Raw genomic sequence first — 72,089 nt, forward strand, 5'->3', positions numbered from 1 at the left:
TTAGACTTATATGTGGAATTTGCATTATCGAAATTATAATCGGTGAGTTTTCTATGCTCGAGACATTGAGATATGACTTATATGAATATTTTTTTTTAATACGAGTATGTTATGAAAGAATTTTATGATTGATGGTATGAGTCTTATAGACATGATTTATCAATTTTATGATTCTGTAAGTTGAAATAATTCGATAAAAATCAAGAATTAAATGGAAGGGATGTATTTTGGACTAGCCTCGACATGTGAATCAGCCGGCCAGGAGCTCATGCCTGGGACAGCCCGCCAGGAGCTTATGCCTGGGACAGTCTCTCACGGGCTTTCGTACGTGGGACAGCCGACTAGGAGCTCATCTTAGGACAGCCTTGAAAGGCTTTTATGAAAGAATAATTGGATTGGAAAGCGATTGAAGTATGGTCTGGGTTAGTCCAAAGCCAAAATGGGATAAAACATTGACAGATCGAAAATGTGAGAAGATACAACATTTAATATGAAATTCAACAATAAATGAAGATTTCACCTGATGATGTATGATGATACATATGCATATTTGTGACATTATTTCAGTTATTGTATACTTAAGAGATTTCTCAATTGCATTGGTTTTTAGAAATACTACTTTTATTTACTGGCTTGATGAACATGTGCAGTGATTCTTACTGAGCTGGAGAAGCTCATATGTTCTTCTTACTTTTTTTTCAGACTCACAGGATGCTTAGTTGGATGGTTTGGACGAGAGCAAATGAGAACTGAAGCCTTTAGTAATTTAGTTAGTTTAAATTCTCTGATGCCAATAAACATTTGAATAATTGTATTGAACAAGTTTACATTCGATTTGAAGCTATGACATCGGTTGATTGATTTGGTATTTAATTGGTTACTTAAAATTTTGAAGTGTTAAATTTTAGGCCTTACATGATCCTCAGGACATTGCTCTAGGGTTGTGTGGCCATGTCTCGTGCCCAACTCAGGTGCTGGGTTTGGGGCGTGACAAGACAAGTCATGATTGAGAGAGACAAGCTATGAGCATACTTGAGCAAGCATAGTTTGATAAAAATGTTGCCTAATTAATGTAGGTAGACGGTATTTATTTAGTACATCAAAGAGAAAGATAGGATCATGATGATCTCCAAATCAAAAAGGAAACAAAAAGAAAAAGATTTGGATTCATATGAGATCAATTTATTAATCACATCCAGGTTCGATTGTATCTAGATCACTTAATGTCGGACTTCATCATTAGATTTTTTGTTAGATTGTTGTTGTTGTTGTTGTTGTTACTATTATTATTATTATTATTATTATGAGTAAACTGAGTTTGAGAAGCCGGGGATTTGAAAGATTGACTCATATGGTGGCATTTAAATGCTAAGACTAGAGCAGATCTAAATTGGATTTATTGTCCCATAGTTGATATTTTTCTCACTCCGAGACTTTGGTGCTAGACGATTAAATCAAATCCGTAGGGTTATAAAATGCGCCTAAGATACATGAAGCATCTAAGGAGAGTTGACAAGAGAACCCGATACATGCTGGATAGTAATTTGAAGTGGGTCTGTCAGCCCATCAAATTCATATCTACGTCGTTTTTAAGTCATCCAGGTTCAAGTCCAAATCATAACAGCAGAAATGTCCTAATTGAGTCAACTTTAGGGGTGATAACTCTGGCATTAATTACCAACCTGTTTGAATGTTCGGCTACGTTTGCCGCTGCAAATCTACCAGCTTCCGCTTATTTGAAGGTGTCATGCTCCTAGCAAAGTCCGAATGGATGTTATTTAGAATGTTCTATGGTAATTTTGATGAGGCTATATACCCTCGTTGTGAGAGTCAATTAGCCTATGCTCGTCATCTAGTACGACATGAAAAATAAAGGGAAAAAAAAAAAAAAAATGAAAGAAGAAGAGGGGAAAAGGAAAAGTTATTCCAATTGCTTCTCTTGCATCGGTCAGGAAAGAACCTTACGAGCGAAGAAAACGCGGCTGATACTATTGGAGCTCAAGGTGTCAACATGAAAGGCTGGAGAGCTACAGAGTGAATTTGGATCACCAGTCATTCCACGAGATACAGTGATCATGTGGTTGCCATGGGTTATGTAGCAATCATCGACGGCGACTTAATGGGATGTGGAAGCGACACTAGCATGAAGACACAGCATCCTTGCAAGGAAGGCTGTGGACCACACGGCTAAAAGAGAGTAGTCTTCTGCTTCACCCTATGTCAAGGCCTGGAAATGGATTCTTGCGTATGGAACGGCATCAAACCACATACGTTGGTATGAGATAGAAGGATTGGGCGCGCAATTCATAGGAAACCCATGCGAGGACCTTTCCCAGTGAACAAAGAAAGAAAGAAAGAAAGATGCAAGGCCACTGCACAAGCAAATGTGATGCTTTTGTCGAAGGGCTATTGGTCAGACTGGGCCTGGATGCCTTATTCCAAAGCTATCCTGGGCTGGGTCCAGGTTTATAGGGGCTCCACCCAAGCTTAAATTGGTCCACATTATTAGTCTATACATGTTACGTGTTTATATTACGTAAAATATGTAAGTTTAGGCTCTTGGGTTTGTTACCAAGATTCTGGGTGATTTCGCTCGCTCGTTGTTTCTCCTTTCTTGGTTCTCAATACATAAGCATCCATATGCAGTGCCTATTAATTAATCACTAGTTATGGGCTATCTGAATGAGAGCAAGTTAACCTGTCTGCCCTCCTCATAGCCAGTTACAGTCTTGCAGACCATTCTTTTCGTATTGCAAAGCTGCTTTCCACCCATCTCAACATTACTTTCTAATTGCAGTTCACTTGTTGACACAAGTCCTACCTTATTCATTTCAATTCATCCTTGCACCTAAGCCAAATGAAACAACAATTATAAAGTTGCATTGTGTCGCACAGCCGGCCTTCAAAGCAGCATACTAGCACAACCTTGTTATCCTACCCTAATTTCTGTGCCCGTAGGTCTTTATATGTTTAAATTGCCTTGCTCTCGTGCCGGGTTAGTCTTTGTTTAGAAGATCTAGGTGAACCAATTAGTTCTTTTAGTAGATACAGTGAATGGGTATATAATAATCGGATGGTAGCACCTCTTTTCCATGTGAGGGAGCTTAATTCTAGGCCCCTTACGCATCTTATGGAAGGGGCGGCGTGAAGGGTGGAAATGGGGTGCCGTAAACTTACATAATGCTGATGTGTATAGATTCTAATTAAAAGTGTCATCCATTATTTACACATTTAATTACTGCTCTATTAATGTATTGCACTATTTTTTTTTTTTAGAATTAATTTAGATTCATCTCCTGCAACATGGAGTAGCAGAAAACCTTTGGTGTTCGCTAAACAGTTTCCTGTAGGACTGCTTATCTAATAGGCCTACTGAAAAATAATTTACAAGAGTTAACTAAAACAGAATCTTCAATCTGATGAGAAAGTATTTCGAAATTCCCAGCTTAACTACAACATATTATCAAAGTGAAAAAAATAATGAAAAGACTACTCAAGGAAGATCAGAATAAGAAGTCAAATCCCATGGCGTCTTTTTTTTTTTTTCTTCTTCTTTTTGGCTAATGGAACAAGGGGAGGTAACCTTCCCATATGAATTCAGCCGGCGTAGATGGTATGACTAATTTATTACAATGTGAGAAGAGGCCCTTCTGGGTGCTAGCTGTTGCTTCTTATTAAAGAACGGAACCTGTTTTTTAGAAAGTGGGAGAATCCTTGGCGAGGGGGGAAGTTGGTTTATGCTCTACTATAAATATATGTGGACCCGCCGTGAGAATGCCCGTCACCTCAGTTACCACCTAAGCTCGACGAGGAAGAAGGGCTTGCACCAGAGGGGACATCTAAAACTCCAAGTTCAATTCAAGGTATTACTCTCCCTTCGTATATAAATTAATGATATATATATAGCTATTGATTTAAGGTCGCTTGCCTTCGTTGCATGCATGGTAACTATCAGACCTCACAACCCTAGCCTTCCTCTAGCATGCACTTGCACACGCTCGCTGAATCTATCAAACCCCATTAAAGAGAACAAGACTATATATATATAACCCGAGATGAACCTGAATGCACGAGAGGCTCACTTCCACGATGGCAAGTCCTCTTCTGCATTCTTCTAACTTGAAAAGAGTCTCACTCAGTCTTAAAAACTACCTCCGCTATAAGAAAGAATTACTTTCTTGGTTCCTTACCACAACCAATACTTGTTTTTTTTTTTCCCCCATAACTTACCGCATGGGCACTAACGTCTTGGTTGGGAGTTTGGAAAAGAAAAGAAAAGGAAAGAAAATATTAGTTAGGAGAGAAGAAAAGAAAGAAAGTATTTTTTTTTTTTTTTGATTGGAAGTTTAAAGAAAGAAAAAAAAAATATTTTTTTGTTTATTGATTGAAAGTAAAAAGGAAAGGAAAAGAAAGTAAATATTACAACCTTCTTTTACTATTATATTTTTGAAAAAAAACCTAATAAATCCAAGAAAAAAATCAAGAAAAGATCTTATCTTTCAATTTTTTCTATCTTTCCTTTTGTTATTGTTGATTTTTTTCCATCCACAGGAGTTCAATAGGATGAGAGACTTAGTTAGGAGGTTTAAAATAAGCTTTAGGATTGAAATGTAATATTAATTTTAATCTTTATTATTAAACGGGTAAGATGGGAATTATAAAAAATTCACTAACTATTAATTCCTTTCTTTCTAATTCCTTTTGATTTGGAAGAGAAAAAAGTTACAGATTTGAGAGGATTTATATTCTCTTCATTTCTCTCCTTTTTTTTTTCTTTTCTTTTATAAAAAAACTTTCAATCAAAAGAAAGTTAATATTTTCTCTCCCATTTTTTTTTTCTATTCTTTCCTCCCTACCAAGATATAAAGACAAAACAAATCCATCTATCCTTAACACTATATATATATATATAGAAGCTGTGAGGACATGTGCACATATGTATTTAGTCTTACATTAGACATATACTGGATAGATCTTGAATATTTATAGAGGATCAAGAATTTAAATAATATCTTTCAGTAAGGATACAAAGCTTTTAAAGGAAAAAAAAGTATATGAACCTATGCGGAGGTATGTCTAGTCAATATCAGCTATGCACTGTGTATTTAATCTTAGATACTTATGCAGGTTAAAGAATCCAAATAACATATTTTGGACATCATCTTTGATCCAAATACTCCAACAAAAGACAACCTCCTAATCTCCACATAGATACTTTTCCTCCTCCAAACATGCCACAACAAACAAATCAAGGCCAGCTTTTCTTAATTTTAAACCTAAATATATTCTCAGGTCTAACAAATAATCCAAGCTCATGAATAATACAAAAAGTTCCTATAAAATGCATGGATCTATGATAGGCCATTCTTTCTTACTTAGAAGGCATTCACATGAAGTCTATTATTTGAAAAAGATAGACCCAGTCTGCCAGCTTGGCTATAGATCAAGCCTATTGCCAATCCTGCCATATGGATAGAATGTTCCATCTCATATTAAAAAAAAATAAAAAATAATGCTCCACTTATTTCGAAGCCTTCTATCTGGAATGCTCCACTCTCCCTCCTAACAAGGGTGAGCATTGCAAACTTTCTCTTTAACTCCAAGCTCATGTACTTTTATTTTATCCTTATTTTTTTGTTCCTTTCTTTTACTGATTTTTTACAAAAATAATATTATTTTTAAAATAATTTATCAAAATAATGTTCTTTCAAAAATATTTACTAAAATACTGTCGGAGACAAAGTCGCTCTATGATAGGATGATTTTCTGTGCTGACTTAGCACGTCTAATGCCAGATTAGGCGGATGCGTTGGACAATAAAAATCGCCTTATACTAAGGTAACTTATAGAGTCGTCTTAAGATAGGACGACTCTATGAATCGCCCTCTCATAGAGCGACTTAACATGACTTAGCTAAAAAAAAAAAAAAAAACAACCTCCCTCTTTCTCAATGTGAGAACTCCCGGTCTCTGACGGCCCTCCCTCCTCTTCTCGGCCTTCCCCCCTCCCCTTTTCTTCCCTGACGCGAGAACTCTCCTCGGTCAGTTAAGTTTTGGTAAATATCTTAAAATTTCTTGAAGGAGAGAGAGCTGTCAGAGATCAGGGAGGGTTCTCGCACCGAGAGGAGGAGGGAGGACCGCTAGGGATCGAGAGTTCTCGCATTAAGAAAAAGGGAGGTTGTTTTTTTTTTTTGGGCTAAGTCATGTTAAATCACTCTATGAGAGGGCGATTCATAGAGTCATCTTATCTTAAGATGACTCTATAAGTTTCCTATTATAAGACAATTTTTATTGTCCAATGCGTCTGCCCAATCTGGTGTTGGACGCTCCCTCTTCTTCCCTGATGCGAGAACCCTCCTCGGTCAGTTAAGTTTTGGTAAATATCTTAAAATTTCTTAGAGGAGAGAGGGCTGTCGGGGATCGGGGAGGGTTCTCGCACCGGGAGGAGGAGGGAGAGGTGGGGCAGGTTGAGAGGAGGAGGGTGGGTCGCTGGGGATCCGAGAGTTCTCGAGCCAGGGAGGAAGAGGGGGGTGGACAGAGAGGAGGATGGAGGGCTGCTGGGGACCGGGGGTTCTCGCAACGAGGAAGAGGGAGGTTGGGTTTTTTTTTTTGTCTAAGTTACGTTAAGTCGTTCTATGAGAGAGCAACTCATAGAGTCATCCTATTTTAAGATGATTCTATAAGTCACCTTATCATAAGGCAATTTTTGTTGTCCAATGCGTCTACTCAATGTGACGTTGGACGTACTGAGTCAGTACAGAAAGTCATCCTATCATAGGGTGACTTTGCCTTCGACAGTATTTTTGTAAATACTTTTGAAAGAACATTAGTTTGGTAAATTATTTTAAAAATAATATTATTTTGGTTAAAAATCTCTCTTTTACCCACATCTTTGGTAGTGGAGAAGATATTGATCAGTCTTACATAGATCTGAATATTATGGAAACTTGGATTTTACTAGCTAAAAATACTATCAATTTCTTTGAGCCATAGTATTGAATGGATATTATGGAAACTTAGATTCTACTTGTGAGAAATACTATCAATTTCTTCAGGCAATATATTAAAAATATTATGGAAACTTGGATTCTACTAGACAGAAACACTATCAATTTTTTTGAATAATAGTATTGAGTCATAAGATTTGATAGATCCACCCTAGAGGGAATTCTCATGGAATTTGGTCCCTATAGCGACAATAATTCAGTGCTTGAGTAGTAAATCCGATGCTTAAGAAATAATTAGGTGTTTGGCCAATGTCCTCCTAGAGGGGGGCTATATAGCTTGAGAGTGGAGAGGAGGGGTGGTGCATAGGCAGCAAGAGCATTGGACACTAGGGTGGAGCGGCTAAAATTTTGAGAGAGAATGGAGCATTCAGGACTGGGGTTTTGGGTCTCGGAGAGGGTGGAGCACTCTTATTTTTTTTTAATTTTTTATTTTAAAATATAATATTTTTTTTGTCATGCCTCGAACCCAACATCCGGATCGGATATATGATGGCCGCACACTCCTTAGAGCAAGCCCTAAAGAATATGCAAGGCCAAATTAAATCATTACAACCTTATCAACCATAATAATTTATTTCAACAATAATTCATAAAATCTTGCGTAATTACAATTTAAATTTCTTCAATTCTCTGATCAGATACTATAACACTCTTATTTATTCTTCTGCTCACCCGTAAATCCAGGCCACAGCCAATCATAAGTATCCTGTAACTCTGAGAAGAAAAGAAAGATGAAGGGGTGTGAGCTTTACAGCCCAGTAAGAATTCTCATATCACATGAATATAATAATATAATATGAAAATAAAGATAAGCAATAACACATAAAAATCGATGTTCACTGTCCAGAATACTGCAAATATTTATAGATTATCTGTTTTATCAAAAGAGATACATTATAATATATTAATAAGTGAAATAATTTTATTCAATGATTGTTTCATATCTTATCTTTCTATTTTCTTCTATTATCACATCATCTTAAATCCTTTTCTTTTTGGCTTTGACTTTGGACTACCAGGATCATGCGACGATCTTTTATTCGGATCGATTTCTGTGATCTTTCTCGGATCGAAATATTCATGATCTTTCTCGGATCAAAGTGGCCATGATCTTTCTCGGATCAAATCATTCATGATTTTTCTCGGATCAGATTCTTCATGATCTTTCTCGGATCATATTCTTCCACACATAAGCCTGTGGGGGCTGTCCCAGGCATAAGCTCCTGGCAGGCTATTCCACATGACAAGGCCAGTCCAAACCATATTTCTCTTTCTTTTTATTTTCATAAAATTATAATATTTGACTTCATTAATCAATTCAAATTTTGCAGTATAATAAATATATCATACCCATATAATCATGCCATCAATCGCTGATACATATGTATTGATATAACATACTCATGCTCAAAATCACATAAATAAATAATAGTGTCTCAGATATAATAAATTCATCGATCTCAAATCTAACGATGCAAAATCAATGAGATAAAACCAACGGTAAAATAACATATATAATGATGATCATGTACAGGGATTCTTACCTTTATCGGTGACTGATCCAAGCACAAAAATCAATATTCTTCTTTGATTTATGAATTTTTTTAATAAAATATTTCACTCGATATCATATGCAGACAATCATCTCTTCATGATCCTGATCAATATAAGAATCGCATATAGAGAAATTATCGATAATCGATCCTGATAACACAAATCAAGGACCTCTCTTAGGATTAATCAAAATTAGGATTTATCTAAGTATCTTGATCCTCCACTGATCCATAAGACTTCTAGAGAAAAAAATCCATGAAGAGAGAGAAAATTCTAGAGAGAGAAAGTAGAGAGAGAATCTTCGTATCTTTTCGATGAGGTAATCATGGTCGAGATCATCAGAGGTCCTATCAGGATGACTTAATATGAATCAAGTGTTACAATTTCGAATAGGATCGGACTAGGATCAGATCTACCGTACGAATTTCGGAGCAATCTCAAATCATCATATTTTTATTTCAAATTTATCCTAGGGTCTGTGATGCAATCACAGAGAGAGTAGAAAAAGATTCTAGAGAGATAAAATCCACAAAAAGAGAGAAAGATCTAGAGAGAGAAAATAGAGAGAGAATCTAGAGAGAGAAAATATAGAGAGAGAAGGTAGAGAGAGGAGAGAGAAAAGAAGAAGAGAAAGGAGGCAGAGGAGAGAGAGAAAATTCTCTCTTTCTTTTTTTTTTCTTTTTCTTTTCTCTTTTTCTTTTTCCTTTTTCTTTTCTTTTTTCTTTTTCCTTTTTCTTTTCTTTTCACAGGAGCAGAGGACCTGTGTGGTTCTCTTCTTCACGGAACAGGGGAGGTCCTTCCTCCCCTTGTTCTCGAACTAAGAGCCTCCCCCCAATTGACCACCACTCCGATCGGTGGAGCAGTCCCCGACGACGTCGAGAGATCGGATCTGATGACCGACGACGGCAACCAGTGACGGAAAGAAAAAAAAAAGGTAACATGGAGAAAACAGGGGATCTTCTTTGGAATTTATTTCCAGCAAAATCGATGGCCGGTGGTGAGGTCTGGGATTGTGAGAAAATAAGCAAGAGAGAGAAAAGGAAGGATTGGGACCTTACCTTGGTTCCGGTGGCATCTTCGATCTTGATTTTCAGTGGGCACGGTGAAGGCAATCAACGACTCCATCGAAAGAAAAGAGGGAGACAGAAGAGAGAGAAAGTCTGATGTTTTCATGGCTTGCTTAAGATAAAGAAGAGGAAATTTATAGATGGGATCTAGGGCTCCTAGAATCCCAATCCCATTCTGATTCAAAGAGGGAAGACGGACTCTATCAGGAGTCCTCTTCTGTTCTCTTCTTTTTTTATTATTTTTTTTTTAATCTGGATTATTACATTCTCTCCTCCTTAAAATAATTTCATCCTCGAAATTTAAGTTATGTCGTTCGAGATACATATTTCAAAGTATACATTCTTCATGTCATTCTTAAGCTTACGACAATGTCTTATATATTATTTATTTCTCATGATCTTGTTATAACAAAAATTATTTGAAATTTCAAATTCATCTCTTCTTATTGATTTCTCAACTTTTTGAAGAACTGTAACATTTTGGACTTGTATTAATATACCACCGTTATTTGTCTAATACATTTCACTCAAAATTCATAATTATCTCAGACTACCCTTGATAGAAAATAAATAAAGATTAAACATCGGGCACTCTTCACAATCATCGATTTCTTTCTTCTCTTGACCTTCTAACAAATTTTATATGTAGACTCTCATCTTAAGAAAACCTCAATCTTCTATATCAGTCCAAGTAATAATATTAAATTTAAAAAAAATATGAGATCTATGTCAGGACATTCTAAGTTTGAACTAATATCAAAACTATCAAGCTATTAATAAACTTGAGATATTTAAAATTTTTTGGCATTATCTATAATGAAACAACTTACTGACAAAAATTATCCGGCTATGATCAGATTAGATCAAAATTTATAGCATCATTTCATTATCAATAAAATCTTTCCTTATTTGCAACTAATGTATTCCATCATAATATCTTTTGATTTAAAAGATTAATATTTCTAATCAATTTAATCCACCACGCTTTTACTGCACACTTTGATCTTAATTTATCAAATTATATAAGTCTATCAAAGATAAAAATATCCTTATATGTTAGATCAATTCAGGATAGATCCAACCTTCAAATTTTATATAAGACTTAGGGCAAAATTTTAAGTTTCTTTATCTTTACTACCTTTGGGTATAACATATAAAATTAAATCTTGATCCACTTCCTATGTTTGAAATCATTGCATAAGTTTCATCACTCTTCAAGAATCCAACATATCTAGAATCAATTGGAATTAATCTTAGATTTACCTTACAATCATTTAGATAATTTCTAAATCAATCTTTCTTTTTTAAAAGAATTAATTCTAACTTGACAAACTAGAAGAACTCAAGCCAACATCCTTAAGTAGAATCAACTTGATTATTTCTTATAGAATTTCCTTCATCACAATCCTTAATATTAATTAATAAATTCATATAAAATCTTATCCCTTGTATAAGTCATTCAAAATTTAACACTAGCAAGATGTCTTAGTTTAAATAAAAAAAATCTAAACTTTGACTTGAATAATTAATACACTTCACCATCTTCAACAATCACAAGAAAAATTAAAAAAATCTAATCCAAAGATAATAATATGAATTATTAAAAATTTCATTATAACCTGTATATCATACTCCGACAAAATAATTTTTTTTTTAATTTAACAACAATATCAAAATGCTTTTGATCCACTTAGAAAAATAAACTTTTGACTTGAAATTCAATGCAACTTGAAAGATCAAGGAATCATATTCAGAATATGATATTTTGAGTAATTAAAAATTTCATCAAAATGTGTATCTCATATTCTCATAATAAAATTCAAGTATATTTCTCATCTAAGATTGAGTTTCATATATGATCCTCCTATAGGTTCAATGCTCAAAAATATTTCTTTCTCATATGATAAAATTTCTTCTTAGACCATATCCTAACTTCCTCCAGATAAATTTAAAATTTATAATGCTCAGATAATTAACATCAAAATCAGAAAAGTTATCATGATCTCCATCCATATAAGTTTAGCATTCCAAAATCATCGAGTATATTCAACATAACATATCAATACCTCCCGCTTCCTTTCAGGGTCAACTCTTCTTATATTCAGGCCACCCTACTAATTGAAATCCAAGATATAACTCGTCAATTCTATTATAGATATCATATGCCACTTATGCATAAATTTCATCTTAATATCTATTAATTCGAAATCTAAATATTGAATCTTCTCTTTTATATCTATCATGTTCCTCATGATCATAACCTAAGTTCAGATATCACTAAAATTATAATTCTGAATAATTATAACCTTAAACTCAAATACCACTTAAATCATATTTTCTAGTGATCATAACCTAAACTCTAATATCATTCTATCATACCTTTAATGATCATAATCTTAAACTCTGATATTATCAAACATACTCTATTGATTATAATCCCAAAGTTTTGATATCACTTATATGACAATCCCTAGTGACCTTAAACCTGAGTTCTAGTACTGTTTATCATATTCTTTGATTTCACTTTGTCACATCCTATTGATCATGCATAAAGTTTTGATATCTCTTCATAATCCCTAGTGACTTAAACTTAAGCTCTAATATTATTTTATCAAATCCTAATTACTTATATCATAATCTTCAATGATCATAATCTAAGCTCTGATACCATTCTGTCACGCCCCAAACCCAACACCCGGGTCGGATACGTGATGGCCGCACACTCCTTAGAGCAAGCCCTAAAGAATATGCAAGGCCAAATTAAATCATTACAACCTTATCAACCATAATAATTTATTTCAATAATAATTCATAAAATCTTGCATAATTATAATTTAAATTTTTTCAATTCTCTGATCAGATACTATGACACTCTTATTTATTCTTCTGCTCACCCATAAATCCAGGCCACAGCCAACCATAAGCATCCTGTAACTCTGAGAAGAAAAGAAAGATGAAGGGGTGTGAGCTTTACAGTCCAGTAAGAATTTCCATATCACACTAATATAATAATATAATCTGAAAATAAAGATAAGCAATAACACATAAAAGTCGATGTTCACTGTCCAGAATACTGCAAATATTTATAGATTATCTGTTTTATCAAAAGAGATGCATTATCATATATTAATAAGTGAAATAATTTTATTCAACGATTATTTCATGTCTTATCTTTCTATTTTCTTCTAATATCACATCATCTTAAATCTTTTTCTTTTTGGCTTTGGCTTTGGACTACCAGGATCATGCGACGATCTTTTATTCGGATCGATTTTTGTGATCTTCCTCGAATCGAAATATTCATGATCTTTCTCGGATCAAAGTGGCCATGATCTTTCTCGGATCAAATCATTCATGATTTTTCTCGGATCAGATTCTTCATGACCTTTTTCGGATCATATTCTTCCACACATAAGCCTGTGGGGGCTGTCCTAGGCATAAGCTCCTGGCAGGCTATTCCACATGACAAGGCCAGTCCAAATCATATATTTTTTTCTTTTTATTTTCATAAAATTATAATATTTGACTTCATTAATCAATTCAAATTTTGCAGTGTAATAAATATGTCATACCCATATAATCATGCCATCAATCGCTGATACATATGTATTGATATAACATACTCATGCTCAAAATCACATAAATAAATAACAGTGTCTCAGATATAACAAATTCATCGATCTCAAATCCAACGATGCAAAATCAATGAGATAAAACCAATGGTAAAATAACATATATAATGATGATCATGTACAGGGATTCTTACCTTTACCGGTGACTGATCCAAGCACAGAAATTAATGTTCTTCTTTGATTTATGAATTTTTTTAATAAAATATTTCACTCGATATCATATGCAGACAATCATCTTTCATGACCCTGATCAATATAAGAATCGCATATAGAGAAATTACCGATAATCGATCCTGATAACACAAATCAAGGACCTCTCTTAGGATTAATCAAAATTAAGATTTATCTAAGTATCTGGATCCTCCACTGATCCATAAGACTTCTAGAGAAAGAAAATCCATGAAGAGAGAGAAAATTCTAGAGAGAAAAAATAGAGAGAGAAAGTGGAGAGAGAATCTTCGTATCCTTCTGATGAGGCAATCATGGTCGAGATCATCAGAAGTCCTATCAGGATGACTTAATATGAATCAAGTGTTACAATTTCGAATAGGATCGAACTGGGATCAGATCTACCGCACGAATTTTGGAGCAATCTCAAATCATCATATTTTTATTTTAAATTTATCCTAGGATCTGTGATGCAATCAGAGAGAGAGTAGAGAAAGATTCTAGAGAGATAAAATCCACAAAAAGAGAGAAAGATCTAGAGAGAGAGAATAGAGAGAGAATCTAGAGAGAAAAAATATAGAGAGAGGAGAGAGGAAAGAGGAAGAGAAAGGATGGAGAGGAGAGAGAGAAAATTCTCTCTTTTTTTTTCTTTCTCTTTTTTTTTTCTTTTTCTTTTCTTTTTCTTTTCTTTTTTTCTTTCTTCTTCTTTTTCTTTTTTCTTTTCTTTTTCCTTTTTCCTTTTTCTTTTCTTTTCACGGGAGCAGAGGACCTGTGTGGTTCTCTTCTTCACGGAACAGGAGAGGTCCTTCGTCCTCCTTTTCCCGAACTAAGGGCCTCCCCTCCAATTGACCACCACTCCGACCGGTGGAGCAGTCCCCGACGACGTCGAGAGATCGGGTCTGGTGACCGACGACGGCAACCAGTGACGAAAAGAAAAAAAAAGATAACATGGAGAAAATAGGGGATCTTCTTTGGAATTTATTTTCAGCAAAATTGATGGCCGACGGTGAGGTCTGGGGTTGTGAGAAGATGAGCAAGAGAGAGACAAGGAAGGATTGGGACCTTACCTTGGTTTCGGTGGCATCTCCGGTCTTGATTTTCGGTGGGCACGATGAAGGCAATCAACGACTCCATCGAAAGAAAAGAGGGAGACAGAAGAGAGAGGAAGTCTGATGTTTTCATGGCTTGCTTAAGATAAAGAAGAGAAAATTTATAGATGGGATCTAGGGCTCCTAGAGTCCCAATCCCATTCTGATTCAAAGAGGGAAGACGGACTCTATCAGGAGTCCTCTTCTGTTCTCTTCTTTTTATTATTATTATTATTTTTTAATCTGAGTTATTACATTATCCATATGATAGATTGGATAGGCTTGATATATAGTCGAGCTGGTAGACTAGGTCTACCTAATTTATCCCATTATTTGACAAAACCTTCACTTTAATCGGCACCAAGGTCTTCCAAAAGCCTCCACTTTAACCAATACTAGAGCATATAAAAAATCTAGGAGAAAGGATTAATATAGTTATGTTGGATCCTTGATGTTGAAGGTGGGTTAAATTTCTTGAATATGGTAGGTTTACGTTAGGTCAAGTGGCAAGCACTTAATCCACTTAGTATGCAGGTTAAAAATCCCATTGTGCTAAGATGCGATTTGGTTATCCAAGTCTTTAATCCAAATTGCAATATTGAACCCAATTTGGAGTCAAGTAGATATTTATTTATTTATTTATCTATGAGCTCAAGTTCAAAATGAATTATAATAAAATCATGATATAGAATTTTGTAAGAGAAGGACAAAATCAAATATTCCATGGCTCAAACTCTCGTTTCAAAAAAAAAAAAAAAAAAAAAAAAGCTTGAATGCAATGTGTTATTATGAAAATGTCGGTGGCTGATCCCACGAATTGCTGCAATTCCTTTGGATGTGAAATTTTTTTAATATTTAAAATAATAAAAATATAAAAAAAAAAAAGGAGAAAGAGGGAGAAGACGGTCATTAGGTCATCCCAACCTCCTCGGAGGTGACTGACTTGTTCATCTCGTCTTATATGCTTAGGTTAGATATTAACAAGAAGAATTTATTTTGAATATCATAAAAAATGAAAAAAAATTATAAAAATAAATATGATTTGTTTTCATAGGTTTGCCATTTGTTACTAGCGACCGCATCATCTGTCATGTCACAAAGTATGCGGCTGCCCACGACATAGCGGCAGTGTAGGTTTTTTACACTGGTGGTAGGAGTGGTTGGGACCTTCTCCGCTCCCCTGCCCCTCGGAGTCGCCCGGGGCTCGTCTTTGGCAAACTAAAACTAACTCAAAAGTCTTACAGAGAGCTTTCCATGGCAGGTGGTCCCCTTCCCGTGGCGCTCGCTCTATTGCTCTCTCTCTCTCTCTCTCTCTCTCTCTCTCTCTCTCGCGAGCGCTCGCCACTCCCCCCTTCCCAAACCCCATGGAGCTCCGCATTCCTGTCCCCAGGACCGGGTCTTGTTTCTCTTCCCATTCCTCTTTCCATTCTTCTGCCAGCACCCCCACCCTCCACGCCGTCCTCCTTGCTACCTTCTCGAGGCCATCTCCAAGGGAACGGGGGAAACGAAGAAGAGGACACAGACTATAGTCTAGCGAAGGCTACCTCCGTCTGATGGAGAAACCGGTGAGAGAACGTATCGACCTTGTTTACCTTGAATCATCTCTTACAGCGTTGTCCTTTGAGGCAATGGGGTTTATGGTAACATGCTGCATTTAGCCTCCTTTAACTTTTACCGTGATTGGATTTCCCTATTGTTGGGAAAGATTCGCTTTTTCTGTGGCTCTGCAAGACTTTGTTCCGATTGAGGGATGAAAGGTGGAATCTTTTCTTTTCTTTCCCTTTTTCTTTTGTCTCCACTAAATCTTGAAAAGTTCTTGGCGTTCTGTTGTCTAAGTGGCTTGTCCAAACACATCAGTTCACGCAAGCATAACTGATCAGTAGGAAACTCGGCCAGTTCATAGAATTTTATGCTGGACTACATGATTGGTGGAATGAAATGTGGTATGAAGCCCTACACATGGTAAATTACAAAGATAATCTGGCAGGATCATTAATGTAGTCTAAACGTAGACTGGAATGTGCATGTACTACTACACTTTGTAAGGTTTTTCTCATTTGATATAAGCTAAATGTAATCTGCAAGACTGGCAGAAGTACTTGAAAACTTACTACGTGAAGACAAGCATACTTACATGTATGAAAGTACTAGATAGACAAAAGTTAGAGAATATTTTACATTTGGCTCTCAATTCATATCCCTTTATGCATTGGAAGTCAAATTCCTAGCTAAGGCAACTATACACGAGAGGGGCTTGGCAAGAAACCTGTCCATTTGTTGGCATGCAAGGAGAGCTGTTGTATTAACTGTTCTTATTCTTGTAGAACAAAGGAGCAATCACGTTAGGTTAATTTAGACTTGGAAAGACTCTAGGAGAAATAGAAAGGAACAAAAATCTTATAAAAGAAACGCCTTTCATCTCCAAAGCATAACTTACGAGCCAAAAAGGCAAACTGAGACTTAATCTGAACACTTTTCTTTGTCATGTAGACTCCATTTATGCCTAAAGTTCTCCCTTGTTGCATTAGCTTGAAATAAATAGCTATTAAAATATATTTCCTGCCAACTGGTCTTTTGGTTTTGGTCTTCAGACTCCTCTTGCCTACAGGAACCTTGGCTGTGTATGTTGTACCAAGTCAAATGATTGGCATTAGGTTCTGAGTTCATTTGACAATCTCAAACTTCACAGGTTGTAATTTGATATGCAAAATTGTCTGCCATCTAGCCTTATGGAGGTCATGCTTGAATTTATTAATTTCATGAAGTACAACCATCTCCAGTTTTGGACCAGATCATGGCAGCTAAATTTTTCCACCTTGTCTTCAAAACTTTCAGGGACTTGTTGTAAACTGCTTGTGTTCTTTTGTATATATTTGCAGCATCCAGATAGAGCAAGCTTGCTTCTGCCCTTGACTATAAACCTAGCTTGCTTCTGCCCTTGACTACAAACCTGGAGCTCTTCCTATCAAGTATCTTGCCCTTATTAACTTGGCTCTGATCCTTGGAAGTCCCAAATTCACTCTAACTCGTACAGGTATCAAGAAATTAGGTCCTATTGAAAAGCGACAGTATCCATGGTACCATTCTGACAGGAAACAGGATTGAGACAGGTGTGGAACACTGATTCTCTTTTGAATTTGGATGTTCCGACCTGTCCCAATCATCTGAGGTGCATCCCTGCAGTGGGATGGTTGGGACTAACCTAGATACTATATATATATATATATATATATATATTTATATTTCTTTTTTTTATTTTATTTTATGTTATTTTTTGACTATTTCAGGCCATCCCAACCATACCATCCTATCCCAATACCATACCTTCTCAGGAGCATACCAAGATGAAGCCTAGTACTGATATTTGAAACCCTGACCTACATTGTTGAGTGTTGACTTCTTGGTCATAATTAAGTCTCCTTAATGTTTCATCAGCTTTTTGGAATGGAATATCTTTTCTCTTTGATACAAAGGCGGGGAGTATCCATCAGTGCATTTCATGAAATAATGAAATGAAGTAGAAAACATTTAGAAAACAACATGAAGAAAAGTAAAGATTCTTAACATGATTCAAAGATTTTTCATGCTTCGAAGAGGTAGATGCAGCCATTCTTTCCGGTGTTTGGTAATTTCTTGCATAAGTTCTTCATCTTTTCTGGATCTATCTGTGGAAAACTGAAAATCCTCTTATTCCTCTCCTTCTGTATGGTCCACTAGATTGCCATAACCAACATGTTGCAAGTAGAAGTAGAGACCCAGGCCAACCTTTAAATTGTAACTTTTCCGTACAACTCTTCCAAATTCTTCTTGTCGTTTTATGTCTACAAGACATATGAAATTCAATATCTGTAGCATCATTGCATAGGAAACATGAAGGAGAATGGAGCTAATTCTCTTAGCAAGATTACCAGCACTTAGCTCTTTTCTTTTGATGGCTTGCAATGTTAAGATTTTACCTTCCCAGGAGCTGGAACCTTCCATACATGTTTTCATCCTTTCAATTTACAGAGAAGAAGCCTCAACAATTCCAATTCCATCTCCATCTGACTTTGTTCATCTGCTGTGGGGGTAAAGTAGAAATCTGTATCTAATTATCTAAAGTGGACTGGCAAATTTCTGAGCATAGTCTTCGGTAACACTTCTCTCGACAGATAATGCCCAAGAGAATGTTCCCGTCTCTTTCTTAACTTGAGTTGCCACAAGGCTTTAGGGTCAACTGCCATACTGAAAAGGTTAGGAAACATTTATATCAGTACTACTCCTCGATGCATCTCTTTTAAACAAAAAACAAGTTGACCTCCCATTTCCCAAAATATAGGATGTAACACAGCTGAAACTGTCTTTACTTTTAAGCACCCCTCTCCAAAAAGCTGCATCTGTCCAGGATGAACAGGATCCCTCTTTAATCCTGCCCTTCTGTCATAGGAATTAAGGATCATGGATTCCATATATCTTTGCCATTTGAAAGCAGTTTCCCCCATCATTTACCTCACAAGAAAGAATTAGTTATGCAGACTTTGTATTGCTAGTCCTCCTTGGTTTTTATCTTTGCAAATGCTTCCAGCTCGCTAAGTAATAGCCCCTATTCACCTCTCTGTCTCTGTAAGAAATGTCTTCTTATTCTATCGATTCTTCATTAGACCCATCTAGGAACTGAGGAAAAGGAAAAGTAATACAATGGCATAGCTGCTAAGACAGAGGCAACTAATGCCTATCTTCCCCCTCCACGGCTGAAAGTAACTTGCCTTTTAAAATGGGCTACCTTCTTTCAACTTTATCTACTAGAGGTAACCAGTCAGTTTTTCCAAGTCCCTCAGGTTGTTAATGGCCAACTCAGATGGGTGACAGGAAACTTGTCTAGCTTACATTTCAAGATGTCCATCAATTTAACTTCCAACTCGGCTCTCATTTCCCATGTATATTAATTTAATCATCAGCTCAAAACACTGCAAGATAAATATAACCTTCACTAGCCTCACAAAATACTAACGTGTCATCAACAAATTGCAAGCAAGTGGTCTTTACACTTGTCATGTCCACCAATTTACCTTTATTTATCCTTCAGTCTACCATCAGTTGTGCAAGCAAGAAGATAACACTGTAATAAGCTGAGATGGTTTTCAGAGCTTTTCTGTCTCTCATCTGGTCTATAATTTACTACAGTGGCTCATTTGTTTTTCTTATTCGTTCATTGTTTTTTTTCCCTTCTTTCAGCACAAAGTGCCCCATTACTTTGAATACATTTGGGTGGTGCAATATTGTACTAGCACTTTAATTCTTATAATTGTTTTCATGATATTTCTCCAATTATCAAGTACTTTGTTTCTTCTTAAAGTTTACTGGATAAGATTCCAATCCTGGATGAAAACTGAAAGCTTGATCTTAATCTAAACAATTTGCTGTACTGTCAAATTAGTACTAAATGTACCATTTGATCTTTTATGTATGCAATATGTCATATAAACATAATTTTTTATTTTTACTAATCTTTAGCATTATCATGACTCTGTTATAAACTTGAATTGGCTACAAACTTTCCAGCACTTCCTGCTTTATCAGTCAAGCCCCTTTGACGGTAAATTAGTCCAAGGCCTTAGTATATCGCTATATTTTTCCAGATCAGAAAGAAAATACATGATCAATTCTGTGAAGTTTGTCGAAGTTGGCTAGGGTCTCATCAAGATGGGAGGCCACCTCTTGCTTGCAACGAGTGTGGATATCCAGTGTGCAGGACCTGCTATGAATTTATGTGGAAAGTGGGGAATCAATCATGTCCTAAATGCAGCAATACCTACAAGAGGCACACCGGTTAGCTTGACATACTGATGCTTTTTCAGCCATAAGGAGCATAAATTCATAAATTCATATGTTTCCAATACTTTGATTAACAGATAATTCAAATCTGAATCTAACAAAGTGGAAGAGCTCTATTGGTGGGACAGAGTTTCCTGCAATAGTAAGTGATGAACTACAATGCACTGCTGATAGCTGGGAACACAATTCGAAACATATTGTGGACTCAAGCAACTTGGAAAGCCCTGCATCCAGTAAAGATTTATACACTGCTGCAAATTATAGATGGGAACAAGAAAATGACGCCTCACACTATCCAAACAAGACAATTGTTCCATTAGATTTTCCTCCAAGGAGAATTATCTGGAAGGGTCTAAAGGTTAGTATTTATATTCACCTTTCTCTTTCTGCATTTGCTTTCCATCATTTGAATAGTTATCCATTATAATCATTATCTTGGACTCATCACAGTCTGTAAGCAGTGTTTTTGCTGGTGACAGGCATATACTGGGCTACCCTCTCATTTCATAAAGAGGTGTACATTCTCATATCCATCTTTTGACATTCGGGGTGGGAGAATAGATTATTTCCTTCCTTCTCCTGTACCATTCTATTCAGGTATTTACTTTGTTAGGCATTTTTTTGAGTTTTAAAACTTTCATCTCCTTCAAATTGCAGGGAATTGTGCATGCACCTTTACATCTTCATTTTCAACCTTTCTGCTCTTTGAAGTTTCATGATTGTGCTTCCTTTGTTTCATTTCCAGCTATCGAGAAAGAATATCCACGGGAATCAGTCCTAATGAGCTTTAATACTGCTTTCTGGAGGGAAAGGCTTCAGCAGTGGAAGCTTTCTCAGCAGACGATGTCATGCACAACTAGAGGGCATGAGACATTGCTTAAAGTAAATGATTTTAGTCCTCTTTTGGAAGTGGAAAGGGATCAGTTAGAAAGGTATGAAGTTTTTAACGTATCATACTTTTCATATCTGAGTTGATGATTCTTGATTTACCATGGAAACTTTGTCTAACTCATGGTTATATGGGTAAAGTAATGGAACTCTCACTATTACAATAAGCTATACAATGCTCAATAACTTGGTAGAAGTTATAGTAAAATTTAATATGGAATATATTTTTGATTGCTGTCTCCTCAATTTCTTTTTCGTAAGATTTTTTTTTTTAAGTAATCGCGAATGAATGTTGTGTCCAAGTTGGTAACAATTTTTGCCTGTCTTTTCAGTTCTTTGTGACTATAAGAGTTCTGCTTATTTTAATAAGTTTAAGCATTATGACTAGATCAATGATTAATTCATTTTGAAATGGGGTTGTTTCTTAGAAAAAAAATTCTATGTACGAGTAAAAATTTTATTAATCTGTTTGTAATCCATTTTCATGAATAGTTGCCTTGCTTGTATATTGGTGGATAAGAGGCCCTTATTTATCCTCAAAGGACTAAAGGGTTAAAAAAGTAAAGAAATGAGTGATAATAGTTCATACATGATAATATATGACGAGGACAATTAACAAATTCTGGCAATTGATGTTGAGAAAAAATGTCTCATAATGACCCCCCCCCCCCCCAAAAAAAAAAAAATTGCTAATGACATGCATGATGCTTCCAACTCATGCTTCTATAATCTATAGCATGATTCTGAAATTAGTGTAATCTTTTGTCAAATATTTCTCCTTGATTTTATGTATAAATCCAAATATGTGTTTATGCACCAATGATTCACCAAATACAGTGAATATCTAAACATTCAATGTTGAACTTATAATTCTTGTATAAGTCGATGCATTAACTGACATGTTTTTATTGTTTGTTTTTAGATCCAATCATTATAGTTTTCATCCAATCATTATAGTTTTCATTATCCCTCACTTTCTTTAGCAATTTGCCCAATTTTTTGGCTTTGAATTAGTTTTTAGATTTATTGCAAACACTAAATTATGACTGGATGATGGAGTGCTGACAAGTGTGGGTACTTGTAATCCTTATCTCTACAAACTTGTCATAAGAAAATAACTACTGCCATCCCCATGTTATGTACGATTTTGGAACAAGGCATGTTGATTCGTTTCTGAAATGTTGCAGGGCCCTATGAACATGAGTCTTGAAGTCTATTTCAACAAATGAAGTCATATGAAACAAGTGTCCGGTTAAGAATGGAAATGCCGATGGTGCATCAGATAAAATTGATCATATAAGATATTTTGAAACTTTGTTTTCATATAAGATATTGTGAAGCATTTGTTTTCATTGTCTCAATGCTATACTCTCAGAGGATGGAATGACATTGAAGGACTTTCTGAATTGTTAATAGAGTTTTTCTCTTTAGGTAGTTTATAAAGTGATTCAAAAGTGCTTACTTTTTTACTGTTTCATTAATGGTTTGTACATTTTTTTTCCTGCATATTGTTTTAAGTTATTTTCTTCCCTGCTTCCAGGGATGAGGAACTTCGTCAGCCACTTTCTAGAAAGGTGTCCATCCCCTCCTCAAAGATTAATCCATATAGGGTTGTTATGATCTTTCAGATTGTAGCATTAGCATTCTTCTTCCGGTATCGCCTTGTTAATCCAGTCCATAATGCATATGGACTTTGGTTAACCTCAATTATTTGTGAATCCTGGTTTGCTTTATCTTGGATTTTGAATCAGCTCCCCAAATGGCAACCTATTACAAGGATAACATATCCAGAACGCTTATGTTTGAGGTAAATCTCTCTGTGTGTGTGCGCGCGCGCGTGCGTACATGCATATGTATTTCTGGATGTCTATTTTAAGTCTCTAAGTTATCTGTCCAACTATGTGTATAAGGTGCAGAATCGTCTTCTTTTCAGATATAACCAACCAGGAAAACCATGTCAGCTTGCCTGCATTGATGTGTTTGTTACTACTGTGGATCCACTGAAAGAACCACCCCTTGTCACTTCAAACACTGTGCTCTCAATCCTGGCTGTGGATTATCCAGCCGAGAGTGTTACGTGTTATGTCTCTGATGATGGGGCCTCACTGTTGACTTTTGAAGCCCTAACACTAACCTGTCAGTTTGCTAGGAAATGGGTGCCATTCTGTAAAAAATTCAATATTGAACCAAGGGCTCCTGAATTTTATTTCTCACAGAAGGTGGATTATCTAAAGTACAACATATGTCCAACATTTGCTAAGGAAAGAAGGACAATGAAGGTACTAAGTCTTCATGGCTGTACTTTTTGATTTTATATTTGTTTATTTACTAATCATTATATCTGAACTACCTTTATGGTAATAGCCTATAGCCTGCTGGAAAAAATATACATTTGTTTGCATGTGAAATCACAATTAATCTCCATAATTCTATTGGACAAATCATAATTGTTAATGACCACATATATTTAATGCAGAACTATAGATACTTGTATTTGTTCATGCTGCATACATGCATGACTTCCAAATTGTACATTAATTGTGTAAGTCATAATATTTTTCTTTATCCATGGAACGAACAAAATTCATTTACTTCTGTCTTAATAGATGATTAAAGAACCAAAGGAGTACCTATGATCAACATGTCTGTGTGTATTGTACCTTACCCTTCAATTTCGGTCGCACTTGGATGTCACATTTCAATGATGGTCAACCTCTACTTCATATTGCTCATATCAAGGTATATCACATGATTTACTAAATTACATTTGTTGAGGCGTGGTTACAAAAGAGCTAAGGTGTGATGCTTTTTCATTTCAAAAAATACGGTGTAGATGCCACCATGATGTTCAAAACCCTAGATATCTCGTAAGAGGATAGGGATGCTAGTCAACTGAGCTTAGGATGTTTGGCGAACTAAGATGTGGGGATTGTATTGAAGAATATTTTCCCATGACTCTCATATAGAAAATTAGAATACAAAAATTATTTAACAATACATCCCAAAAAAAGAAGATAATAATAATCAATCATACCTTGAAATCCCTAAGCGGCCATTAACGATCGTCGTATCAACATTCTATGGAGGAAAAAATCAATAACGACGGCATAGATCCTGTCTCCTCAATGGGATAGTTCTGCCCTAAGAACGTAGAGATCTTAATATACTAGGATTTCTCTACAGACGAATTTATATAGGAGTGGAGTGGGTACCTAGCCCCAGCGTTCGCCGTACCGGGCCAAACCGCCTGGTACGGTGCGTACCAGCCGGACCGATGCCTTACCGGTCCGGTTCGGGCCTTTTTTCCGAAAAACGACCCCGAACCGCACCGAACCGCCCGGTTCGGCATGGTTTGGGCCCATACCGTCCGGAATCGGGCGGTATGGTTCGGTTCGATGCTGGTTCGGCCTGAACCAAACCATACCGACAGCCCCACTTCAAAATGTGGGGAGGGGAGGGGGGAGTGGGCCTTTTCACGTGGGGGGCCGGGAGGGGGGTGGGCCTGGTGCTTTAATTAGCACCCACACCGAAGAGTGTTCTCTGAGATTTCTCAGAGAACACCCGTGGGCTACGAAGGTCTCAACGGTTTCGTTGAGACCTTCAAAAAATTAGAAAAAAGGGGCAAAATTTTGTGAAATTGGAGGAGTGGTTCGAGGAGAAGCTGATCTTTGGCTGGAGATAAGATAATCTGTTATTTTATTAGTAAATATTTTATTTTTTTATTTTTGTTGTTAGAAATAGGATAAGAATGAGGTAAAATGAAAATATGAGGAAATCATACCAAAATCTTATGATTTTGGTATGATTTAATTATATGTGATAGATCTTTGGAAGATCTACACGATGACATCAAAATTATAAATTTTTGTTAATTATATTTTTTAAATATTTTTAAATATTTATTCATTTAAAAATTAATAAAAAATTAAATTTAAGAGAAAAAATTCAGAGTTTTGGAATCATGTTTAGAATGATTCAAGCTACTTAAATCTAACATCAAAATTTTTTTAATATTCGAGAGTACGGTGCAGCTTGGCTAGAGGGTTGGACTGATGTCCCTCCAGATAACTATGTTGATGATCCAGACATCTATGAGCGTTACAGACACTCGATAAGAAATTAAATGCAGAGTACATCTTGAGGTTCGTATATCAGTTATTGCGCTTTGTACTTAAATATTTAGATACATTTTAATGCATATTTTATATATTTTTTCTTTAGTTTTAAGATGACATAGTAGAAATATAATGTAAATAAATATATGTTTGAAATTTTGGATCAAGAGTCTTTGTACCGCTATCTAACTCAAAATTGAACCAAAATATGTCAATAATATGCAATTTAATGCCATTTTGAGGTTGTATTTATCAATTATTAACTTCAACATCCACAAAAAAAAATGAAAACAAAAAAAAGCCTGAGTACCGGTACCGAACCGGTACACTGATGCATACCGTGTGTCGGTACGGTACGGTACCGATATCATACTGTACCGGTCCGGCACTGGTACTGGTATAGGAAATCTTGCCTAGCTCAGTTAGTAATGCTAATGGATTCATCCATCATAGAGCCTATTAACCGAGTCAGGCCTATACCGATATTTGCCATATCATATGACTAAGACAATAAAATTCAAATAATATGATCATAGATAATTATGGGCTCCTTAACCATTCATTTAGATGGCAACTTAGTCCTTATTTTTTATAACAAATCAGAATAAGAAATTAGTCTATAATTAATGAAAGTCCATTTTATGAGAATTTTCAACATTCTCCCCTTGGACAACATTGATTAAGATCTTTTTTTATTATTCAAGAAAATACATTTATTATATATATAGTTTGAAAATGACTTCTAGGCTAAGCGCACCTCATGTGGCCACATATGCAAATATCTTGAATGAATAACATCTTTAGTCAAAAAATTCGGTCCGTTAAAACCACTAACATTGAATCACAGCAATCTTCATATCATTTATTGATATTAGACCCCTCTGTGGTTACAAATGTTAGTAATCTTATCGACATGGATTCTAGTGATGTAGTGCATGTAGTATGAACTTTATATCCATGTGATCAAAATATACAAAGCTCATCATCAGTCCACTTTACGATTTCAAATGAAACCCTTTTATGCTTTCCAATAAAAGCTACAACAATTTTAAACTTATGTTATAATTTATCATATGCTCAAGACGAGTCGTTTATGTCTCAAGGCGAATCATGATATCAACGATATCATTATAACATAAGTAATATTTTCATGCTTAAACAGCACATTTATGCTTAAGACTTCTATTCAAACAACACCTTTATGCTTAAGCGATATCTTTATGCTTAAGGCTTTCATTTAAACATCATTTACAAACAACCATATGTGCATAAATATAAATGCAATAATTCATTATGAAAATAATGAAAAAAAAAACAAAAGCTTTATGACATCCATATGATGTTCAACAAAAAATAATGATCCCACTAACCAAACATATCAAAAGGTTACAATAGATCTATGTTTTTCACATGTTTAATAAATATAGTGAATTTAAGTCCTTTGGTCAATGGGTTTGTTAGCATTGCATCAATCTCTATGTATTCAATTACAATGAGTCCGTTTTAATCGAATCTCTGACTGTCAAATATTTTTATCTCTATATGGATAGAGATGTTGAAAACTTTTATTATTCTTTGAAAAGAACATAACTGCACCATAATCATAGTAAATCTGAAGTGGTTTCGAGATTAAATCAATAATGATAAGTCCTAGGATGAAGTCCCTCAACCAAACAGAATGAGTTGCAGCTTCTAACATACTACAAACTCTGCCAGCACAGCACAAAATACTACAAGAGTGTTTTGAACTTTTTTAAGAAATAGCTCCTCCGCCATCATTAAAATATAATAAAATCAGATTTCATATCATCCATGCAAACAGTAAAATTCAAAATCACGATAGCTTATTGCCTTAAGATGATCAGTCTTTCAAAAAAAAAAAAAAGAGTTGACATATATTTTGTTATGGTTTTTTATAAATACCTCATGACATTTTAGCTATGATCCAAATGCTTCATGTTCGAATTTGTTATATAATTGTAAAGTATACTCATCATATATGCTATATCTGATCTGACACAAATCTTTGTATATATAAAACTGCACACAATAGTTGAATAGGGCACATTTCTTATGAATTCTTTTCTACATTATTCTAAGGACACTGGTTTCTACTGAATTTGTCTCCCTTGACCACATGTACATCTCTAGGTTTGCAATTAGACATACCAAATTCATTCAGTAAACAATCAATGTGAGCTCTTTGAGACAATCCTAATATATCACAGACTATTCATGTGAATCTTAATACTGAGTATAAATAAAGTTTCTCTAAGATCTTTCATTTCAAAGACCTTAGATAGCAAAATTTGATCTCGTGCCACAATAGAATCACTAATAGCGAACAAAATAATGTTAATAATAAGACAAAGAAGAGAAATTTACTCCTATTGACCATAAAATATATATATATCCACCTTATTATCTTCAAATCCCAGAGAATGCTTAATGTCATCAAACTTAAGATATCATTTCATCGATAACTGCTGAAGGCCATAGATTTACCTTTTAGGTCTGTATGCCATATGTTTTTTCCCACTCTCAATAAAACCTCATGGTTGATTTATATAAAATTTTTCTAATGAAGCTGTAGGTCAAAACGGGTTATCAGTGTTATGATTGCTTTTAAAGAATCTTTACAAGAGACTGAATTATCCATATAGTCAATGCCATAGTCATTCTCATCTAAATAAACCAAATGGTCATTAAGAATGATGAGTTTTCCTTTTTTTTAATGATATCTTTACTGGTATTTCATTAACTGGTTATGAAGGTGCTATAATCGATTTATATATTTGATGTTGCTCTCCCACTGTCCTTCTAGGATGAAATATGACATCTTTTTGGACAACTAAAATAAGAATAATAACTTATTTTTCTTTAGTGTCATATCTCCAGTATAAGAGTATCTGTAATCATTTATATTAGACTTTAGAAATCTGGCATAATTGGACTCAACTATTCTTATACCTCTTGTCAGGACAGTAGAATCTATATACTTTAGTATTATCTGCATAGTCAATTAAATAACAACAATTAGTTCTAGTCCAAACTTTCATTGTCAGATTATACATTTTAACCTTTACAGGATAGTCCCAAACATGAAAAAGATTAGTATTGGATTTCCTACTAACGGACAACTCAAAAGAATCTTGTAAACTGCCTTATTAAGAATTCTACTCAATATATTGATAGTGGTCTTCAAGGCCTCACTCTAGAGATATCATGATAAATTGCACCCATTCATCATGCTTCTAATCATATTCTTATAAGTGTAATTATGCCTTTCAGCTACACCATTTTGTCCAGGAGTTTTAAGAATGGTGTATTAAGTAACTATCTCATACTCTTACAAGTATTTAATAAAAGGTCCCGTTTAGTGGCCAAATTTACTATCACGATCAGATCTCAACCATCTTCCTATGCTGCTTCTTAATCTCAATATTAGCCCTTGTCCAACTATCTTTTAAGGAACAATACAATTTGTATATGATTTTAAGCTGATCAAATTACATAAGGAGAGAGTTAAGAGCTTAATGAGCAAGAAAAATATTAGGGATAGGGGTCTCAAACTATTAAACTTAGGTGCAATACTCTCTAGTTTCACAATGTAAGCCCTAACAGCATCATGCCATCATACCTAAATATTGATTAACTTATCCATTAGCTATCCAGTCCTTGTCTTATGAGACTCTATGTACCTCTTACTAATGAGGTTAAATAATTACTTGTAGTCATCATTTTTAAGTTTAACATCTAGAATGGTATCAAAAATAGACTTCTTCATGATTCTTAGGCTAAAATGATTCACCTTCTATCATATTTCGTAGGCAGTTTATATTCTAAAGTACTCTCACTAATGATGTAAGATGGAGGATCATCATTCAATGTAACATCCAAATTTCATCAAACATAGTGATTGCTCCATTTACGTTTCCATATTTTATAGTTTATTCCAGTCAGAGTCTTAATAGGAGCATTAATGTTACTTAATGTAGAGTGCTAACTGCTAAATAATCTTTATGTAGTTAATCAATAGGCAAATATGAGCAATATATGTGCTTAAAAAATTTTATAAGCATTATTTCAATGAGAGTCCTTGGTGCAATGTCATAAATTTCAGAGAAAGAAAGTGACCCACATAAGGTACCTCACTTCAATGTGTAATGTTATTCAATGCAAATGTGCTAACTGCTAAACAACTTTTATGCAGTTAATCAATGGACAAATATGGGTAACATATATACTTGAAATTTTTTTTTAAGTATTATTTTAATGAGAGTTCTTGATGCAATGCCACAAACTTTTTTTTGAAAAAAAGTGATCCACATAAGATATCTCTCCAGCATTCAGTAGAATCAACTTAGCAAAGTATCATCAACTTTTGAAGGTTCATCTACTTTGGTAGAATGAATTTCTAGACTAGACATGGGCAACAGGCCGGGCCACCCAATACACAGCCTGGCCTGGCACAAATCGGGCCGTGCCTGGCACTGCTACAGTAACGGGTTGTGCCTGGCATAACCTATTAAAAGGGGCTGGGCTGGGTTGACGGTTTGCGGCTTGCGGTCCAAGCCCGGCACGGCCCATAAGGGCTTGGGCTGGCACAGTCCAGGCCCGGCATGGCCCGCGTGCTGGCCCGATCATTTTTTTTTGAATTTAAAAAATATAATTTTTTTTATAAATTAAAAAAGGGTTAAGGAGCAAAATTAAATATAGATGTTAGATTTTTTTTGTAAAAATAAAAAACCATCTTGTAATGATGGGGGATTTGGCATGGATCCCTATCGGTTTATTAATAATAATCAAAATGGTACAAGAGAGAGAGGAAGATTAGGCTTGACCTTCAGAATACAATGAGCGAGAGAAAAAAAATAGAGGTGACTCACCTTAATAATTAAAAGATAAAAACTAAAATGTTACAAATATAAGAAACTAATAATTGAAAATCTTACTGATCGTCATACGTCGGCAGTGTTTGTGTCGTCATTGTCATCGGATGTTGTATCGTGTCCACCTTTATCTTGAAGTCTCACTTTGGCATCCAATTAATCTTTGAAGCAAAGTAGCATTTCAATTATTTCGTCGATCATCCTACTTCTCTTTTCATCGAGAACACGTCGATCTGCGCTAAAAGTAGATTTCGATGCTACTGTGGACATCGGCATAACTAAGATATCACGTGCAATAGCAGACATTACAGAATATTGATTTTTAATATTTTTTTATTAGGCTAACACATCAAGACTCTATTTGATTTTCATCGTATGCAGATTGAAGATCATTTCGTAAATAAAATTTAAGCTCACTATTTAAAGATGAAGATGTAGATGAGCTTGAAGAAGCATGTGTATGTCTCCTATCTGCAATGAATGAGAAAATAGATGATGAACTAGAAGTACTAGAAGAAGAGGTGGAGGTTTGTGAACAAGAAGCACTAGATTCACTAACTTTTTCATCATATAAAGCATAAATATCATAAAGAAGTTGGTTCACCTCAGCTTTAGTGGGTTTGGGATCTTAATTCATGTTTTCATAATATACATCAAGTAAAGTTAGTACACTACTTAATTTAACACGTGGATCAAATACAGTAGCTAAGTTATGCATAGGACATATCCTATCCCAATACTCATTCTATTTAGATTCCATTTTATAAATAATAAGCTCTAAAACATCATCATATCTATGTTGTACAAATTTTTGGCTAATAAGATATGCTTGTTATAAAAATGAATAAGAGGTTGAATAATAAACATCAGAAAGAATATTAGTGGTATTATAAAAACTAATAAATTTTTTTTTCAAAATTTTATCTTTGTTCCAATCATTTTCGATCAATGTAAAACTTAATCCACGATCATTAATATATGCACTTAATAATTTTTTATATGGATATGCATAATTTATCATGGTATATATTGAGTTCTAATGAGTAACTACATCAAATTTAAATTTTTTAAAGCATCTACCATAATCTATACATATTTGCTTAAATTTTTAAAGTTTTGCTCTTGAAGTATGAATAAAAGAAACTGCATTTCTAATTTTTATAATAACATCTTGAACCATATGTCAGATTGAACAAAGAGATTTAAAATATGGCATTCACATCTAATATGCAGTAAATTTTCATTTAAAATGGGATACAATGAGTCCTTCAATAATCTAACAGCAGAATTATTATTAGATATATTGTCAAAAGTAATAGACATAATTTTATCATTAATACTATATGAATATGCAATTTGGTAAATAGCATTAGAAATTTATTATCTAGAATGTGAAAAATCAAAAATACGAAAAGCAAGAATACGTTTATTTAATAGTCAATCATTATCAATATAATGAGCAGTAGCAGTAATAAAATAATAACTATCAACATATGCTGTCCAAATATCATAAGTTAATGATACTTTTGAATTTAGGACAGAGAGAGTTTCAATTAAATTTTGTTTCATTACTAAAAAATTAGTCATAGCTACTCTTCTAAATGTACATTTACTGGTTCTTTTGTAAGTAGATTGTAAGGCTAATTGAATATACTCTTCAAAATTAAAAGACTTATATAAGCTAAAAGATAATTCATTCTTAACTATCTATTTTATCCGTACTTTCTTTTGATTTTCTTGATTATATGCAAAATAACCTACGAGATTACCCTCTTATGTATTAAGGGTACTTTGAAAACGAGCATCACTCATTATATGGCTCTATTGATGTCTTTTTAAATAGCTAGTTTTTTCATTACTAGTACAACTATATAATTTGATATATTTTTTATATTTTGCTTTTAAAACTTCATCTACCATAACTCTTTCAAAATCATTTCATACAGCACTAATCCTCTTACGGGAAGAAGAGACCGAGCTTTGACTTTGGGTATTGGTTTCAGAGGAAGCAGAAACAGTAGTTTCTTCTCCATTAGAAATCAGAGGAATGTCAAAATGCCTCCATCAAAAGATGCTAAATCTAAATATGAGTTATACAAATAATAAAAATTAACCAAATGAAGAAATTGAATAGAGGTAGGTGGAGATTTGGGGCTTCCTCTTGTGCTCCTCAGGACCTCAATAAGGACCTCTAAGGCTCCAATAGGTGGATTAATCCTCCTCTTGTGTAGCACTTGAACACTTGCTAATTGCTAAATATTGAATACTTGCTAAATATTGCTAGAAGAGTAATAGTAGAGAAGGAGAGGAGAATTGATTTGGTGTGGTGAAAATAGACGAGGAGGGTATTTACAGAAATCCTAATATTTTTATTTTTTCAAATTATCTCTAAAATTAGCCGTTTTATGATTGTTGGGGGTTAAAATGCTAAAAAAATAAAAACTAACCGTTATCCAACTCAAAAAAAAAAAAATTGAATTAGCCATTACGGGCTGTGTCTGGCCCGTAACAGCATTAAACGGACCGTGCTTGGTAGGGCCTGTAACCGCACTAAACGGGCCGTGGCTGGCACGGCCCGTAATGGGCTTAAACGAGCCGTGCCAGGCACGGCCCATTGGGGTTGCTTTTTTAGAAAAAAAGAAAAAAAAGAATCGCCCATCAGGCCCGCATGCCACTTATCAGGCCCACAGGCTTGACGGGCCACGTGCTGTGCCTGGCACGGCCCGCCAAACCCCGGGTCTAGGGCCGTGCCAGGCCAGGGTTCGGGCTAAACGGGTTGTGCTTTACCAGACAGGCCGTGCCTGTTTGGATCCTGACCAGTTGGGCCAGGGTCGGGCCGTGTCAGGCACGATCCAGTGCCCATAACTATCCTAGACTATGCACAATCACTAGTCATAAAATATTTCACTTCAAAATTATAACACATAATAAGCTCCCTTTGGGGAGATGATTGTATGCAATAGTTTTGCAATGCTTCTCAATCCTTTTAAAATATCATACAGAAGAATCTTGCAAATACCAGTGAATGGGCCACTTTGATGATCACTATCTAATGAAATCCACAAATCTTCAATTAGGGGTCAACCAGCCATATCCATAAATCTATTTGTCCAACTTAATGCACCAATAGTAAGCAATCAATCCAAGATTAACATATTTGATTCCATGAAATATCAAATAGAGAAACTGTGCAAATTTTAATAAATGAGCCACTTCGGTGGTCACCATCTATTGCAACCTACAACTATCTAAATCATGGATTAACCAATCATGCTCATGAATGGACTCATTTATCTTGATACACCAATATCAAGCTATTAATCGAAACATAACTTGTCTAATCCTCTTAAATACTGAACAGAGGAATCTTGCAAATCTCAGTGAATGGGTCACTTTGGTGGTCACCATCTATTGAAATCTACAATCCTCTAAATCAGGGATCAACTAAAAAATATATCATTATTTAAACCAAATGTGAGAGTACTAAATTCATAATAGCATGCTAAGGCTCTTTATGTAATTAAATTGCATTGCAGAGATCATAATATTTAGATCAATGTTATGCAATAAACTTAAGAACTAGGACTAACTGTAATAGGAACATTTTAACGTATAACAAAGTTTCATTTTAGGGAATAAATGTCAATTTTTTTAAGACTGTTATCAGAAATAAATATTATCGGGGACTAAATAGGAATATAGAGATCTTTATATAATAAATTGCATTACAGGGACTAAAATATAATTTTTGGAGGACCAAAATCAAATATGATATTCTACAGGGACCAAAATACAAAATGTATCTTATAACTTTGAATTAGCAAATTGGATTCGGATTTTGGGTTGAAATCTGAAACCCGTTAGTGGGTTTTCTCATTTGATCGGTCGGTGAAGAAGGGGGCCAAAATCGACGCCCCTCTTCGCTTAATACTGGTTTGATGGCTCTCTTCCCATTGGCCTCTCTCCATTGCCACCTCCACCGTCGATCGTTGGTAAAGCTAGGATCTGATGATTCCCTTTTCTTTTTTTTTGTTTGATCTTTCAAAGATGACAGAAGGGAGGGGAGGGATGGTGCTCGGCACCATGGCCTGTTAAGGTCGCCGTTGCCTGCCCAGATGGTGTTGTCGGCCAGATGGCGGCCTACGGTGATGGCAGGGAGGAGGAGGGCATGGTGGCGGGAACCATTGGCCCTCTTCTTTTTTTTTTATTGGTGATAGAAGGGGAATAGCGGGGAGGAACTAGCGCCAGTCACCGCAGGTGGTGCTGTGCTGGACGGCCGGCTGTGGAAAGAAGAGGGCACGACATGGAGCTGTCGGCCCCCGTATCCTTTTTTGTTTGTTTGTTTGTTTGATTGGATCCGACGATCCGGACGAGATCGTCGGCCTTTCACCGCTGGATGGTCTTAATCACGCATTGGTACTCCTTCCATACTGGCAAGAAGAGGAAGAAAAGAGGGGACGGCCTCAAAGAGATCCATCCTTTTTCTTCTTAATTTTTTTATTCAATTAAATTAATTCTTTATTTTGATTCTAATCCCTTATAAAATCATTGATTTTGATTCTAATCCTCTACAAAATCGAGGCTCCGATACCAATTGTAGGGAATTTATGGAAGAATATTTTCCATGGATCTTATGCAGAAAATTAGAACACAAAAATTATTCAATAATAGATCCCAAAAGAATAATAATAATAATAATAATCAATCGTACCTTGAAATTCTTAAGCGACCATTAATGATCGCTGTATCAACATCCTGTGGAAGAAAAATCAACAATGACGGCATAAATCCTATCTCCTCAATAGGATAGTTCCGTCCTAAGAACGTAGAGATCTTGATGCCCTAGGATTTCTCTATAGGCGAATATATATAGTAATGGAGTGGGAACCTTGTCTAGTTAGTAATGCTAATGGGTCCACCCATCATAGAGCTCATTAATTGAGTCAGGTCTATACTGATATCTGCCACATTACATGACTAAGACAATAGGATCCAAATAATATGATCGCAGATAATCAAGGTTTCAAGAATCGATATCGAGGCCCATACCAGTTCTGCTTGGTACGTTGTGGCATATCGGTTCAGAACCGGTACGCCATAAATTTTTTTCAGTTGAATTGATTTCAAAATTTTTTTATTAATTTTTAGATTACTTCATATCCAAATTAATATTTATTTGTGTTATATAACAATTCTATCATCCAAAAAAAATAAAAGAAGTCTAAAAGACTAAAATAATGCATTAAATATATCTAAAGTGCAAATTATAAAGAATAGTATGCTAACCTTAAGATCTTTGCTGATCTAATATCTCGTCAAGTGTTTGTGCCACTCATACATATCTGGATCATCTGCATACTCCAGAGGAACATCAGTCCATTTCTTTAATCAAGTAGTACTATAATCCTGAATATTCATTCCATAAGGTATCCTCTATGGATTGTAAGACATCTCAGATCTCTCGCTCAAATTCTGACTCTGAGAGATATTATCGAGATGATGGTATGGCTGTAGAGGGGTCCATCCAAATATATCAGTAGCAAAATTCGATCCATAAGGTGCTCCGGATTGCATAGGATAGTAGCCACTGGAAGTCAAAGTCTAGGATACACTATATCCATATGGATCATAGGCTACCTGCGGGTGATAGGATTCATAATATGAGGATGATCCAGACACATCCATAGATCCTACTCTACGTACAAGGTCATTTGCAGCTGTATCATGTATTGGACGATCTCTGGGAGGCCGTCGTCTATATGAAATCATCTCCTCATGCGGTCTATCAGCTCGTGCACCGTGATCCCTATTTTGTGTAGCATGTATAAATTGGGACTCATCGGTGAATCAAATACCATTCTACGACTGCATCTCATTAATAGTGATCTTGTATCCTCCAGTCTCTCTGTGATCATCAGATCTATGACTGCTATCATTACTCTTACTGTTGTTGGTCTCCAAATTTGAGTCAGCTTACTCCTGCACTCTCGAAGGTGCTGCAACTGGCTTTCTTTTCTTTTTGTCTTTTCGAGCTCCCTTGGTGTCCCTTTGTGACTGACTTTGCTGTATCTGGGAGGATGGATGTCTTCTTCCTGCTTGAGATGACCTACTTTGTCTCAGTATTTCTTGCTTAAATATCTAGCAGGATGTCTCGGACATGGAGTCACGTGATGAATGGCTCTCCTGTGATCCCTCAGACTGTGGCTTATCGGCTGGAATCCTATGGGAATATTTGTATCTGCCCACTGTCCTGGATCCATCCTGATCTCTCTAGCTACCACACTGGCTGGTCATGGAGGAGATCCCGGCTCATCAAGTTCCAACTCCTGCTGCTTGCCTGCAAGCCATCCAATCATCAGATCCTCATCATCAATGATGTAATTATCTATTGTCGGATCCGTATACTTCAGCTGTACTTCATTCTGGATACATTTTAGCCTCAATCTCAAATTATAATGTACATAAATAAGATCGTTGAGGTGCTTCTGTGTCAGATGGTTTCTCTGTTTGCTGTGGATAAGGACGAAAGTCAATCAATTATGCTCACACCCACTAGAGGAGACCGTCTGGAAAAGAATGCGGATGGTCATACTTTTCAAATTTTGTGTGGACTATCCAAAATGAATCCATCATTTAGCTACCAGAATATTAAACAAAATTATATATCAGATTTTATGATATTAGTAGGCATGTAATGTCAACAAAGTCTTCACTGTTGATATATAATTTACCTGGATTCATCTTTTTTTTGCTTACGACAGCCAATGAGACTCCAAAGCTGTCTGTCCTCTCTCTAAACTGTTTCGTCTGTGAAAAATATATTTATTTTATTAATAAATATATTATTAAGTTAAATACTCGCATCTTAATTGACCTAACATACCTCTTGTAGACACATATATGCAATTTCAGAATCGGACACCATTTTATATATCATATTACGGAGAGCAGTGAGAAGCTCATTATCCATATCTATCCCGAATATGCTGTATTGGAACTTCGGATTCAAATAGTAAGCTGAAAATAAATTTTACAAATGATTAAGTAAACTTATACTAATACAAGAAAAGAAAAATTTTCAGATGATTCTTGAATTCATGTTTACCGGCTAGATGCAAATTTCTATCCATCTGATAGTCCCAGCAGTGCTCAATAATGTTGATGTATTCCTAGACATATTTGAGCTTTATCTTATTAATCTGTTTCTTTATTCTCTCCATCATATGATACAAGAAGTCCATCTGGGGGTATCTCTCGCTGTCTGCGGTGCGAAGCACCTTATATAATGGCTTGATAACCTTCACTATCTTATCAGCCCATTGCTAGAATAACTGACTGATCACCAAGTTCTTCACATGACTTCCCTCAGTACCGGCCCTCGCATATCTGCTCTCTTCTCACTCGGCACTGACAAACATCTGATGCAAGGCTGCTTTCTTCTGTAGAAGGTTATCAAGTGCTATATAGTTTGTAGCAAACCGTGTGACATCCGGTCTCAAGATCTCTCCCTCAATATTTTTTTGCATCAATGATAGTACCCATATATGATTGTAGATAAATTTAGTAATAGACTGGGCTGTATCCACTGTCTGTTGCACTTTACGAAGCTTCTCAATATTCATCAACACGAGGTCAATGCAATGTGCAGCACATGATGTCCAATAAATATGCGATCGCCGCTCCATCAGCAACTCGTTGACGGCCTTATATTGCGGTCCATTATCTGTGATGACCTACACGATATTCTGCTCTCCAACTGAATCAATCATCTCCTTCATCAGTCCAAAGATGTAGGTGGCGTCGTGCACCCTATCTGAAGCATCAATTGATTTGTGAAAAAATATTTTTCATCACAATATATCAAAAAATTTATGATACTTCATTTAGTAGGATCGGTTCAACGATCACACATCACCGTCAGTCTGTATATGAGCCATTTATTCTTATAAAAAAAAATTCATCTTTTTGAATCTTCTTTATTACTGTCAAGAACCTGACCATAGATATCCCTGGATGCTGGGAGATCTACATTGGGGCTGGCAGTTTGTATGGCGACATGGCAGACCGATAGTAAGTTTTGTCCATTGCATTCGCTGGAATGTGGTTAAAATGAAACTATGATTCAATAGCTCGTCACATATCCTTTTTCTTATCCTTCTTCAGCATAGTATCAACTCTTTGTTGTTTTGAATCCTTGCTAGAAAAAGCATGTGGATTCAAATCATGAATGGTGGCTCTTGTTGGAATATTTCTGTCGGATTTCCTACTGACAAAAGCCCCCAGCATCGATGAAATACTATGTCTGCCTCTTCTGACTGGCTCCTTGATAGAGGTGGTCCTCCTGAACTCAGACTCTCCTCGGTGGTCGCAGAGTTGGACCTCCAATCTGTACTGATCACACCAGTATAAAGTTCAAATCGCTCTCTATATTTGGCCATCTCCTCCAGTCTGTACTGATCATCCAGACTTGTCTGAATGGCAGCCTTAATCTATGCCTCTTTATCATCTAGAGTAGAGGCCTGTCTCTCTGAAATGATAGGAAGGTGGCTCTCCAACTTGATGATCCACCTCTGTCCTCTTTTGCTTTGTCCTCTCCTTCGCTGCTTTAGAATCAGCAAAGTGCTTCTTCATAAGCTGTCAAACTTTCTGTGGGCATTTCCGACATATGGTCTCATCCTGATAACCACCAGTCAAATGCATCTTCAACCTAGTCATCCCTCCTTTTTTGAACTTTGTGCTGTACTATTTACATCTCCAATGATGCTGAACTGAGAGTATCTCACCATACTCCCAGCCAATGTCATGCTCTGACTACTTACTCATTTTTGCAAGTTTAACAAAATACGACAGTTTAATAATTATAAAAATTTATTATAATTATTCATTATAAAAAAATTATTTTTTAAACTTCATAAAATACTTCTGATTAATACGTTTCACAATTCTAATTTCTCATAATTTTTATTTATATATAAATTTTTAAATTTTTAATAATAATTTTAAATCTCATCAATTCAGAAAAATATGTTATGTGCTTCAAATAATACTTCTGAATTATCTAAAATATATTACCACTTTTACATATTTTTTATGCTCTAATTTTTTTTTATATTTTAAATAATAAAAATCATTTTTAAATTTAAAAATTTTAAAAAAATTATTTGAGGTTAGATCCGAGTAGAAACATGTCATGGATGTTACATATATTTTTCTAAGCCTATTAACATGCATTAGATGCTATTTATCTTTTTATTTTTTTCGAAATTAAGCCTAAGCTACTATGCATATCATGCATCAAAATCTACACAATCAAATATAAAATTTATGCTGAAAATAGCTCAAATCATCCTAAATAATATTTTGATTTTATATTTTTTTGAATTTAATTTTTTTAAATATTTTTTATTAAATATATATATATTTAAAAAAATAATTAATAAAAATTAATGATTTTAATGTTATCGTGTAGATCATCTAATGATCTACAACATATACTGAAATCATACCAAAATCATAAATTTTGACATGATTTTTCCTTATTTTTCTACTTCTTAGTGGTTTTTGGCTAAAAAAAGATGAAAAATAAAATATTTAGTGATAGAATGAAGGATTACCTTACTTCTAGTCGAAATAGTTCCTTGCCGGTTCGGTTCGGTACGGATTGTAGCAGCCGGTTCGGATCGGTATGGAATACCATGTAGGTAATTATGGACTCTTTAACCATTCATTCAGACGACAATTTCGCTCATATTTTTTATAACAAATCAGAATAAGAAATTGGTCTATAATCAATAAAAGTCACTTTATGAGAATTTCCAACAGATGCCACCATGACGTTCAAAACCCTAGATATCTCGTAAGGGGATAAGGATGCTGGTCAACTGAGCTGAGGATGTTTGGCGAAATAAGATGTGAGGACCCATACGAGCGTGTGCTTAGTCCCACATCAGTTGTGCGATAGGGAGATCTTGAATTTTTATATAGGATCAAGGAACTTAAATAATATCTTTGGCTAACCTTTTTGGATGAGGTTCTAGGTTGTTATAAATGGTATCAGATGGATCCAGCCATAATCCATGTGTGACTAGGGGACACCATAGCATGGGCTCTTTTGGGTTGGCCATGGCCCAAACGTGATGTTTGCAATGGAATTTGACTAGATGTGGACCCTTATCTTGCGAGAATGTCAGGGCTTAAACATGGAAAATACGTGAGGACCTATGTGAGTGCATGTTTAGTCCTACATTGGTTGTGCTGAGAAGATTTTGGGTATTTATATAGGATCAAGAAATCCAAATAGTACATTATGGCTAGTCTTTTAAGATGAGCTCTTGGGTCATTACATAAGATTTGGTTCAAGATTGTTATATTGATAAAGAATTACATGATTTTGTCTTTCATGATTCATTATGGAAAATCTTCAATAGCAAATCAAATTGATATATTCCTAAGGGAGAGCTAGATATTTTGAAAAATCAATCCAAGGTTTGAGCTTAACAGCTCAGATTTTGTGAGTGACAACAATCGACAGATATGTGAAATAACTGTAAATGTTAAGTTGGTGACTAATGAAGAAACCAATATAGAAGGTTTGGATTCGGTGAGCAGTTCTGCTGTAGCTTTTAGGCTGTAAATCTAAGTGATTTCTCATGGTAGAGGTCTATCAGATCTGAGAAGTATCTTCTTCATGAGTTGAACTGTTAGGAAATGTGGAACAGAAGCAGAAAGACAACTCAAGGTCAAAGAGCAGCATGATTTTCTGTGGAATTCATGAGGATTGGTTGTTTTTTTCAGATTGGGTACATTTGCTTACTTATTTAGGTCATATTTTTTGAATTTTGTGGGTGATGTTGAAAGAAGAAGAAAGACAACTCAAGGTCAAAGAGCAGCATGTTTTTCTGTGGAATTCATAAGGAATTAGAGATTCTATGCATATATTTGGCTGCATATAGGCATGTTTGACCATTTAATGGAGCTGAGTATGCTGAGCTTGATGTTGCATTTGATAAGTTTGTTGCACCAACTAGGAGTTGATTTGCCGGCTTGAGTTTTTTTTTTTTTTCCAGATTGGGTACTTAAGCTTTTTCCACATCCGGTACATAAGCTTACTTATTGAGATCATATTTTTTGAATTTTGTGTGTGGTCATCCAACATTTAGAGCTGACTTGATAATCATTGATTCTGTCTCTTAATCTTGTTCCTGCTGCAAGCCATTAAATGGCAAAGCATATTGACATTTTGAGGGTTTTATGATCTTTTGTTAAGAACAAGTTTGGAGTGCTCCATTTTTAATTGATCAGTGTGTGATATAGTTGGTGGTTCCTACAGGGCCCTTTCTTTGTTCGATAACCTGCAAAATAATTCTTGATGGAAAAGATATATTCTGTTAAATAATGACCCTTGTAGTTCTGATTGCCTATTTTTCCTACATGCGACCGCTTTTGCCTTCAATTTTATCCTCCTTTTAAGTACATGTAAGGATTTTCATAACTTGAAATTAATGTTCTTCTAGGATCAGGGCTTCTATCATGGTTTGCTAACGATTGAGCTACTGAAAAAAAATTATGAATATCTGGAGGTGTTATCATTTATGCTCCAGGGTACATAAACTATGTTAAAAAATAGCCTAAAATTGTGGTCCAAAGTGTCTGTTGATCAATTCCAATGATTAACCTTACAAGGCTTCATGATTCTTCAGTGTTTGAACACGTGTAGAATTGGTATTTTTGGAGAACAATAACATGTTTAGTGGCTTTTGAAAAGGTTAGGGGACTGGGAGTGCATCTGCATAGCCTATATTGCATGAAGTAAACAAGACTAATTTCTTGAAGTAATTTTTTTTCTTTTCAAAATTTTAAAAGAAAAAATTGAAATAAGACAACCCCATACAGTGATTTAGATTATTTAATTTCATTAGGTTGGTAAAGAATATTGCTTATTTATTTGAAGATCTTACAATTTCATGTAAACAATATCTTTTTCCTGGTGATTGTTGCATCAGAACTAGCTGGCTTTACTTTCTCTGGTAAACTTGAAATTTGATCATCATTTAAATCTGGAAGGTTTGTTGGTCATTGCAATTTGTGAAGTCTGTGGTATGGGTTGATTTGATTTTTGCATTTTGGTGGATGTATATAAAAGGTCAGTTATCTCAATCTTGAGGAGGTGTTCCTTTGCCTCTATAGATTCTTTTTATCTGCTGTTAGTAGTAGGGATGCTATCATGCTAATGTGGTAGCAGTCATGTAGAAGTGACAGAGAGAGATGTTCATAGGATGATTGCATGATTATGTGATGTCCTTGAGTTGTCAGTTTGGTTTGTTTGTAGTCATCCCTTTTTGTACCTTTCTTCACTTGAATAAAATCTTGTTTATGATCAAAAGAAACTAGACAAGCCATAAAGAATGAGTATTGTGGTTGGATTTGGTTTCAAAAGGTTCTGTCTGTTGTTTAACCATGTGTGGTCACGGTAACTTACATATGCTCTGACTTCCTATGTATTCAGAGACAATATGAGGAATTCAAAATCGAAATTAATTTCTTAGTTGCCAAGTTTCAAAATGTCCCTTGTGATGGTTGGATCATGAGAGACGGTAGTCCGTGGCCTGGAAATAACACTCAAAATCATCCAGGAATGATACAGGTTTTTCTCTCTTTTTCTTTTGTGCTTATATATGTTAGGCTGCATATACTCATTGTTTACATGCTCGTACTAATTTTTGAGATGTTTTGCACTGAGTTTCTTGCTTTAGATACTGTTAGGCCATGGTGGTCCTCTTGACAATGAGGGTAAAGAACTTCCACAGCTTGTTTATGTTTCCCGTGAAAAGCATCCAGGTTACTATCACAACAGGATGGCAGGAGCTTTGAATTCTCTGGTAAATTATTTGTGCTGTTTCATCAATTGAGGTATTGTAACTTTGTAGGTATGACATCAAGAAAAGCTTAGGAACCCGTTGATCAACCTGCAGGTTCGAGTTTCTGCCATTCTTACAAATGGGATGTATATTCTAAACCTTAACTGCAATCACTATGTCAACAACAGCAAAGCTTTCCTAGAAGCCATGTGCTTTATGATGGATCCCAATATTGCAAAGAAGGCATGCTATGTTCAGTTTCCACAAAGATTTGATGGCATTGATACTAGCGATCAGTATGCTAGCCACAATACAATCTTCTATGATGTGAGTCAACAGATCCATATAAACAACAGTTGCTTTCTACCGGATTTAAGTTCCTCCCACAACAAACTTAAGAAATGCAATCCCAATTATATATCATCTTGAAAAGGCCATCAAGATTCGGTATTATGTCAGTAACCCTGATAACATAGCCAATCCAACCATTAGAACTTGAATGTGTTTTGCAGATGTATGAAGATGTTTTGATTCTTGATCTGGATGTATATGCTTGCTTGTTTGATGCTCATCCTAAATTCGGTGCATTTAAGAAAGCTTGTATGCTGTTATATTCATCCATGATGCATTTATGCATTTAGTATGTGAATCAAAGCAGGCATTCTTCCAATATACTTGTCCAGAACTGACTAAATAAAGAGAATTGATCCATATGCATTTAGGTAACTGACTTCTTAGAGGATTAAAAAATTTTGCATTTGCAGACCTGCACTGGGAACTGAGAAATTTGGGCAGTATTTAGTTGCACATATTCAATGATTTTTCATGATCAATATCTATATAGTTTTTCTTTATTTGTCAGAAAAGATGAAAATATCTATATAATTAAGAACGGTTTTCATAGGTAAATGCGCGTGTGGATAGTTACTACTGTAAGTTTTATTATCTGGGCACAACATTCTTTGAGTTGCATCTACTCTATAGTGTGTCATTTTGCTGTCAAGAACATTTGCTTGCAAATTCCAAATCTGGGCAATGCAGTCTGTTCCAGATAATACTCCCCTCCTGGCATGCATCAATCTGTTTATTAACATACATGAGGTATTTCTGGTAACCAAATAAATGCTTTAGGTAATTCTGGTATAGATGTAATATATGATTGCCACTTTGTGGCAATTCTCTGGCACTCGCCTGCGAAAATTGTGTTTAAGTGTCACTAGCTATTGAGAAAGAGAAAAAACAACTTGATGAACTTCTTTTCAATAAACCAATTTGATAGATGGGTTTCTTCATGAATTGTTTTGTAATTTGTAATCATAACCTGTGAAAGTCCTCGTTATTTTTTGCAGATAAACTTAAAGGGTCTTGATGGAATACAAGGGCCCTTTTATGTGGGCACTGGATGTTTCTTTAACAGGAAAGCTTTGTATGGTTATGACCCACCTTTAGAACCCAAATGTTGCAGATTTAGCTGGGGTAGACCAGGAAAGAAAGACTTTGCTGATGGCTGTGTTTATGCCCCTACCATACATCTGGAATCAAACGACTTAGGTATATATAACATGGAACCAAGCAGTCGTGAAATGGAAAATCCTTCTCCTTTGCTGAGCTTGAAGAAGTATTTTGGTCAGTCACCAACTCTTATTGCTTCGATAATTGTCAAGGATGATAGATTCTCAACATCTGCAACACGTGAAGATCTCCTAAAAGAAGCAATTCATGTAATAAGCTGTGATTATGAAGAGAATACAGCTTGGGGAAGAGAGGTAATTGCTTGTTGTACCATAATTGATCCCCATAATCTGCTATGAATTCTTACCTTTTGTATGTTCTGTTATTCTGGGTGTATGTTATGAATCTGTATGTCTATAAATTTCTGATAATTTGAAGAAAAGAAAAAAGAAAAAAGAAAAAAGAAAAACCTATTTATCAATGCATATGTTCGGCTAGATAGTGGCCGATGGGAAGCAAGGGATCTTTAAAGAATGAAGTTTGAATATGCATTAGTTAATTTTTCTCTGTGCTAAATTATCCTTGTTGTGCTCAGATTGGTTGGATGTATGGCTCTTTAGCTTCAGATATCCTAACGGGCCTTAAGATGCATGCCCGAGGATGGAGGTCAATATATTGCATGCCATTCCTTCCTGCTTTTAAGGCAATCATGCCAATCAGCCTCTCTGACCGTTTAAATCAGTTACTTCAGTGGGCCATTGGCTCAGTTGAGATCCTTCTAAGCCGGCATTGCCCGGTATGGTATGCATACGGTGGCAAGCTTAGGTTATTTGAAAGAATAGCTTACATCAACGCTACCATTTACCCCATCACATCCATTCCTCTTGTTATATACTGCACTCTACCAGCTGTCTGCCTTATCACCGGAAAATTTATTGTTCCACAGGTATGTTGCATGAATCGAGGAAAAAAAAGCTTCAACTGCTCAATAATTTTTTCTTTATGAACCAAGAAAAAATCAAAAAGGAAATTTTGGGAAGTGTTTGTTTTGAATGTCACGCATGTTATAAATCCTGTGACAACGATTATTATTATACTTCAAAATTGCAGATTGGTGATATTGGAAGCATCTCTCTCACACTTCTCTTCTTCTCAATTATTGCCACTGGTTTTCTTGAAATGAGGTGGAGCAGTGTTGGGACCCAGGAGTGGTGGAGAAGCCAGCAGCTCTGGGTGATTGGAGGGCTTTCCTCACACTTGTTTGCAATTATTTATGGACCAATGAAGATTTTAATGGGGAAGAAAACTAATTTGACTGTGTTGACAGAAAAATCTGTTGAAAATGATCTCAGGGAGCTGTGCACTTTCAGATGGACTTCTCTATTGATATCCCCAACGACAATAATTCTCATTAATTTATGTGCTATGGTCTCTGGGATCTCTTCTGCTATTAATAGTGGATATGGGTCTTGGGGCCTACTGTTTGCCAAGCTGTTCCTCTCATCCTTGGTGATCATCCATTTGTACCCATTCTTGAAGGGCTTGGTTGTCCGCCAGCACCGAATGCCAACAGTTGTCATAGTTTGGTCACTTCTGCTTGCTGCAATATTCTCTTTGCTGTGGGTTCGCATGAATCCATTTGTTACAAGGTTTACCGGACCAAATTTTCAGGAATGTGGTATTTATTGCTGAGTTTGATCTCTCAGGACTGCCCACCATGTTTGAACAGTGACAACCATTTCAGTGTGTTCTTTAAATTCATCAGAACCGTTTGTTTTGGTATTCACTATTGTTGAGTTGAATGAAAATTCATTTCGTGGAAGTCGTTTCTTCTTCTTCTTCTTCTTTTTTTTGGGTAAAGGGAGCATAATTTGAGTCAACTGCAGGTTTCAACAACTGTGTTGCGCTTATGTTTATGTGGATGCCATGTTTGGGCAAGCTGGGAGAGATTGGCTGGTAATTATGATGTCAAGGAATTTCATTCCATGAAAATTGTAAGTAATTTTGGCAGGAATGTGAACAAATCTGCGAAGTCAGCAGAGGAGTCAGTATTGATGCCCACAACCTATGGAATTTCCCAAAATAGATGGCCTAATGCTTGGGGAAACTTTCCTCGCATATATATTACAAAGATCCTTGATGCTTGAGTAAATTCCCCCCCCCCCCCCCCCCCCTCTCCTCTCAGACTGAGACTTTGGCTTCTGCTTCTTGTATTGGCTTCTGCTTCCTTGATGCTTGCTTGTTTTCATTGCATTTTCTTGTCCTTTTGCATTCATGAGAATTTGTCTTCCTTTTCGTGGAATATAAGATCTTGGCCTATTCCTTGTATTATTGCTGTGGTTTGTTCTCTTTTCTTGCTCTCCCAATATCCAAGTCCTATTTTAACTTTTTTAATCAAATATGTACTTGCATAAGACAATAGTCTTTGCCATATCCCTTATTGCTTGAACAATGCATGTTGGGTTGGTAACCGAGTTTATGATGCATGGAGGCATTAACGGTAATTGATTCTCTGTTTTGCCTTCCTATGAAAACCTTTAACAGTGGCACCTAATTGATAAGCCTCCTGAGTGGGCTATGGTCTGAATTTACGTCTGAAGTTTTTTCTCTTGCTTTTTCTTTTTCCAAGTTATACATCATTGATGTTACTAACGAGCGATCAAAGAGAAGGATGCAGACATCTAAACAAAGAACTTCTCAGATGTGATTCAGAGGCACTCAATATAGAGATATCAGCCCTACAAACTAGAAAGTAGATGAAGTTAAAAACTCCGTTTTGCCTGAAATGTAGTTGCATTTCTCAGGGGACCAGGTAGGCTTTTGTTGCAGAAACAAACTGACGATACAATATGAAATAAAGTATATAGAGACACAAGAAGAAGATTAAGATAAGCAGTTGTAGTCTAGGCGATTGAGTATGGGGTGAGAATTTGCCAGTGCTCATCTGTTATGTAGGTTTGAGCGTGGCCATTTGACCGAACACTCTGGTTACTTTCTCCTCATGCTTCTGTAAGCATTTCCAGTGCATCATGGCCTGCTCCTACGTTGCATCACATTTTTAATGCAATATAATGGATTGTGGGTCACCATGCAAAGATTGTAGAAGAGAAAAGCTGAACACCACGAGGTTAAACAATCCCATCAATGTTATCCGTATGCCAATATATACAAGTAATTTTCCATCAATAACCTACTGGGTCGATTGTTCGGTGCTTGCCACCTGCACTCTCCACATGTATGATAGATGTATTCTCTTCTTCCATCAATTAGCATTTACTTGGAACACTCTGGTCAAGATCATATGTGCAGCTTTCTACCCAACCGCAGGATCAAACTTACAATGAAAAGAAAAAACTGCAGGATCAAACTTGTACCCTTCTTGTGACTTCGTTAGAGCAGCTGTTTACAATATTTACTAAGCAGAAGACAGCACTAATAAATCAAGTCTCCAGAAGTATATACAATATCTGAACCAGCATTCCTAAGCTGGTTGGCATATCTCTCCACTTATGGGAGGTCCAGGATTTTCTTTTTTTTTTTTTTCTTTGAGATGTGTATGCTTGAAGCTTGAAGCCTAGTGGTGGCATCCTTACTGTATTGAGAGAGAGAGAGAAGGTGCGGGGGAGTTCTGGATTTACATCTCCAAGCTTATATGGAACTCTATCTTGTCTGTTCGAGGCAATGCATAGACACAAAAGAACCACGAGAAGACCGTTGATTGCTTACAAGAGAGAATTGCAATATGTGAATTTGCGGAGGTAAAGAAAACAAGGACAGAAGAAAAGACAACACTGAAATAAGTTTGGTTCTGCTCCTAGCCCCACTGTGTCTTTTCCATTGTTCTAAGCTAAAGAGCTACTGAAGTTTTTGTCACATCGGGCCAATTAACACGTGAAAATTCTGTTCCACACCTGTAAAAAAAATTAGGAGATGCCTTTTATTATTCAAGGCTTTGAAGTTGATAAAATACGCTCGGAGGCGTTTGATTGGAGAAAATGAAGGTCTAAAATCAGAATCGGAATGGATGACCCCCATTCCAATCATTTGGTTGGGAGGAGTCCTATTCCGATTTCAATTCAGAGTGAAATGGGAATGATTCAATCTATATAGAACTCAATCCTTACTCTCCTTTATGGATTCAAATTTTTATTTCAATTTCGATTTCAATTTCGATCACGAACCAAATGCTTCGAGTGATTTGACCATTCCGATTCCGATTTCAAGTCATTTCAATTTTTATTCTCATACTGATTTCGATTGCGAACTAAATATCTCCTTAAATCATCTTGATATCATTGTCCAAAACTGGAGTTTCTCAGCACGTAAGGCCTGAAGCTTGTATAATATTTTCCTCGGTGTCAGGATCCTTATGACTCAATCCTCCCATCCATCAAACTGTAATTTTGATTTTTAAGTATAATATTTTAGGATAAATTTGACTTCTACTTCATGCGTCAAATAGCTCTTGATTTTTGCCTTTTCTTTTTAACATTTTTATTCTCGGTCTTCATGCATTCACGAGAATTTGTCCTTATTTTCATCAAGACAATAGGAATAAACGGTCGTCACTTATTCCATGTATCATTGGATGTCTCTTCTTTCTCTCAATACTGTAAAACGGCATATTTCGTATAAAAAATGATTGTACCGGTTCAACTAAAATAAACATCAAATAAAATAAAAATTATAAAAAATAAAAATAAAAATAAAAAAATAAATTTATTTAAAAAAATAAAAATTAAAACTTCACAAAGATTCCTCGTAAATGAGCCTCCACGTGCATAAATAATTTCTCATCTTTCTTTTTTTTCAAATAATTTTTCACTGTCTTCTACATCATTCTTTACATGATTTTCCAACTGTTAAGGATATACTAAAGATCTCTTTAAACAGAGCACCATATGGATGGAAGTTTGACTCCTATTTTAACTTATAAATTAAATATTTATTCAGATATAAATTTTAATAATTTTTAAAAATAAATAATTAAATAAATTAATATTAAGAATAAAATTTTAAAGTGATTAATGATCAATTAAAAATAAAATTATAATTAGATTAGGATGTGACAATAAATCTCAACATCCATCCATGTCCTATTTTTAGCATTCTTCTTTTCATTCCATCATTTCCGTATAGGACATGGTCACCGTCATGATCGTTACTGCTGTAGAAGGAATGCTTGTTTGGTTGGGAATTTAGTTTCTAATGTCTGGTGGTATCAACAGTGATTGTTTCTATCTTTTGCAGCGCGCCTCCTTAATAGGCTATAGCATGGATTCACCAGTGAAGTTTTCCGCACATCATTGGCTGACATCTGCCAAAGAACTACTCAAATGTGATGTAGAAAAAATAGACTAAAAAGAGTATTTGCTATTAAACGTTCTTGAGTCAGAGTAGTCGGATGTATGACTTCCTCGGAAAGAAGATAAACTTAAAACACTCGGGGTTGAGATTGTGGAGCCTGGTCTATCTTTTTGATCTTATAAATCTTATTTATGCGCTATAGTTGATAGTCGCAGATTCCACTGTGCGGTCAGCGGGCAGGGGTTCAAAGAGGGTAGTGCCCCCTTGCCGAGGGGGTCCAAGGGGTTAGAACCTTACCAGACAAGCAGTAGAGGATACACACTACTGATGGTTATGATTTTCTTTTCTTGTCTCATTGAAATAGAAGGCAAATTCAGAAACACCTCTATCAGTTGTAAATAGATAATCACTGGGCATCTATGTATGAGAGCTGACGGTTGTGTTATGTAGAAAAGAAGGCGTGTGAGAGAGAGTTGCTGCTCTATCTTTTGTACTCTTGTAAACTCCCTAATTACATAGTGAAAATTTTCTATGTAATTTTGGATGTAGGAGCAAGAGACTCAGAACCACATAAATTTTTGTATTCTTGTGTGTGTGTAATTTGCTGTTCTTTCCTTCTTTTTTTCGCTATTTTTCACATTTTGCCGTGCATAGGCCGAGTCCAAGTTCCTAACAACCCGAGGCTACAGTATAGCTGCTGTTGTGGCAATTCCCTATTGCATCCATCGCTGGAGAAGAACACCTGCAAAAAAAGTCCTCACTGACCGAAATTGTGTCTGGTGAGGATCCTCCAATGCTTAAGTCAGCGGAGAGTGGTGAATAGTAGATGAAAATTTTGAAATGACAGAGTCTCGATCCAAAATTGTCTTACCAATATTGTTCAGTTATCTCCCTTTTATAAATAATTTAGGTGTAATCGTCGAGCACGTGGTTTCACTTTTTATGGCACTAAATTATCGGGCGATAATCGCAGAATTATGGACTGTTTATGCCCACTAATAACCGTGACACATAGTCGATAACCGTTTATAAGGTTAGGTTCTGCACATTCCGGCTTTATGTGATCGTGGGAAGATAAGCCGACTATATGTCGGTAATATTAGTAGGTCGGTAGTCGTGGAGATCCAAATGAGCATCGGACGGTGATTCTGATATACCGATGGTTATCAATCAGATATTAACTGAGTCGTCGTGGTTGTCCATTGTTGGTTGATAATAGCCGACTATCGATCGGTTAACTGATTGTTAGTCAGAGTATTGTGTTTATAAGGTCGACGTAGAGTCGGAGTCGGGGGTCGGTTGAATGGTCCCAATAGTTATCCTCTACTCCCAAGTCCAAGGTAGTCTGATGTATATATCATCACATGGTCTATCATGTTGGATGATGGGAGCTGTCACGTGCCGTCTCAAGCCCCGACTCGACTGCTGATATTAATGAGTTTTTGGAATACGAGAGATCTTCGGCTATTTTGCTATTTCGATAGTTGTGAAATCATCATTGGGCTGTCGTTTTGGTAAGATAATTCGACGTCCAGGATATTTGGACGATTTGATTCTGACTAGTAGATCTTGACCACATGTCCAAATATCATTGGATCGGAGCTGTTCACACAGATAATGGTGAGATGGCATGATCTGGAGCAGATGTGTCGAACCGTCCGACCAATGGTCGGTTTAGATATTGCCATGTGTCACATCTGAGGAGATCCAAATTTGATCGATTTCATCCGAACCGTTGAGGGGTCCTATATATATGAAGTCGCTTTCATCCAGTCTTTACTTTACATTTGTCGTCACCCATTGTAACAGAAGGTTCTGCTGGACGCTGCCCCAGTACTAGGAGCTTCGAGTTCTGTTCTTCGCACCCTCTTTAGCTTCAGGTCAAGTTTTCTTGTCTTTATCCTTGGATTCTTCTCCCTTTAGGCTTTTTATTTTAGGATTTTCTTCTTTTCTCAAGTTTTTCATTTTTGATGGCCAGTAAAAAGGCTTTTCTTCTTGGGATAGTCGGTCGGAGAATTCAACCGATGACTCTCCTTCGGATATGGAAACAAAAGCTTCTTCCTTATCCAGATCCAATATTAAATGGCTCCAGAAATAGTACCGTATCGTAGAGCAGTATCAGCTTTTCATTCCTGGTTCAGACGGTCGGATAAATTCTCCTCCTCCAGATCAGGTCGTAATTTATGTCGAGGACCTTTGGACTAATCTTCGATTCTTGATTTTGAAGTTCGTCTGGAATCTTCTTGATTATTATAGCCTCTATCCTGCTTAGTTGGCCTTGAATTCTATCCGACTGATCATCAGCTTCGTCCTGTCATGTCAGCTTATACCGACTGTTCCTTGTCCTTTTTTTTTCGATCTTTCTTTATCCTTCATCCTCATTCGAAGGCAATGATTGATAGTTTTTCAATCCGAGGAAAGGTCTTTCTTTTATCATGGTCTTCTATCGTCTATTCATGGATGGAAGAATCAATTTTTTTTTTTTTTTCTTCTTCTCCTTGGGGCTTTCTTTCGTGCTGGGGTAATCCAAGGACTGGCCCCAACGAGAACAGTCGGGTAGAGGCCAATGATCGAAAAGATTTTCTCCGACTGAAGGACATGACAGTTCCACCGCAGTGAGAGCTGATGACCTAACAAGCTCTCTACGATGTTGGGCTTAGTTCGGTCACTTCTTTAGGTATAACATAGTTGGTTACTTTGTCTTTCTTGTCTGTTTCTGAATTTTATACTGATTTCTTTATTTTGATTACAGCTATGCAGTCAAGAGCACGAGTGTCAACTGCTGATATCCACACCTACGTTGCTAAGAAGAAGGCAACAATTGAAGCTGGATCCACCCGACCATCAAAGAAGGGTCGGGTCACTACTCCACTGCGAGAAAATTCGACATTCTGTGGAGACGATTCTCGAACCAGTCCTGATGTTGTCGGTCCTGACAATACTTCCTGAGGTGCCGTCTACTGAAGATGGGACGGCGGGAGAGAATGGAGCTGCAACAGTATCATCGATGGCTCCATCAGCAGAGATTCGGACTAGAGTGGGAGTCGCGGTCGAACTGAGTAGTCTGCTACTGCACCAGCCATTCCTCCAATGGAATGTTCTCGAGCGCAATAGAGCTCCAACTTTCCAGTATTCTCAAGCGTTGGACTGCCGATTGGAGATCGGGAGAAGGCCCAGCGACTTCAGCCGATGACGGGTCATTTGTAGGCCTTTGAACACTTTTTGACATTTGGATCTTTGAAGGTGAGTCTGTCTTGGCCAATCCGGCATTGGTCAGGTGGCTCATCGAAGCTACTCTTCTCTCGATTGATCAGGAGAGTAGGAAGAACCAGACTGTCGCTGAGATATTTTTTTCTTTTACCTGATGATACTCAGGATAAGTTTTTCAATATTTTTTTTTATCTGACTTGATTTATCTTCTACTTTTAGTGGGCGCATGATATGCACGATATAGAGAGCAGCTATCAAAAAATTTCCGACTTTTGTTGGTCGTAGATAGATAAGATGGCATCCATCACCGTCGAAAAAAATACTGCCGTCGAACAACTTCAGGTGGCAATTGAATGGGAGAAGGAACTTCTGGAATAGATCTCCCAAATGACGACTGACCTACAGTTTTCCAGAGCTGAACTTGAGTCGGCTCATCAAAACATCTTATCCCTTGAGTCGCGGATCAAGAGCAAGAAGCACTTCATCCATCGGCTCTGGCAAAAGAGGATGGGTGTATTGATGAACTTGAAGCCGAATGCGAAAGGTATTGGACCACCCTGGAAAGGCTGGTACTGGCCGATGCTGAGTCGGCCTCTACGTGAGCTGAAGCAGAGTCGACGAAGGAATCCCTGAGTCTGGCCATTGAAAATTTTAAAAATTTTGAAGAATTCAAAGAAGAAATTCTCGAAGGTGGATTTGCTTCATATTGCATTGGGTACGAGGATGGTGGAGATGCGTTGAAAAACTATATCCAGACTTAGACTTGAGCAGCATCATTCTTCTTGGCTGGGAGATGAAGCTGTTGAAGAAGGGGCTGCATCGATCGAAGACAATGCACCGATTGCACCAGAAGCTGTTTCAATTGTCGATGCTGCACCAGAGCAAGAAGACAAAGATAATGATGATGATCGATATAGTATTTTTATTTTTATTTTTTATAATAAAAAATTTGTAATCGAACTTTTATCCAATTTTGTAACTTTCTTTCAATGAATGAAAAATTTTTTCGAAGTACCAACTCTTTCCTCTTTTTTGTGTATCTAAAATGTCGTTGAATCATAGTTTGACTATTGAATATCAATCGATGAGTCGAACGTTTAGTAGTAATTGTAGAATTATTTGTTAGTCGAATATCAATAGATATTATTTTTTAGGTATTAGGATAAACGTGGTAAACCGAATATCCTTCGACCGACCGTAGTTAAGTCAGTATGTCTAGTTATTTGATAAACGATGGCAAGCGAATATCCTTTAACTGACTGTAGTCAAGTCGGTATAGCTTCAATTCGATCTGGATCGTCTTGATATAGTATTTTGCTTAGTTAAAACTAAGTCACATAAATAATCATTCGACTAGAGTCAGCTTTTATAGTGAAAAGTCGAGATATAGTTGGTACTGAGATACAGTCGGTATATCAATTTTTACAGTGAAAACCAAGATATAGTTGATGTGTCAATTTTTATAGTAAAAAATTGAAATATAGTCGATGAAAATTGACCGTCCATTTATTGCTCTAATATCACTTTGTAGTTGGTCGAAACTTTTGTGATTCTGAAATTTACTATTTTATTCTGAATACTATACATATGAACAACTTTATTGATAATACATCTTTAAGTTGTCAGCATTCCACATTTGAGAAATAGCTATTTCCTCAAGAGTCTCTAGCCGATATACGTCCGATCTAAGTGTTACAGTTATTTTGTAGGATCCTTCCAATTTGAAGATAATTTTTTTTGGTCCATAGATTTTGAAACTTCTATTTTTCTTAGGACCAGATCTCCTGGATGAAAAACCTTCGACTTAACTTTTACATTATAGTACCGAGCTACTCTTTGCCAATATGCTGTCATCCGAATTTGAGCTTGTTATAGACTTTTAGAAGTAAGTCTAGATCGGCTTCTGATATTCTGAATTGCTCGGCTCATTGTATTGCTCCACCCTTACTGATGGTTGTCCAATCTCAAGTGGATCATCACTTCTGTTCCATAAGTCAGATTGAATGACGATTCTCTCATTGGTATACGAGGAGTTGTTTGGTATGCCCATAGGATCAGATATTGTTCTTCCATCCAGAGGTCTTTAACTTCATTCAGTCTGATTTTGAGTCCATGCAAGATTGTTCGGTTTGTCACTTCTATTTCATCGTTGGATTGTGAATGATCGACTGATATGAGTTTATGCATAATATAGAATTTCGTACAAATTTTTTGAAGTTCTGATTATCGAATTATTGACCATTGTCAGTGATGATAGTATATGGTAGACCAAATCTGCATATGATTGATTTCTGAATGAAGTCTTCTATCTTACTTTTAGTGATTTATACCAGAAGTTCAGCTTCCACCCATTTGTGAAGTAATCAATGGCGACCACTATGAATTTTCTCTGATCAGATGCCGGAAGAAAAGGATCTAGTATGTTTATTTTTTATTGTACGAAGGGCCATGGTGCAATAATTGATGTCAACTGACTGACCGGTTGGTATTGTATATTTACATATTTCTGATATGGTTCATACTTTCGACAAATTCAGCTATATCTTTCTTCATAGTAGGCCAATAATATCTTGTTGTAAGACTTTGTAAACCAAAGATTTACCTCCCAAATGATTTCCACAAATCTCTTCGTGAACTTCTCTGAGTATATAGTCGGCATCTGTCGGTTTCAAACACTTCAGTAAGGAAAGAGAGAATGACTTCTTATAAAGCTGGCTATTCATCAGAATATATTGTGAGGCCGTCCATCTGAGTCGTTTGGCTTCTGAAGGATTTGTTGGTAGAGTTTCATCAGTCAAGTATTGGATGATCGGGTCATCTAACTTGGCTCATCATTGATTTGTAGCACTTCTTCGACTTTATCGATACTCACTGTTCCAGACATTCGACGAATGTCCGACCAAGTGAGTTGAATGAAGTAGTTGCGGGTCGAGAAAGTGCGTCGGCTCGAGCATTTTCTGTCCTTGGGATGTAAAAAATTTCAAAATATTTTACGATTGATATTGGATCTTTCACCTTCTGAAGATATTTCATCATAATGAGATCTCGGGCTTCAAACTCATCCTTAACCTGTTCGATAATCAATTGTGAGTCGGTGAAGACCTTCAGATTATCGATGTCAAGCTCTTTGATAATCTTCAAGCCGGCTAGGAGAGCTTCATACTCGGCTTGGTTATTTGAAGCTTTAAAATTAAATCGAAGGGCATACTCGATTACTATCCCTTCTGAATTGATGAAAATGAGACTAGCTTCACTACCCTGTGCATTAGATGCTCCATCAATATGTAGCACCCATGCCAATGTGAAGTCGAGCTTGGGAGTTTCAACTAGCTTTATTTTGTCGTTGGATTCATTCTCAAAATTATTATCTGGTATAGTACATTCGACAACGAAGTCAGCCAAAACTTGTGCTTTCATCGATGGACGTGGGCGATATTGGATATCAAATTCACTGAGTTTTGTTGCCTATTTTATCATTCAACTTGAAGTATCAGGTTGATACAAAATCACCTTCAACGGTTGGTCTGTTAAGACGACAATGAGATGTGCTTGAAAGTATAGACAAAGTCACTGCGATGATATGATTAGAGCATAGACTATCTTCTTCACTTTTGAATATCTTATTTTTGTATTGTGAAGCATCTTACTGGTATAGTAGATAGGCCGTTGAATTTGATTTTATTCTCTTAGATGAGTATCGAACTAACTGCTTCTATAGAAGTTGTCAAATAGAGATACAAAATTTCTCCGACCTTTGATTTTGTAAGTAGCGGTGGAGATGCCAGATATTATTTTAGATCTTCGAAGGATTGTCGGCACTCATCTAACCACGTGAAGTCTTTTGTTTATCTCAAGGTTTTAAAGAAAGGCAAGTATCTTTCTGCGGACCTTGAGATAAATCGACTGAGTGCGGCGATCCTTTTATTGAGCTGTTGCATCTCTTTCTTTAAGCTTGGATGCTTCATATTGATGATGGCCTTTATTTTTTTGGGATTGACCTCAATTTCTCATTGTGACACAAGAAATCTGAGAAATTTTTTAGAAGTTACCCTAAATGCACATTTAATCAAATTTAACTTCATCTGATGTCGTCGAAGTATGCTGAAGGCTTTTTCCAGATCCCGAACATGATCTGTAGTTTGAGGGCTTTTCACCAGCATATCATCTACATAGACTTCTATGTTTCGCCCAATTTGCATCTTGAATATTTTGTTGACTAGCCTTTGATAAGTTGCTCCGGTATTTTTTAAACTGAACGGCATTACTTTATAACAGTAGATGTCCTTGTCGGTTACGAAGGCTGTGTGCTCTTCATCTTCGGATGCCATCTGAATCTGATTGTAGCCTGCAAAGGTGTCTATGAAGCTTAAGAGTTGGTGTCTCAAAGTTGCATGAACTAGTTGATCGATCTTTGGTAAAAAAAAAACTATCCTTCGGACAGACTTCATTTAGATTTGTGTAATCGATGTAGATTCTTCATTTTTTATTGGCTTTTCTCACCATTACTACATTGGCAAGCCAATCAAAATAATTTGCTTCTCTAATGAAATTAGCCGCGAGGAGCTTGTCGACTTCTTTGTCGATGATCTTCTGCCTTTTGGGAGCAAAAAGTCTTTTTTTTTGTCTTATCGGCTTAACCTTTGGATCAATATTTAGCCGATGGATTATTACCTCCGGAGGAATGCCTGGAATGTTAGTAGCCGATCAAGCAAAAATATCGGTATTTGCTTTTAGTAGATTTATTAGTTGTTGCCACTTTGGATCAGATAACTGTGATCCAATTTGGATCATCTTCTCAGGATCCTCTTTTTTTAATAGGATGAAAACCAATTGCTCAGCTGGTCCACCTTTTTCTTCATTTTCTCTTTGATCTAATTTATCGACGGACAAAGAGTCTTCAGGTTGATTATTCTGTATGGAGATCAAGAAATAGCATCGGACAAGTTGTTGATCTCCATGTATTTTTTCGACTTCATTTCTTGTCAGAAATCGGACTCGCAGATGATATGTCGAGACTATTGCTCTCAGAGTATTAAGATTAGATCATTCGAGTATGGCATTAGAAGCTGAAGGAACTCGAACAACTATGAATGTTAAGAGAACAGTGCTCTGTCGTGGATCTGTTCTCGCAGTTAGTGGGAGAGTAATTTTTTCTTCTACGATAACTGCATCTCCAGTGAAACTGACTAATGACGTCGAAACTCTCCTGAGTCGATCAATCGGTAGTCGCATTCGAAGAAAGTCGAGTAAAATAAAACATCTGTTGAGCTTCCATTATCCACTAAAATCATTGTCGAAACAACGACAGCATTATCATAGAGAGTTTGAATTTTGTGAATATTTTTTTTCAAAAAAATAATTACATTGTTGAGTCATCGTTTCTTCACCGACTCTTCTTCGAAAGTTACCCCCAAATTCTTCTATCGTCCGGAGATCATATTGATTACTCTCGCCATTGGTCGATTATTGAGTGTCTCTTCAGCTTGTGGCTGAGGTTGTTGGTCGGTGGGAAGTTGAGTCGGACAATCTCATCGAGATTTTTTGAGATAGTCTCGTTGAATCAGGGCCTTTATCTTATCCTTGAACTGGATACACTGTTCGATATCATGACCGTGATCACAATGGAATTGATATTACTTCTTCATATCACGGCCTCTCGATGGCGCTTTCATTGGCGGGGGGTATCGTAAATACTCTTCTCCTTCGATCTCCATCAATATCTGTACACGAAAAGCAGAAAGAGGAGTATAGGAGTCATACCTACCATAGCTATTCGGCTTCGAACTCCATCGTCGAGGTGAAACTCGCTTATTAGTATTTGGCCGACTGGATTCGATCGGAGTTTCACTCTTCTTCTATTTCTTCTTCTGACCTTTTTCGTCTATCTGGCGTCGGTCAGAAGCAGCTTCATCCGCGCGAATATATTTGTACGCACGCTCTAGAAGTTCATCATAGATCGAAGGAGAGTCATGTCTAGAGAGTAGGTAAATCTTGATCCCCTCAGACCCCTCTTCATGGTCGATATGGCCATATTTTCATTGAGATCTCTCACCTCAAGTGTGGCCGTATTAAATCGAGCCATAAAATCCCTCAACGTCTCTGTCTCACCTTGCTTGATAGAGAAAAGACTGTCTGATATCTGTGACGGCTTTCGACTGGTGCTGAAGTGGATCATGAAAGATTATTCGAGCTGCTCAAAGGAGTTAATGCTCCCTGGTTGAAGTCTAGAATACCAGGCTCGAGCAGTCTTCTGAATAATTATCGAAAAGCCAATGTATAAGAGGACGTCGGTTGCCTCTTGGATTATCGTGAGAGCCTTATAGCTCTTCAAATGATCGATCGGGTCGGTGGAGCCATCGTATGGCTCCATCTGTGGCTTCTTGAATCGAGACAGAATCGGTTTATCTAAGATGCGCTGAGAGAGAGGCTAGATAGTGTGGAAGTCATAGTCGTTGGAGGATTTTCAACCTTCCACCTAAAGTCGGGCAAGTCGGTGGTCAATCTTCTTGAACTTACATTCATAGTCGTCAAGCCGCTGTTGCTGAGAAACTCTAGGGGTCAAACCTCTTGAAGAGCTTGAAGATGGAGAAGCAGAAGGTGTCCACGATCTTTTCCTCTTCCTGATACTATATGCATGAGAAGGAGAGGAAGAACGTCACGAATGATGGGTGGCACGATGGGAGTGCCGAGAATATGGCTACTCGTCTCAATGAGAGTGTCGAGACGATCGCCGCTCTGAAGAAGAGGAGGGTGAATACCATGGTGGACGGCGATTGTGCCTAGATGGCACTGTCTGAGCTACCAGCTCCTCCACCGGTAGCTGTTGCTGCTGCTACTGAGTTTGCTACTGCTGGAGGCTTTGGACCGCCTCCATTAATACTTTCATTTGCTACATAAGTGCAGCAATTTGCGTATCTGTAGTGACCATAGGATGCAAAGAACTGGACTCTACCACTGGAAGTGGGGGAGGAATATCTTTCCGATGGAAAGACTACCTCGCTGAACCTGTTGAATGCTGGGTTTTGATTTTTGGCATGGTTGTTTATATCCTTTTTTTCTTCCTGACGCGCCAATCTGTTGTGGTCAATCTCCTGTTGTGCCCATCGTCGGAGAAAACACCTGCAAAAGAAGTTCTCACTGACCGAAATTGTATCCGACGGAGATCCTTCGATGCTTAAGTCAGTGGGGAGTGGTGAACAGCAGATTAGAATTTTGAAATGACAGAGTCTCGACCCAAAATTGTTTTACCAATACTGTTCAATTACCTTCCTTTATAGATGATTCAGGTGTAACCATCGAGTACGTGGTCTCATTTTTATTGTACTAAATTATCGGACCATAATCGTGGAGTTCATAGGCTGTTTATGCCCACTAATGATCGTGAACATAGTCGATAACCGTTTATAATGGTTAGGTTCCGCATATTCCGATTTTATGTGATCGTGGAAAGTTAAGTCGATTATATGTCAGTAATAGTAGTAGATCGTAGTCGTGGAGTCCGAATGAGCATCGGATGGTGACTCTGATATATCGATGATCTTCAGTTGGATATTAACTGAATCGTCATGGTTGTCCGTTGTTGGTTGATAATAATCGATTGTCGATTGATTAACTGATTGTTAGTTGAAATATTATATTCGTAAGATCGATATAGAGTCGAGTCAAAGATTGATTGAACGATCGGCTGTAAATACATAGAGATCGGTATTGGAGCATTTAGACTTGGATAATTATAGTGCCGGGTCTCTCCTCCCTCCCTCTCTCTCTCTCTCTCTCTCTCTCTCAAAAATCAAAGAGAAGGACGGAGGATTAAATGCACCAGGCAGGCTTCTATCATAGACCATACTGATGATTTTAATACAGAATAGAACCTGTCCGGATAAAAGGAGAAGATGCATAAATTGCAGTCTCGGCAGTTTGCTACAAAAGGAGAAGATAAACTTAGAAGTTAAAACACCCGGGAGCTGCTGTATAGCTGCCAATATAAAGAGGTCGATACGTCGAGCATTTATTCCCTCAAAAAACAAATACCTCGAGCATTTAGACTTGGATAATTATAATGCTGGGTCTCTCTTCCCTATCTCTCTCTCTGTCTCTCAAAAATAAGAGAGAAGGACAGAGGATTCAATACACCAGGTAGGCTTCTATTACAGACCATATTGATGATTTTAATACAAAATAGAACCTGTCCAGATAAAAGGAGAAGATAGATACATTGCAGTATGGGCAGTTTTCTACAAAGGAGAAGGATTTGCCTGCGTTCATCTGTTATATAGGTTTGGACATGGCCACTTGACCGACTTCTGCCTGGTTGGTACTTTAATTTCTTTTATAAACATTTTCAGTACATGCACATAAACTGAATCACATATAGTGTGCGGTACATTGGATAATGAGGCACTTGGCAAACAATTATGCTCCCCTCACACGTATCATAGATGTATTTCAATAAGATTTGCTAAAATGCTCTGCTCGAGATCATGTCGATTTGCAGGACAAAAATTGCTGACGTTGTGGAACGTCAATGCTGTGGGGTCCTCAGCTTCCCTACTTGGAAAGGCCGTCATACAGGCCTCCATAATTGCTATGGTGGCGCATAAAGATGAAATTTTATGGACCATTTTTGTGTCTAATCCTCTTGTTCAGCCTCTGTTTCTCGAGGGTTCCGTCCCCTTCTTTAAGCGATGATTTCCTCCAGCTCAAGCAAAAGCATCTTACCATACAGCTCACATGCATTTCTAACAGACATGAGGGCCATAATAAATTAATGGGGGACATCGGTTTGTCCATGCTGTAGAACATGCCATGCTTGTTCCTCATGCCATCCCCTGCTGGACTCAACGCTCGCAAGATGTTGAATATTTTAGATGCTATCATGTAGTCGGTGAAATTTCATCGAGGTGAAAACGTTACATATCTCCAGTACTTGTTTCATTGAGCTGAATTAATTTCTGTCTGCTAATGATCCTAAGTCAATGTTTTCGGTCCCTTGTTTCATCTCATGTCACTTTGTTCATTTTGATCAATATTCGTAAGAAAGTTCTTAAATACGTGCTGGCCCATCCTTATCAGGTCTGCCATGTTCAGTTCGTTCTAACTTATGATGGCATGGCATGTTGTTGGAGAGAGAGAGAGAGAGAGCAAGAATATTGGGAATGTGGAATGAGCCTACAGGAGCCGGATGCTTTTAGGAAGGAATAGACCCACTCTCTCCACCTTTTAAATTCTTTTCTTCTTTATGCTTTTTCTCAGCACTTGATCATGTGGCTAGCGAACACATCCACATCAAGAGAAAAACTTTTATACCCTTCCCACTCCCTGCCCTGAAAAGTATCAGCATCAAGAGGAGCCCATCCAAGGGGCTCAAACACACACGAACGCATGCACATGTGCGTGCGCCCACACGCACAATTTGATGTGCCCGCAGCAATTCCCTCACAAGCTCAAGTGGTGGATGGTAACACCCCCCCTGCTCCAATAGCATAGCCAAGCAATACACTAGTTCGGGGAAGACAACTACCAGAATAAAGAAGCAATCTATGCCATCTTATTCCGATTTAAACATAGACATGGGTGTCGTGCTTAATTTCTCTTGATTTGCAAGCTTCTAGCTTTCCAGATTAAAGTGGGCTTAAAATAATGCCTGGAGGTAAAGGTGACCGGATCACATGGCTTACGATCGATATGGGTTCGAGGGTCACTTTCTTTCTGCTATTGGGTAGACTCTATAGATCCTTATCCGTCTCTTGAATAGATGGTTTGCTTTTCCCATTGGAGGGAAGGCGATGGTCTTGCCTTTTCTGACGGTAAGAATCAACAAGCTTCTCAGTCCCTTGCCTCCAAATCCTTCCCCATGAAGTAGAAAGAATTTATTGGAGTAGCCATCAAATGAGTGAACGAGAGGTTGATTGCGGTATACATCGAGTCTTGGTGGGAACATATACAGTATAAGGTAGCCTTCGTGGAAGTGCATGTTGACTGCTGGAAAAGTCGAAACCATTTTCAATCTCAGAGAAGAACTGCTGACATGCACAAAATGAGGGTATTACCTTCCGATGTGTTAGTTTGATATGATATCTGCAGTAAAGAAAGGAGAGCGGAAGATGACCCGGACAAACAAAAAGTAGAGATTTTGATTGTTTACAATAGATAATTTGGATTTGTGAATTTGCAAAGGAAAACAGGGACAGAAAGAAAAGAAAAGAAAAAAAAAAGAAAAGAAGGAAAAACACTGAAACAAGCTTTATTCTGCACCTAGCTAGTCCCACTCAGTCTGCCCAAATATTCAAAGCTGAAGAGCTGCTGAATTCTTTGTATCATCAGACCTATTTACAAGACAAAAATCTATGGCGCACACACCTGTAAAAATTTAAAAGAAGTCTTTTTTATTACTCGAGCCTTCTGAAGTCGAAAATTCTGTTCATGGGATGGCTTTCGGTCTCTCTCTCTCTTTCTCCGCTGTACCAATCTTCGCGCAATCTAAATCTGTTCAAAAGCCACAGATACTCTCTGGAAATCCTTGCCGTACATGTCCGAAGCTTGCTGTTGCTGCTGTGCCTGCCGATTCGGGTAACAAGTACCGAAGCCATCGACCGCGACTCGGCTTTCTGTTTTGATGTCGCCGTATAGAGGTTGGCTCTGATTCTGGATTGCGGCGGAAACCGGGAAGGCGCCATGGAGGTACTCCGACCATTTCAGGTCCTCAGGCTCCCCTTGGAGCTGGACCGGAGCGTCTTTATCCGGCGTCAGGTCCGGCCATGGGAAGATTCCACTTTCGAAGTAGGAGCTATTGCTCTGCAGTTCGATTCCACTACTGGTGTTCCCCCCACTGCTCCCACTGCTGTTGCTACAATTAGCAGCCTCCCAGTAGTTGGAAATGCCGGTGAGACCGGCACAGCTCGGTGGAGGATTATCCGGTGGGAGACCGATGACAGACTTCAAGCCCATCCAAGTGGAGAGAGTCGAGGCGGAGGCAGATGGGACTAGAGTGGATATGGTGCTGCAACTGAATTCAGGACTCGAATCGAACAGCCGGCTGCTCTGATTAAACCAGAGAAGTGGATTGGGGGTCACGGAGAGCCCGACCGAAGCCGTCTGATTGCCGCCACAGTCGGAGGCATAACTCAACTGTGGAAGAGGGAAAAAGCCGAGCGAATTGGATGGGTGGCAGCTTGAGGTGCTCTCCTGGCTGGCGACGAACCGGTCCAGAAGGAATTCCTGAGCGCCCACCGCCGAATTCTTCGGGTTCGAGCTCTCTGGGGCGAACTTATCCACCGTGAGCATCAAAGATCGAGCGGGCTTGGGTATGGAAGGATCGAGAGCAGCAGGGGAGGGGAGGCCGCTGAGGTCATCGGCTCCAGAATTAATATTCTGGCCGCCGTTGGGAGGGAGTTTGTCGTCCCGGGCCTGGGTGTCGGCGAGCGGCTTGTGGGTGGTGGGGTCGATGCCTCTCTGCCTCAGCTTCTTCTTAATGCAGGAGTTCCAGAAGTTCTTGATCTCGTTGTCGGTCCTCCCTGGCAATTGCGCTGCAATTTGCGACCACCTGCCGAATGCGGAAAGAAAAGAGGAGAAACAGAAAGAATGTGTTGGGAAACACGACATGTCAGAACTCAGTAGTCAGTAGTGGTACCATGAAAAGCCCAAAAGACAGAGAGAGAGAGAGAGAGAGAGAGGGAGAGATTCTGGGGTTGTGTACCTGTTTCCTAGGACGGCATGGAGCTCAATTATGAGGTCCTCCTCCTCCTGTGAGAATGTGCCCCTCTTGAGATCAGGCCTCAGGTAGTTTATCCACCTAAGTCTGCAGCTCTTCCCACACCTCTGAAGGCCTGAATTGTGTTGGATTTGTGAGAAAAATCAAGAGAGAGAGAGAGAGATACATGTCTAGTTATTTTGGTCATGTCGTCGGACATGCATTGCAGCTACTTTATGTGGGAGTATGGCAAGTGTGGTGCCACTTTACCTGCCTGTTTAGGGACCGAACTCCAACATCCATGGCCATATTTAGTTATATGCTTCAGGAGCTTCTCGTCCTCCTCGGGAGACCACAAGCCTTTCCTCAGCTTCTGCTTGTAGCAGCAGGAATGCCTCCCCATTTTCCAGCCCGAGAAATGCGGTCCGAGGGAGGGAGGGAGGCTTGGGTATCACTCCTGCTCGATCGATCGTCGATCCCCAGGAGAATGTCAAGGAAATTAAGGGATGGTGATCGATCCAGGCAGCAGTGGAGAAGGAATGGAGCTAAGAGGAAAGGGGCTGATCTTAAAGGAGAGCGGGAGGGGTCACGGTCGAGTGGGTGGGATCGAGTTGAGAGGTTTTCTTCCCAACTTTTTTGCTCTCTTTTCCTCCTCCCCTTCTTTTGAAGGTGGGGAGAAAGGGGGAGATTTATTCATCCGAGCTGCAAATGTCTCATCCCCTTCCCGGAATTAATGTCTCTGGAGCACCCACGGTGGGGCACTCGCTCCGATATCCTAATCGAGATAACTACCAGGGCTTTCATCTCCAATTAGCTTCGAGGACCCAGCCGGTAAAAGTAACAAGGTAACAAACGCACGTTTCAGGAAAGGCTTTGTCTCCGAACTATATCTCTCCCGTTGCTCTCTTTTGTATTGGACTCGAAGCAATCCAACCTTACCTTTTCTAGCCACCCTTTATCCCCAAGAACTTGTCCCAGGAGCAACCACAGATTTGGGTCGGAAAGTTTTGTCGTGGCAGGAAATACCTATGATTAGTTGAGGGAGTTTTGCTAATATAGTAGTATACTTTTATGTTGCTTAAGAAAGCTAGAAAATAAGATACCCATCCGAATTCCCACATGATACTGTGTCAGTGGGAGCAGGGTCCCTTTTTTGCTTTTTGGGTAAATTCCCAAATCTCTGGTCACTTCGGAAAGTTTCATCATTGTTTGGAAAGAACGGCATACTATATCTTTAATACAGAACAAATGGGCATCATTCTTCATGTTGAAAAACTCGAAAACTTCCCTGAGAATTTGGCATTCTTCCATTTGGGAGAATTTGATCCTTCTCTTGCTTTTTGTTCGGGACGGTGAAACTTACCCGTGGAACTAGTTCACATCTTTGATACAGCCATTGAATGCTCTAGCAGCAGTAACCGTTACTGAATAATCTCAAAATATAAATTTTATTCGTCTTGTACTAAATCCTTTTTTTTGTTTTTGTTTTTTTGCTATAACACCTTCAATTCCATAAGAAAAACTTCAAGTAGTATCACTCCAGCAGTAATCGTTACTGAATAATCTCAAAATATAAATTTTATACGTCTTATACTAAATCCTTTTTTTTTTTTTTTTGCTATAACACCTTCAATTCCATAAGAAAAACTTCAAGTAGTATCACTCCATACATTAAACGTGAATGAGACATTTTTGTTCTGTAGCTTCCGAAAATGCTAATTGGTGCTTATACAGTTCTGCATAGCTGCTTAAATTCTAATGATTTCTTGTATATGTGATGCAACAGTAATACAGTGGACCGTAAGCTTAATACAGTGCAATGGAAAGTCTATTTTAGGCTTTATTTGCACGAGTGGGATGGCTCAAAATGCCGGAAATAGTTTATGCATATGGCCTTTTTTTTTTTTTTTGCCCTGAAGAAAAAGACCAAGTTGTGTCTCTCTATCTAATGCCATTCAGCTTGATGTTTGCCTAGCCCTGATCATATGGTACAAGTTGAAGTGAAATTAAGAAATTTTCTAGCACCAGTATATACCAAATCATCAAGTGTCCACGGGAGGTGGAGGACATTAGAATAAAATAGTCAGAGATATACACAGTATGTTGGCGTTTTAATTTTATTTCCTCATAAATGATTAGAAGAGTACAGTTTCATGATTGAGTGCATGTGATCCTACGTAATTCTTGATTAAAAGAAGGATGGGAATTAATAATGATAAGAATATCATAATACTAATAGATTCTGGCCATTTTCTCTGTCTGTGGTTGCTGTTGCATATATAGGACCCCTCAGATCCTTCCTGTTTCCAGCAAATGAGATGGGCCCTTCAGCATTCGACCGACCGTTAACCATGAAAAAATTTCAAAATAGAATATGAGTATAAATTAGGAAAAAAAAAGAAGAAGAAAAACTAGATTTGAGCAACCCATGAACCAATATAGAACAGATACATGCCACGTGAAAATTATGATAAACTTTATTTGATATTGTTATTTAACATTAGCTATCAGCCATAGAATATCTCTAGTCTGCATACAAATAATATAACAAGAGGTGAACTTTGTTTCTCTTGGGTTTAAAGTTAATAATCAGACATCTAAATCAAAGATTCACATCGCTGATCATAATTTATACTATTAAAAATATTTAAAAATTTAAAATCATTTGTTTGGCAGCTTCTAACCCTATATTAGTTAAGTAGACAGAAAATTGAGCGGTTAAGATTGTATGAGAATATATTTTATATCATCTAAATATTGAAATCTATTGATTTTTAATCTATACATATTTTAATAAAATTAAATATTTTATCTTTGTTTTAGTGCATTAATATAGTAAAAATCATCTATTTCTTGTTACTCACTCGCTGCACATATTGGATACCTTGAAAACAAATGATTTTTGATTAATACATATTTTCAATATATTTTAAATCATGATGAATGCGATGGATCTTCGGTTGGGATATATGATTTTTATTTTTCAAGCCTGAAAGTAGTAGATACGCTCCCTTTTCGACGATGTGGGTGTTCCATCCCATCCAAGAATTACATAAGAATTTTACAAAAATTAATGTTATTGTTTTGAGCAGAAAACCAAGAATGCACCATGTGGTGCTGTTCTATTGGCAGTTTACTTGCGAGTGACTGTAACCATCCATGTCACATCGATCATATCTGTACAAACCCAATGGGCCTCATGGTGGATGTATCGTACAAACGGCGATCGTGATCTGGCGCTCATGGTTGATCCATGATTATAGCGAGCCAATTGGTTGTGGTCCCCTGGGCCCAGTTGGATGAGGACCACCTATCAGACGGTTCTGATTGGTGGATTCAATAATGGGTGGCCCCACCATCCAACATCCACCCGTCGGTCCTCGAGTCGGACGGTAATTAGATCAGCGCAAATCGTGCACCCGGCTGTGGTCCAAATGTTGGAATCGATGGGACCTCAGCCAACCAACAACGAGTCCACTTTTTTTTATTACTTTCTTCTTGCCTTTTTTTTTTGGGGCGATAAAATGACGGTAGAGTCCCAACCGAGGAGTGGTATTTTACTGAAATGCCCTTTTGGCACTTTGACCATGACGTGAAGTTGGTGAGGTGACGTCGGTCAGTGAGTTCATGCAGAAAGGTCCCCGCACCGTCTTTACCACCCAACAATTTCGCCGAAAACTAACTTGTAAATATTTATTTATTTATTTATATGGCCATTTGGGAATCAGGGGATAATATCAAGAAAATAAATGGGAATCATATGGAAGAAAATATCTAGTCTTTGGTCGTAAAAATCGTTGGCAGATATGTAGTCCCCCAGAAATTTCGAGAGAGAGCTAGCTAGCTAGCTAGCTAGCCCTATACTTGTTAATTAATCTCTCACTTGAATTATGGGCGATAAACGTGGCCACATGGGCCATTAAGACAGGCTTAAGGATAGCTGGCTCTGATTGGCTAGCGTCGTGTGGAACCCATTCCCTGAAGATGGATGGTGAGGACAACTTTTAAATGCACAAAATTCTCATGATGGTGGTGAGAAAGAATAAAATATATATAAGAGTGACCCATTTTGTTGCTGAGAACTTGGTAGATCGAGATACTAGCAGCAGCAAGTGTGAAGCATAACCACTCAGGTAGTAGGGGAATATTGGAAAAATAGTTATAAGTCGGCAGTTGTGGAACGTAAGTAGTAGTACTTTGCAGTACTCGTGGAAGATAACTCGTCACAGCTAGCTCCTGTGTGATGTCTAGCAAGGTCGGGGTGAATTTTAATTCCTAAAGTAGTAATATATATGGTCAAGCTGAAAGGAGCAATTAAGGATTGGAAGTCAATTATATATCACCATGCATTCTCAAAAACATGGCCGGATTGCAGTATGCAAGTATCAGTTCTCAAAGACTGAAATTAATTAAGCACGTATTATGCATCCCCCGTAGAACTACTGCAGTCAATAAAAGAATTATAGAACGAACTAACTGTATAGGCATATATAGGGAAAAAATAGACAGCATATAAAGTAAACCCTGGGGGTCCATTCTCTCTAGACTGAGGTGCTGTACATGGTACCGATGCCGTGGACTTTATTGTCTTGGTTGAGTGCAAACTACCCAACTTTGAGAAGAAGAAAGAGAGAGATTGTCAGGTCTTTGTCCAACTGAATTGATACAGTTCCTGGATGGAGCTAGTTGGCTATGAGCTCAAGAAATTAAAACTTACTGGCGGTTATTGCTAGTAGCAATCGTTCTGCTGATGAAGCAACACGCAGAGTCTTGCGTCCCCATATATGATGTGAAATAGCATCCGACGAGCCCAGAAACACTGCAAACATGCCATGGTCGACTTCAATCAACAACAGTACTAGCTAATTGAAGCCCAACTTAACAGTTTCACAAATTAGTGACGTTCTGTGGTCGTATATATATAGATGAGTCCCTTTCATATGAAAGGGAAGCTGGGGGTTGGGGGGGGGGAATATTGCAACAAGATTTCTGCAGATAGCCTCTATGGAAGCTGAATTTTAGGTTACTATTTCATCATCTCCTGGTTTCACAATGAGGAACTTGAAAGTTTAGGTGTCACATCTTGCCACTGTGATTTGAGAAGCTTGGTGCATGATTCAAGCGTAATATATGCTGCTGGCATGGTAATTGACCTGATTGCCAACGTACGTCACTTGTGAAGGTTTAATCTCTCCAAGGGACAATGCTGAATGTATTTTGCCCATATCAGCACAAGCCCGTCAGGATGTTGATCGCATCGTATTCTTATTGACATTGTCTTTTAAGTCTCAATGATCTTATATAATTATAAAACCCGTGTTACATATGACCTTGTATCCACCGGCACAAGCAACAGTGAAAACATTAATTAGGGCAATTTCCTAAGCTCTGTTCGGATGTTTTGGCTAACGCAATGTGCTCGAAATAGCTTATTAATGCATTTGTGATTATTGAGGATATTCCAGTCTCCTCTTACCCCATTGACAGATGCATTTTTTAGATAATTATGCCACATTGGTAGTTTTGTTGTAGGCTTACTGAGACCTAATTCGCAGTACATGTGTTGATCGCCATGTTGATACATATTTATCACCATAACTTTATCCAAATCATCACATTTTTGAAAGAGTTTAATGAACCAATGTGCCAGCTAGGCCAAGTAGTCCATGTTTGTTGAAAAATTTAAGATGCAATACACAGAAGCTATTCATAAATTGGTGATCAGCTTTGTGACTAAGCTATGGTGTGCATGAAACCGAGAAGAATTAGTTAATAGTATATTGCATATCTCCTTCTTGCCTTTTCTAGGCTATAATCATGTTATATCAAAGCCTCTTCTAGGGATTTGGCCGACATCTCTAGATATTATATATACTAGGTCTCTTTAATAAAATTAGTACACTTCAGGTAACTAGGACAAAGAGTTAACTCGCTGGTTGCAGCTGGTATAAAGGGGTACAAATATTTTGCTTGTCATCTGCATGTCATTACGTGTAACCCTCAAATTATAAATGTGAAAATTTTATATATTCTAACTTAAATACGATTTATTTTTAACACTGAAGAATTTATAGGAAAAAAAAAAAAAATTGCAGGAGTGTCATCCTGGTGTTTGAGCTGAATTGCAATCTCAATTAATTAATTAAGGATGAATTAAAGATTAGCATGACAAATCTTGCATGGGACAAGTATTGAAAACTGCATACCAATATAAGGAGTGCAGTCCTAAATTTTATAGTCAATGACATAAAAAAGTAGCATCCCAGTGTTTCAATCTGGCGTCGTTGTTGTGTTTGAACCGAGTCGTCGATCTTCCTAATATCTACCCACAAATCAACAGGTGCCACCATCAAAGTCAATGTCTGGGGTCACAATTGCCTGCCAAACGAGGTGTAAAACCTTAAGAATTTCCAGTTCATGATGTAGAAAATGTGGCATCCTAGTCTAGTGTTACCATTGGTGCTTCAACTGAATTGTCTTCTTAATCCGTACCCAAATATCAACTGGCCGGCTTCACATTCAAGGTCATGTCGAAGGTCACAAATGCATATGCATGCCATGCCGAGGTGTGAATATATCCTTAAAATTTTCAGTGATGATGTACAAAAAATAAATAAATAAAATAAGCATCCTAGTGTTTTGAGTCTAGTGTCTGTCATCCGTCCTAGCTAGTGTTTGAAATGCATGTATTGTCATTCAATCTATATACAAAGATCAACTGATCATGCCACAATCATGCATGGTCACGCAAGGGGTCACAAATTGCATGCTAATCTATTGTGCACTCTCCTTTTTTTTAATAGATGATGTGAAAAAGTAAGCTCCCCAGTATTATTTCAGCCTAATGCCATCATAGTCTAAACGCTAAGATCAATAAGCACCATAGCCATTGTCGGTCATCAAATTATTAATTAGTTATATCCCAAGTCAGAAAGAGAAGGCCCGGGCAAGAAACGTGTCAGTTCTTGTTAATTAACAAGACTTGAAAGCCTAATGTTGAATTGTTTTCTCATTTAGTATCCACCAAGACTTCAATTTTGGTGGCATTCTCAATGTCATGAATTATTTGTGTGGCTCAATAACTTGTGGATTTTAAAGGATTGCTGGGCCTTTCTTTGATACATAGTGGAAACGCGCGAAGACAAAAACAAAGGTATCTTCATCCAAACAAAAGCGGGACCCTCTGAGCTTATGGGAATATTGTTCTCGCACTTCCCCACCGACGGAGAACAAAGAGAAAAGTCTCCCACCATTCGTTGCAATGACCAAAAGGTCCATTTCCATGTTTCTTCTGCTTCGTCTTACTCCATTATTTGTGAAGATACCAGCAGCTTCCAAAACTATTGATGA

General features: G+C 37.2%; 2 protein-coding genes and 2 pseudogenes across 5 annotated transcripts; 1 reads left to right on the forward strand and 3 right to left on the reverse strand.

Annotated features, from left to right (window-relative positions):
• Window positions 1-3,791: 3,791 nt before the first annotated feature.
• On the forward strand, window positions 3,792-46,355 carry LOC105035989 (probable cellulose synthase A catalytic subunit 8 [UDP-forming]). 4 transcript variants are annotated; one of them, XM_073248512.1, is made up of 13 exons: window positions 3,792-3,863; window positions 20,134-20,323; window positions 20,407-20,687; window positions 20,809-20,926; window positions 21,075-21,261; window positions 22,758-23,024; window positions 23,151-23,496; window positions 42,730-42,867; window positions 42,977-43,102; window positions 43,196-43,408; window positions 44,431-44,847; window positions 45,129-45,479; window positions 45,644-46,355. In XM_073248512.1, exons 2-13 carry the CDS (start codon window positions 20,263-20,265, stop codon window positions 46,223-46,225), a joined length of 3,087 nt encoding a protein of 1,028 aa, XP_073104613.1. In that variant the 5' UTR covers window positions 3,792-3,863; window positions 20,134-20,262; the 3' UTR covers window positions 46,226-46,355. The 4 variants fall into 4 exon arrangements, with proteins under 4 accessions (XP_073104613.1, XP_010910021.3, XP_073104829.1 ...); XM_010911719.4 differs by lacking the exon at window positions 3,792-3,863 and adding an exon at window positions 15,684-16,080; XM_073248728.1 differs by lacking the exons at window positions 3,792-3,863; window positions 45,129-45,479 and adding an exon at window positions 15,684-16,080.
• LOC114913632 (uncharacterized) lies at window positions 36,363-37,036 on the reverse strand (annotated as a pseudogene).
• Window positions 37,099-38,161, reverse strand: LOC140850903 (uncharacterized; annotated as a pseudogene).
• Window positions 46,356-63,161: 16,806 nt separating the features above from the next.
• Window positions 63,162-65,666, reverse strand: LOC105036882 (transcription factor MYB61). Its single transcript, XM_073249454.1, has 3 exons — window positions 65,010-65,666; window positions 64,746-64,875; window positions 63,162-64,592 (listed from the first exon to the last, which is right to left on the reverse strand). The coding sequence occupies exons 1-3, from the start codon at window positions 65,140-65,142 to the stop codon at window positions 63,530-63,532; spliced, it is 1,326 nt and encodes a 441-aa protein (XP_073105555.1). The 5' UTR covers window positions 65,143-65,666; the 3' UTR covers window positions 63,162-63,529.
• Window positions 65,667-72,089: the final 6,423 nt, after the last annotated feature.

The sequence above is a fragment of the Elaeis guineensis genome, chromosome 1, assembly GCF_000442705.2.
Source record: "Elaeis guineensis isolate ETL-2024a chromosome 1, EG11, whole genome shotgun sequence".
NCBI classification, from domain to species: Eukaryota; Viridiplantae; Streptophyta; class Magnoliopsida; order Arecales; family Arecaceae; genus Elaeis; species Elaeis guineensis.

Coding starts and splice junctions, on each gene's coding strand:
- LOC105035989 (XM_010911719.4), top strand. Junction 21,262..22,757: donor GAAAGGGATCAGTTAGAAAG/GTATGAAGTTTT, acceptor CCCTGCTTCCAG/GGATGAGGAACTTCGTCAGC. Junction 44,848..45,128: donor ATACAGCTTGGGGAAGAGAG/GTAATTGCTTGT, acceptor TGTTGTGCTCAG/ATTGGTTGGATGTATGGCTC.
- LOC105036882 (XM_073249454.1), bottom strand. CDS start 65,142: ATGGGGAGGCATTCCTGCTGCTACAAGCAGAAGCTGAGGAAAGGCTTG. Junction 64,876..65,009: donor TTCGGTCCCTAAACAGGCAG/GTAAAGTGGCAC, acceptor AACACAATTCAG/GCCTTCAGAGGTGTGGGAAG. Junction 64,593..64,745: donor CATGCCGTCCTAGGAAACAG/GTACACAACCCC, acceptor CGCATTCGGCAG/GTGGTCGCAAATTGCAGCGC.